The 72,089-nt window shown below is 40.8% G+C and overlaps 1 protein-coding gene across 1 annotated transcript; it reads right to left on the bottom strand.

Annotated features, from left to right (window-relative positions):
- Positions 1–25,447: 25,447 nt before the first annotated feature.
- Positions 25,448–62,989, bottom strand: LOC126175058 (ribosomal RNA processing protein 1 homolog). Its single transcript, XM_049921576.1, has 8 exons — positions 62,761–62,989; positions 62,489–62,568; positions 62,216–62,359; positions 43,921–44,274; positions 33,404–33,672; positions 30,392–31,427; positions 29,894–30,158; positions 25,448–25,694 (listed from the first exon to the last, which is right to left on the bottom strand). Exons 1-8 carry the CDS (start codon positions 62,912–62,914, stop codon positions 25,546–25,548), a joined length of 2,451 nt encoding a protein of 816 aa, XP_049777533.1. The 5' UTR covers positions 62,915–62,989; the 3' UTR covers positions 25,448–25,545.
- Positions 62,990–72,089: the final 9,100 nt, after the last annotated feature.

The raw sequence follows: 72,089 nt of genomic DNA, 5'->3' as shown, positions 1-72,089 counted from the left end.
TGGAATGATCATATAAAATTAATTGTTGGTAAGGCGGGTACCAGGTTGAGATTCATTGGGAGAGTCCTTAGAAAATGTAGTCCATCAACAAAGGAGGTGGCTTACAAAACACTCGTTCGACCTATACTTGAGTATTGCTCATCAGTGTGGGATCCGTACCAGATCGGGTTGACGGAGGAGATAGAGAAGATCCAAAGGAGAGCGGCACGTTTCGTCACAGGGTTATTTGGTAACCGTGATAGCGTTACGGAGATGTTTAACAAACTCAAGTGGCAGACTCTGCAAGAGAGGCGCTCTGCATCGCGGTGTAGCTTGCTCGCCAGGTTTCGAGAGGGTGCGTTTCTGGATGAGGTATTGAATATATTGCTTCCCCCTACTTATACCTCCCGAGGAGATCACGAATGTAAAATTAGAGAGATTCGAGCGCGCACGGAGCCTTTCAGACAGTCTTTCTTCCCGCGAACCATACGCGACTGGAACAGGAAAGGGAAATAATGACAGTGGCACGTAAAGTGCCCTCCGCCACACACCGTTGGGTGGCTTGCGGAGTATAAATGTAGATGTAGATTCTCCTGTAGCTTGTGGTATTCCCTAAGCAAGGCCTCGCTTCTGTGGAATGCAGGTGGATGGATGTTACTCAGTGAAGGAAGTCAATAAATTGGTGTTTGTTGGGTCATCCCAGTTATTAACCACATACTTTGATTCAACTGGTCGTCAACGAGATTGGTGTGTGGCAGCTGTTCAGCTACACTGGAGCACAATGCTTGGCTGCTGAGAAGACCAGGACAATGGTTGATGTGCACAAGGTATCTGCTGAAACTTCCCATGTCATTCCACACAATTTTTGAATAATATTCTTCTGAGTTTTTGTCTTGGAAATGGTATTTTCAAGCTGCTTTTTATGTGAAAGTGTGCAGTCAAGGGTGACATCAATGTATTTAGGATATTTGTTACGACAAAGAGTGTTTTCATTAAGTTTCACTCTGAGCTCTGTGTTAGCTTGTTTGTTGTTCAGGTGGAATGTACATACTTCAGTTTTGCTTATACTGGGTTTAAGTCACCACTTTCTGAGGTAGGAGCTCATAACGGCTAGATCTTCTGTGAGAATTGTCTCTGCTTGTCCAAGATCTTTGATTCTACAAGCAAGAGCGATATCGTCTCTGTAGCAGAATTTTGTAGACTTGGTATTGGGGAGATCGGAGATATGTAGGTTGAATAATATGGTGGCTAAGACGGTGCCCCTAAATACTTAATTTCCTCTTCTTGCTCACATTTTCTCCCAAGTAAATGCAGAAATATCTATTGTTTATCATAGTGTTGATGAGAGTTACAGTGTTTCAGCATAGGATTGTTTTTAATAATTTGTATATCATCTCTTCACTCCAGGCTGTGTCATATGCTGTGCTTAGGTTTGCAAACATGACAGATATCTTCACACTGTTTTGGAAACTAGCTTCCATGAAAGTTGTATCTGGTCGCAGCAACTTCTCTGTAGCCTGAAACCAGCTTGCTCAGCTAGGATATGTTCTCAACTGAAGCCGCTAATTCTATCATAAATGAGCCTCTCCAAGAGTTTATAAGAACAGCTCAAAAAGGAAACTGATCTGAAACTTTGAGGGTGGTTAGCTGGTTTACCCAGTTTCAAAATTGCCACTATTTTTGTTCTCTTTAGCTCGTTGGGCAGTGACTCATTATGTAGGATGTTGGAGAAGAAGTATACCAGCCCTTTATTCCACCCTTACCCATGTTAATCAGAAATTCCAGGTGTATATTATACAGACCAGGTGCTTTACCATGTTTACTTTGTTTCAGGGCCTCATACAATTCAGTCAGTGTAATTGGTGAAGAGAAACTGGATTCGTTTAGGCACTGAGCTTTTAGTGAGGAAAGTTGTTCCTTTATGTGGAAGCATGTGCTGCCTGTTGGAAAGTAAACTCGACTTACAGACCAGGCTCACAGAATTATTTGTCTTAGATGGTTACTCCCAGTCGCAAGTACACTGGCAGTAGACAAGGTTGGTAATACTGTACATGCCACCCCACCTCCTCTGATATGCTTGGATGGCAGGGGATGTACCAGAACAGACTTGATACATCAGAACAATTTGCAGCCACATGGCAGCTGCTGACAATGGGCACTACTTGCATTGGATTCCTGAACACTGACACTCCGCCTAAACATGCAACCAACTTAACAGCATTCCACAACAGATGGCATGGGTGATGAATGCCTCACTCTCCACCCTACCTACCTGCTCTGGTAGCATTTAATGACACAACGAGAAACTGCTGGCTGGCCTGCACCTACGCAAACTCTACATGCTAGCCAGTCTAGACGGCACAGCTCGCGACGAGTGTGCACGGCGCCGTCGTGAGCAGCAGTCAGCAACACTGCCACCAGACTCTATGCCTTGGATCTTATGAGTCTTCACTTTCTTGGTGACACGGGGGCAGATGCCAACATCATCACCACCATTTGCATGCCCCCACCCACCATTCTGACAAAACCCTCCTTATGCATTGCCAACAGATCTCACTTCAATGTTAACGGTGCAGCCGAACTTCTGGTCCAACTTACACTGGGTTGGAGTTTACTTGGACATTCCACATAGATGACACTGATGAACCAGTACTCTCAAGCATTTCGGGCTACCACCAAATCTACAAATGGCAGCCTTACTGCACCATGCTACTGGCACGCACATCCGAGGTTCACTTGGTGCTTTGACCCCCACCCCTTCACAAAATAGTGATCTACTTCGGCTTGCCTTCTCTGAGTGCTCTACACTGACTGCTCACTTTACTTCCTCACTGGTTGAGGTCAAGATTCAGAGCTTCAAGACTGATGCCCCGTGCACTCACAATGTCAAGCTGAAACAGCTGATGGACACTCACTACACAATCTGTAACCTATCCAGTCTGTGGCCAACAAACGCTACTGACACAACTCCTGCAGTCGACACGCACCTATTGGTGCCTCAGCATCAACACCCTAAGGTTAGTGACATTCACGTCCCCAGTGTAATGTCTGATTGTGCCCCCATCCCACACGAGGACACCTGTGTTCCTTATTCGCACGCACAAGACGTACAATTAGGTGCAACCACTAATGCCACCTGCCCTGCGATAATGATGACAGAAGGCCCTCCTGTGTGCCACAAGGCTCACCACCTACAACAAAAAAATGACGCCATGAGAAATCGGCTGTTAATGACCTTTTAAACACGAGTATTGTATATCCCTTAAACAGTAAGTGGTCATCACCTATTCACCTTGTACAATTCCAGTTATGTGGTGGCTATTAGAAATGCTTGCACCATTATCAACAAATGCACTATCTCCCACATCTCATACTTTGCCCAACTGCTTAAAGGGGCATGAGTATTTAGTATTCTTGATTGCTGTGAGTGTACCTGCAGATCCCTATGTTCAAAGATGACCTGCTAAAACAGCAAGCATTATGCCATTTGTTCTATGCCTTGCCACTTTATGCCTTACAGCCTGAAAAATGCGATCCAGACATGCCATAGATTCATTGACTTCTCCTTCATCTTGTTCAATCTCCCATATTGCTACACCTACCTCAACAACATCCTCGTTTCTCCTCAGCTGTTGAGGACCATGAACACCACCTGGACCAGGTTCGGGCTGCCCTACATGACAATGGCACAGAAATTAACTATGACAAATCACAATTGGGCAGCACAAGTACAATCTTTCTTGGACACACTGTCACCACTGACTGCATCCGCCTGACTACTGATTGCGTCAAATTCATCTGTGATCTTCCACTAGCCATGACTTAACACAATTTATACTGTTTTCTCAGTATGAAAAATTTCTGCTGCAAATATTTATCCCATGCCTCTTCTATCCAAGGACCACTCATAGATGCTTTGGCTGGAATAAACACCTCTGGGAAATGTAGGGAGCAGTGGTTGGACAAAACAATTCAAGCTTTCAACACTCTTAAGACTGCATTTTTGAACACTGTCACACTTGCGTACCCTGTCCCAGACTCATGTATCTCTGTCACAGCTGACATGAGTGACACTTAGATGTGCACTGTCCTTCAGTAGCATGTTGGCAATACAACCCAACCACTCTGGTTCATAAAAAAAAAATTTACGGCTTCCCAGTGTAAGTGGGAAGTTTATGAAGTCATGAGATACTTGCATGAGGACATTGAAGAGTATGCAATTACGACTTTTACTGACCATAAGCCACTTGCTGATTCTACTTGCAACTCAGCACAGGACCTGCCTCTGAGGAGACTCCGCCATATGGACATGATTAGCAATATCCCACTGGCATTCAGTACACCTGGGGGTCAGACAACATGGTTGTGGATTACTTTTACAGACTGAACTTCATCGCTTCTCCTTTGGACTTGGACGAGCTGGTATGAAGACAAGCAGACATCCTCGAACTTCAAAATCTGTGACAAGACCCCAACGCAGCACTGATCCTGGTGTCCCACCACCTCCCAGGCTCTTCACTTCCTGTATTATGTGCTACATCTATGGGTCCCCTTATCCCGGCCCTTTCCTGTCCGACAGTTTTCCTAGCTATCCACGACCTCGCACACCCAGGTATGTGCTTGTAGTCCATATCAATGGACAAAGCCCGATGTCACACACTGTCACCACTAGGCACCACTGAAGGGATACCTTAACATGTGCACGTCGACATAGTGGCCCCCTTCCATCTTGCTCTCTTCTTTATTTTTCAAAAGTTAAAAGTTGTATTGGATTGTAATGTAATGCACATCAATAAGACCAAGTGGCATCTTGGGAGAAAGATAATAGGAGCAACCAGTAGGAGCCAAGCTAAAAGAAGTAGTGGTGGTAACGCATAGTAAGTTGGGCATAGGTGTTTGAGAGTGGAAAGTGACTTTTTTTTTAGACTTGAAAGGTCGAAGAGTTTTGCCTATAGAATGCAAGTTTGTAAATTTTGTGAGTTTGCATTTATGAATGGTAAGTAGCAGCATAATGCCAAAGTTGTGATTTGGATTTTTTCATGAGTCTAGTTCACATCACGACTTAGAATTTTTCTGTGAGTGAGTCTATACAACAACTTTGAAGGCTTCATAGGGAAGAGTACTGGTTCACATAGGGGAATTTAACAGTTTGTTCAATTATTTGCGAATTATGAGAGATGCTTCAAGGCTGCTTTCTGGCTGCCTGCTAGAGTTTCTGAGATTACTAGTGCCACTAAAAAAGTGTTACGTTTTTAATGAATAAGCTATTGAGTTTCAAAGGTATTCTTCATTTCACCTAGCTCACTGGATATAATCAACTCTAGCTACATTCATTTATTGATTTTGCAGTTAACAAGTCCGCAAAGAATTTAAAAACTTGTGAATTTTTTAATTAGGAACTATTTTGCAGTGGTGTGTGATTGTTCTCTAAGCTACAACCATTGGGCTAAAATTAATGCAGGTAAATCCAATTGTGTGTTTATGTTCTCCTCCCAAAATACATTTATCAACCCAGGCTGGTAGCTAGGAAGGACCAAAATTTGTGACAGAAGCATTCAGGAGGTTGCCAGACACAGGTCACCACTGTGTATGAACAGGATACCGGTCAGCAATAGCAGCCAGTATGAGGTCATTGGTACAGCCTGGTGAAGGAATCACATGGCATTTGGACTCAGATGATGCTACAGTCAAGATGGTGCATCCTGTGACAGTATGTGGTGACACTACACAGAATTATGTGCTAAGTTGGCTCGTAACACCTATGTTGCAAGGATTACAAGGGTAATAGTCTTAGAAATAAATATAGTTGCTGTTTTTCTGTGCCACATAAAGGAACAAATTTCTGTCAGATTTGTAAAACAACACTTTTCGTTTCAAAGAGTGGCTGGAATGATGTTTTTATTAACTGATCTTAATGCTGTAGTAATGGTTCCAAATTTCAGTTACCTATGCCATTTTGTTTGCTAAGAATACATAATTGATAAAAGATATCTTAACCTGAAGTCACTATAAATTACTCCCAATGGCCTTGCCACTTTGGATACGTTGGTTCTCACCTGATCACCAAAGGTAAACAACGTTGGGCCTGGTTAGTACTTCGATGGTTCACCACATGAGAACTCTGGGTGCCTTCGGCTCAGAGGGATGCAATTTGATAAAGTGGTGTCCACTAGAGAGATTTGTGCCAGGCTGTTGAGGCACACAATATTATTACTATTATCATTATTATTTCCTTCCTTTCTCAGATGTTATGTCTGGTTAAAAATGGAAAGTGATGCAGACCTTGATCAAGTGTGACTTCCTTTTAACTGTACAGTATATGTTACATGGCATTTAGAAACTTTTGGGTAATTGAACATGTATCAATAATTACAGATTTCTGTAGTTGTATATATACGTTTGGATGTAGCTGTATTGTGTTGATGTACTGGTGGATATTGTGTGGTATGACTCCTGTAGTTGATAGTGTAATTGGTATAATGTCAGCTTTATCCTGATGCCACATGTCCTTGACTTCCTCAGCCAGTTGGATGTATTTTTCAATTTTTTCTCCTGTTTTCTTCTGTATATTTGTTGTATTGGGTATGGATATTTCGATTAGTTGTGTTAATTTCTTCTTTTTATTTGTGAGTATGATGTCAGGTTTGTTATGTGGTGTTGTTTTATCTGTTATAATGGCTCTGTTCCAGTATAATTTGTATTCATCATTCTCCAGTACATTTTGTGGTGCATACTTGTATGTGGGAATGTGTTGTTTTATTAGTTTATGTTATATGGCAAGTTGTTGATTAGATTAGATTAGATTAGATTTACTTTCATTCCAATTGATCCCTAGTGAGGAGGTCCTCCAGGATGTGGAACATGTCAGAAAAACAACACTACATGACAAATATTTACAATTAAAACAAATAAGCTAATGCACCATTCCACAGGTCCCAAGTGGAATGATCGTCATTGTTTTAATGAACACTATATGAAAGAGTCATTTTACAAATACTAATGCACTGAATTTAAAATTAAAAAAGTTTTTTATTTATTTATAAGGTAATAAACATGTAATACAACTACTATAATACTTATTTACAATGAACACATTACTGCACTGAAAAGATGCAGAAGTTAGATTGTACTTACACACACACACACACACACACACACACACACAAATTTTCAATGAACACATTACTGCACTGAAATTGTGCAGAAGTTATATTGTACTTATATACAAATCAGTTGGTTTTACTGAGAAATTCATCAATGAAGTAGAAGGAGTTGGCCACCAATAAATCCTTTAGGCTTCTCTTAAACTGAATTTCATTGGTTGTTAAGCTTTTTATGGCTGCTGGCAAGTTATTGAAAATGTGTGTTCCTGAATAATGCACACCTTTTTGTACAAGACTAAGTGACTTTAAATCCTTGTGAAGATTATTCTTATTTCTAGTATTGATTCCATGAATTGAGCTGTTGGTTTGAAAAAGTGATATATTTTTGCTACATTGTCATGTTTTCTAGTGTATTCTGTATTTGCTAGTATTGTACATCCGCTTGTGATGTGATCTACTGTTTCTATTTGTTTTTGCAAAGTCTGCAGTTATCTGTTGTGGTATTGGGATCTTTAATAATATGCTTGCTGTAATATCTGGTGTTTATTGTTTGATCCTGTATTGCAATCATGAGTCCTTCCATCTCACTGTATATATTGCCTTTTCTTAGCCATGTGTTGGACGCGTCTTGATCGATGTGTCGCTGTGTTAGATGATACGGGTGCTTGCCATGTAGTGTTTTCTTTTTCCAGTTTACTTTCTTTGTACCTGTTGATGTTATGTGATCTAAAGGATTGTAGAAATGGTTATGAAATTGCAATGGTGTAACCGATGTATTTATATGAATGATTGCTTTGTGTATTGTGCTAGTTTCTGCTCGTTCTAGAAAGAATTTTCTTAAATTGTCTACCTGTCCATAATGTAGGTATTTTATGTCGATAAATCCTCTTCCTCCTTCCTTTCTGCTTAATGTGAATCTTTCTGTTGCTGAATGTATGTGATGTATTCTATATTTGTGGCATTGTGATCGTGTAAGTGTATTGAGTGCTTCTAGTTCTGTGTTACTCCATTTCACTACTCCAAATGAATAGGTTAATATTGGTATAGCATAAGTATTTATAGCTTTTGTCTTGTTTCTTGCTGTCAATTCTGTTTTCAGTATTTTTGTTAGTCTTTGTCTATATTTTTCTTTTAGTTCTTCTTTAATATTTGTATTATCTATTCCTATTTTTTGCCTGTATCCTAGATATTTATAGGCATCTGTTTTTTCCATCGCTTCTATGCAGTCACTGTGGTTATCCAATAAGTAATCTTCTTGTTTAGTGTGTTTTCCCTTGACTATGCTATTTTTCTTACATTTGTCTGTTCCGGAAGCCATATTTATATCATTGCTGAATACTTCTGTTATCTTTAGTAATTGGTTGAGTTGTTGATTTGTTGCTGCCAGTAGTTTTAGATCGTCCATGTATAGCAAATGTGTGACTTTGTGTTGGTATGTTCCAGTAATATTATATCCATAATTTGTATTATTTAGCATGTTGGATAGTGGGTTCAGAGCAAGGCAGAACTAGAAAGGACTTAATGAGTCTCCTTGGTATATTCCACACTTAATCTGTATTGGCTGTGATGTGATATTATTTGAATTTGTTTTGATATTAAGTGTGGTTTTCCAATTTTTCATTACCATATTTAGGAACTGTATCAGTTTAGGATCTACTTTGTATATTTCCAATATCTGTAGTAACCATGAGTGGGATACATTATCAAAAGCTTTTTGGTAATCAATTTATGCGTAGTGTAGTGACCTTTGTTTAGTTTCAGCTTGATATGTCACCTCGGCACCTATTATCAGTTGCTCTTTACATCCTTGTGCTCCTTTGCAGCAGCCTTTTTGTTCTTCATTTATAATTTTGTTCTGTGTTGTATGTGTCATTCATTTCTGTGTAATGACTGAAGTTAATATTTTGTATATTGTTGGTAGGCAAGTTATGGGGCGATATTTTGCTGGGTTTGCTTGATCTTTGGGTTTCAGATAAGTTATTCCTTGTGTAAGTGTATCAGGGACTGTGTATGGGTCTGCAATGTAACAGTTAAATAATTTAGTTAGATGTGAATGTGTTGAGGTGAACTTCTTTAGCCAGAATCTTTTCCAGGGGCTTTCCAATTGTGAGTAGAATTAATTGCTTGGGTGACTTCATGTTGCAAAATTATCACTTCAGGCATCCGCGGTGTCATCTTGTATGTGTCTGTTTCTGCTTGTATCCACCGTGCATGCCTGTTATGTAGTACCAGGTTTGACCATATGTTGCTCCAGAAGTGTTCCATGTCTGTTATGCTTGGTGGATTGTCTATTTTAATGTGTGCATTATCTATTGTCTGGTAAAATTTCTTTTGGTTTGTGTTGAATGTTTGGTTTTGTTTCCTTCTATTTTCACTTTTTTTGTATCTTCTAAGTCGTTTGGCCAATGCTTGTAATTTCTGCTTCTTTTCATCTAATTGCTCTATCGTTTCTTGTTGTGAGATTTTACCTAACTTTTTTCATTTTTTGTCTGATATTTCATTTCTTATAAATTGTGTTAGCTGTCTGATGTCTTTTCTGTTTTTCTATTCTGATCTGTAGCCTGTGTTGCCATTCTGGTTTTGTGGGTTTCTTCTGTGTGTTGGTTGGTTCTGATCTCTGCCTAGTGTGTATATTTAGTGTAGTGAGTGCTCCTATATAAACCAGTAGTTGTAACTCTTCCATAGTTGTATTTTCATTTATTTTGTTGTGTATGATTGTGTTGATAGTTGTTATTGTTGTTTCGACTTGTGGGTTATTTGGTGGTCTATGCAAGAATGGTCTAATGTCTGTATTTGTGTCTTTGTATTCTATATATGTAAACTGAAATTTTTCTCCTATATCTAACATGTGTGTCACTTCGTGTTCTATTTGTGCTTGTTCTGGTGGCTGCCTTAAGATTTCGTTTTCCTCTGATTGTTTAATTGATGTGTGTTGTTATTGTTATTATTATTTGTAGTAGTAGTAGTAGTAGTAGTAGTAGTAGTAGTATAAACTACTGACTCTGTTCCCATTGTAAATTTTCTTCCAGAGAATTTAGTGGAGAAACATACGAGAGCAGGTATGTATCGGCCTGGCATCATCTCACTGAACTCAGTGTTATGAAGACATTGCAAGTAAGTGTACTTTCTGACTAGAAAGAACTGTGAGCAAGACAATTTGAAACAATAGAGTTAACTGTTTCAATTAGTTTTTGCTTAATTAACTCTGACACTGCATCAACTTCTTGTTGGAACACAGACAGCTAACTGCTGTTTTTTTTAATAATATCTCATTAGAAAAACTGGTAAGAAACTTTTATGTTCATATATCTTGCAACAGAACATGAAGTCCCCCAATATTACTCCTACCAGAAATTACTGTGCCCTAATAAAAGATTAAGAAAGCTGATAGTTTCTAACATAATGCACAAGTTCTCATGTATGTAAACTTTGAAGTAACTAAAATCATAAAATTGTAACTATTCTGTAAATTAACTAAAATTTTATATCCACACAGAATGAATCAGTTACTAATAGTCACCATACAAGTATGCAAGCCCCACAATAGATTTTTAATTCCATAGTATGACAAATAATGATATATAAACTAATACCATTAACACGCATCTATCAGAATCAAAGTTTTCCGGTGAGCTAAATACTTAACCAATGAAAACACATCTAATCTTTTTTGACTGGCAACAGCCAACTGACTTAATGGCGGACATTATAAAAGATGGGCACTTCACTAACACACTGCAATAAATAGCATAAATTTCAACACACAAATTGGATGAACATGCAGTATGCAGGAGTAAGTTTCACAAGCACTGCAATTACGTATAAGGGAACGAGATAAGATTATCTGTTGAATGCAATAACTATCACCATTAAATTCCACATGGAGATATATTTCGTAGTTAGTCATAAATGTGTACACAGCTTGAGACACAGAACAGAACTAAAAACTAACATGGAGGCTTGGAAGAGCAATAAGAGTCCAAAGATGGTGTTAATCTTGGTTGATACAACCTATCAACACCACACAGCAGTCCCCCGCCCACAGTATGGAGTACCACCTGTGAGGCTTGAGTGGAGGTCATGTGGGTGTCGGTGTCGGTAGTAGTCATGCGAGGCAGCAGGCGCTGGACCGGGATTTCTGTCTTGGTCAACGCGGAGTGTGGAGGCGGAGTGATTGGCGGCAGGTCCACCTCGTAGTCAGTCAACCAGCAGGGCCGTATGATGCGTCGGCTGGCACGAGAGCAGGCGTGTGCAATGGCCTGTGGCGTGGTGAAGGAGTGCCCACCCTGAATTCAGACTGAGCCATCCGAGGAGCTGAACACTCGTATTTCTGACGGGTCGCACTCACGGGGGAGGGACAGGCTATGCACTACACTGACACTTAACTGCCTGTTATTGGGTGAGGCCACTGTGTCTATTAGGAGCACGAGCACACAGCCATCGAAGGTGACGATCGACACGTCGTCCACATGGTGTGGTGGCACATTGCAGCACAGGTTGAATGTGGGAGAGCGAGCCTCCACAGTCGGTAAAGTGGCGGTGAAACCCAGAAATGGGGTGGATGGCGACGTGCCTGGAAAACCTGCGAATGGTGACGACGAATCATGGGTTGGAGAAAACAGCACCGTGAGGTGAGACAAAGTATTTTCAGTCGCCGCAGTGGAAAAGTCATCAGGAGGGTCCGACTGAGAATGCAGTGGGGTGTCCGAGTCCACGATAGCAGGTTTGAGCCTGTGAAATGAAACAGTTTGAGGACAATCTTTAACCATAATGCCGAATGTTGTGTCACCCTGCTGGAGTACTTTAAAGGGGCTGAGGTAGGGTGATTGCAGGGGTTGTCTAATAGAATCATCCCTGAGCATAATGTGGGAGCAAGTGTCTGGAAGGGAATGGATGATAGGCAGGTGTAGCTGTTCATGTTTGAAGTGAGTGCACACGCAACTAATGACATCTGGGAGGGGGGAAAATCCCTGGATGCTTAGGGCAGGATAAGTTCCCCTGGTAGGACTGGGTTCTCTGCGAACATGAATTCAGAGATGGTTCCCTGTGAGACTGGTTTAAAGGTTGAACGCAGACCGAGTAACATCCATGGAAGCGCCTCAGACCAGAGGCAGTCGTGGCACCTGATGGCAGTTTTGAGGATGCAGTGCCACCATTCAACTTACCCGTTACTTTGCGGGTGGTAGGCTGTTGTATGATTTTTTTTTAATGCTGCAGATGTTACATAAAATGGTGAACAGGGAGGATTCAAACTGCCGACCTTGGTCAGTGGTGATGGAGGGTGGGCAACCGAACCTGGCAATCCATGAGGAGACGAAACCCTTGGCCACGGTTTCAGCGGTGATTTTGGGTAAAGGAACAGCTTGAACCAAGCGAGACATGTGGTCGATTGTGGAGAGAATATATCTGTGACCCTCCGATGGTGGTAGGGGCCCAATAAGGTCGATATGTACATGACAAAATCTTCCTTGCGGAATGTGGAACTTGCCTAGTAGAGGGGAAGTGTGGCAGACGATTTTGTTGCGTCGACAGTAGACACAGCTGCGTGCCCAGGTCTGACAGTCCCGCTTAATATTTTTCCAAACGAAATGCTTGAATACGAGCCGTGTGGTGACACGGACGCCAGGGTGAGCGAGGTTATGCAAGGCGTCATAGGCTTGCTGGCGCAATGTGGGCGGGAGCAATGGCCACAGGGTGCTGGTTGAAGAATCACACCACACATCGTCCAAAATGCCGGGGAACTTAGCTTTGGTAAACACAAGAGATGTTTGGGGATGTGTGAGGAGAGCTTGAGATTCCTTGTCAGAGACCTGGAGAGTGGCCAGGTTGGATAAGTCGATGATTTGCGAGACAGTATTGATCCAAGAGAAAAACTCAGCGGGGATGTTTTCTGTGCCTTTGATGTAGCAGACGTCTGTTGTGAATTGAGAGACTAAATCAGAGTGGCGGAAATGCCGAGGGGGTGGGTCCTCAGGAGGGTTGCATAAAGCGTCCGCTAGTGATTTGTGATCAGTAAGGATGAAGAAAGAATGGCCCTCGACGTCAGGGCAAAAGTGTTTGACAGCTTCATAGACTGCCAGAAGTTCCCTATTAAAAGCGGAATATTTCTTCTGAGCTGTAGACAGTTTTTTAGAGAAGAAATGAAGAGGAGAAACCATGTCACCTTTGTGTTGCTGTAGTACTGCCCCCACCGTGATGTCGCTGGCATCCGTAGTGATGAACAACTCGGCCAACGGTTTGGGATGGGTGAGTGTAACAGCGTGAGCTAAGGAAGTTTTTAGAGCCTTGAAAGCCACCAGCATAGGTTCAGTCCAGCGAACTGGTTTAAGGCCTGAAGTCTGTTTGCCCAACAGCTAGTCTGTCAGCGGGGCCTGCAGGGCGGCAGCAGAAGGCAGATGCTGACAGTAGTAATTTATTGTATCCAAGAAACGTCGGAGCTCTTTTTAAGTAGCCGGAGGCGGCAGTGACGTGATGGCCTGCACGCAGGATTTGGGAGGCTGTATTCTGTCTGTGGAGATGGTGTAACCCAAAAATGTGACAGAAGAAGGCCAGGAGGACCTTGGATAAATGATTTTCGTGTTCCTCAGCCGATTTGCTGAAAATGCGTATGTCATCCAGACATGCAAAGCAAAACTCGAACTGTCGTAAGATTCAGTTGATGAAACGTTGCCATGTTTGTGCTGCGTTTTTCACGCCGATTGGCATGAAGTTGTATTTGAACAAACCGAGTGGCATGATAATAGCTGTCTTTGGAATGTCTTCTGGTGCAACAGGAATCTGGTGATAGGCAAGTTTACAGGCAATAACACTGAATATTGTGGCACCCGATAACACATGAGTGAAATCGTTTATGTTCAGCACTGGGTAATTGTCCATGATGGTACGAGCATTTAAGGGTCTGTAGTCACCGCACATTCAGAAAGAACCGTCATGTTTGGTGATGAGGTGAATCGGTGAAGACCAGTTGCTGTTCAACGGTTGCAGGATACCTGCCTCCAAAAGTTTGTTAATTTGCTGCTGGGCCGCGTGCAACTTAATGGAGTTGAGGCGTCTAACCTTGTGCCTAATAGGAGGGCTGACAGTAGTAACTATCATGTGTGTTGTTCTGTCAGTGACAGAAGAAACTGAGAACTGCACATGAGACTGAGTAATGTCCTGACGTGCAGTTTTTTGGACAAGTGGGGCTCACTGAGGCGTAACTGTTAGTGCGAGTGGGAAAAGGCAGCACAAAAGTCACATGCCTACTATGTGAGTGCGGGGTGCGCTTGTTTGGCGAGGTCGGCTACGCGCGCAGTGTGGAATGGGTCGGGATGTGCAGCGACTGTGTTGTCAGCCTTGCAGTGGGTAACCAGTGCGGGCGAAGGAGGCATTGGCGTCGCGTGCGGAACAGCGATGTCTGCCGAGTCACATGGCTGGCGCGTGAGAGAGGGAGAATGTTTATCAACACGTGGGGCAGCTACCTGCACTGTGGGTGTGGTCGTATCGTGCGCGCGACTGTCATTAGAACCATTGTTTGAAACACGTGGCACTGAACGTGGCAAGCGCGTCAGGGGTGCGGTGTCTACCGGATGCAAATCGTCACATGCAATTAATGTTTTTGGACCAACTTGCTGAGTGTCCAAGCTGGTGTCTGCTGGAGAAACACAATTAGGTGGCGGCACTGTGGACTGCAGTTTCAGCAGCGAGGTACGAGCCGTGACAAGCTCGTTGTAAGTGTGTGCTATTCGTTGTTTCAGCTCATTGTTTTCCCAGCAGAGTTGTGCCGCCAAGTCGTATTCTGACAGTAGGTTAGTGACGCAGGTCACAATATTGCCCGCGAGGGCAGAGCATTCACGTACTAACTCACATGTCGCAAGAGAAACAGAACGTGGAACATAATTGCGGGAGCACAGTATCTGAGTGTTAGTGGGATGATGTAGCACTGAGCCCTGAACCATGTTCGGAGAGAGTTTGTAATGTGACAAAAAAATCCATACCGTGAATTGGTTCATCAATGTCAGCAATGTAGAAAGTCCACGGAAAACATGGAGAAGGAGGTGTAGACGGCACGGAGGTGGAGCGAGCTCTGCCTCTGCCCACAGACAGCTGGTAAGCAGGAGCAGTTGTGCCAACCAGTGGTGAGTGGTGTGCTGGTTGGTGTTGTCGTAGCAGTGCATACAGCTGGTCTGCGATGTGAAGAAGAGAGCCGATTGACTCGAAGGAGAGCAGTAGCAGGTGAATCTGTAGGTGAGTAGGTCACTTGGCAGACCATACCCCCCACAGATTAACAACTGGCACCGTATGTTCACTCACAAGTAATTGAAGGCAGTGCCAGAGTTGTGATGGAATTCAGACCCCAAGGTGCTCCTCATACAAGACCTTGATGATTAATTCTTGTGGTGAGCAGGCAAGTTGGTCTAATATTGTTTTCTTTGCGAACTCGTACTTCGGTGGAGGTGGTGGCAAGAGGAGTAGATCACAAATTAATTCCGTGTGATCACGGAGGTGTGTGACGAGACATAGGAATTTAAAGTTGTCGTCGGACAAATGATGTAACTTGAACAGATGCTCCACAAGCATATAAAAGGGGGCAGCTTCGGCAGACGGCCAGGGGGCGAGGGGGGGGGGGGAGGAGGGGCTCCAAAGGTAGCTTCGGTGTATCTTGAAAGGCCTGCTGGTCCATGGTAGGAGGGGCCGTACTGCAGCCCGGCACCACAGGCGTAGGTGTGACATTGGTAAGCATGTCCGAAGAAACAGCGGGTTTCATTGTCCTTGATGTGTTGTGAAAACATGCCGCGGCATGCGTAGACGGTACTGTGGGAACGAGCAGTTGCGTAACACGTGTGGCGGTCCCATAAACTGGACCGGAGGTTAGAGTTACAGATTTGAAACTGTCCACATCGGAAATGACGCAGAAGGACGGCACGACAGACACAGGTAGAACAGTGGGAGAGGCGAGTGGCTGAATGGTCGGAATCAGGGCCCCCCCGTGCGTGTGTGTGTGTGTGTGTGTGTGTGTGTGTGTGTGTGTGTGTGTGTGTGAGTGTGTGTGGGGGGGGGGGGGGAGATAGGGGGACGGGTTGGTACTTTGTACGACAACAGTGTGCGTTTTCTGTGCACATTGGGAACACACCCCGTGTGGTCGGACTATAAATTACTGGTGAAACTTGCTGAAGATCACATTGTTGTGTTAAAACGTTCCTGGAAGGTGAAGCGCCGTAAGATGTACTCGAGCCCAAGTGGTCGAAAAACTGAGCAACAGGTCTGGTGGGTGAGCAAGGGGAATCTGGTGCATGAAAATGCCCATTGTCAGTTTGTGAGTGAGGCAAAACCGGAATAGATTGATAGTGGTTGATAGCGTGTGCGTTTTGCACAAATGGCGGCATTGCATACGGCACGACTGTAACTGACGTTGCGGCCCATTGAGAGTCAAAGTATGTGTGCAAATGTAGATCACTTTGAACATTACACGATCAATCGGTAAGTACATAGTTTTGAAAATTATCCACATCACATTTCACATGTTGGCGAGCACAGTCCGGTGACACGAAACCTGAGTCCATTGTTTGAGTTAACAGTGTAGCACTCGACCATTGTAGAACAACAAAGTTTGAGGGTAACTTTGTTGGAGATTGCAAATCACTGTCGATTAGTAGAGAGCCGGCAGTTGGCAAAGGTTTGGAGTGGCCTGGTTGTCGTAGTTGAGCCTCCAAATCTTCAAACAAAGCGTTGGGTGAGGTAGTCATGGCGTCGTGTGCATAACCTGTTGATTTACAACACCTGGCTCGGAAGTCGTGGAAGACGTAGAAATGTCGGGGGTCCCAGTAAGGGAACAAGATATGATTATCGGTCGAATGCAGTGACTATCTCCATTAAATTCCACATAGAGATGTATTTCGTAGTAGTTAGTCACAAATATGTACACAGCCTGAAACTAACATGGAGGATTGGCGTAGCAATAAGAATCCAAAGATGGTGTTAATTGTGGTTGATACGACCTATCGATGCCACACATATTTGTATATAGCAAAAGAGGAAGAAAACACAGACTAAAAAATTCTGTACTACAGCAAACAGATGTGAGGTACATGTAAATGCTGTAGGAATGGATGCAGTGTCAAAAGATAAAGTATTCACTAAAATATGTGTAATATTTGTTATGGAAATTCATTTAATAAAAGAAATTAGTTTTGATAAATTAACACCATCTGAATCAAAACCTTTTATTTACTGACAACTGGTTTCAATTGGCACAGCAGATCACCTTCAGGTCTGGCACCACAAAGTGTAGTTTGTCAATATCGTGTGAACTGGGGCTTGCAGCATCATACCTGAAGATGAGCTGCGGTGCAGACCAAAGCCAGTTGTAAGTAAACAATAAGTTGCGATCCAGATGGTGCTTGCTTGTTTATTATAACAAAATGGTCACAGGTACTAAGATGTGTCATCAACTATGAAATTAGTTTTGGTTTAAAGCTTTTAAAAATTCGAGAAAGTATTATTCAGAATTGCTTGGTGTTTCAGTCACGTGAAAAGGTAACAACAATAAGTTGTACAAATAACTTCAGCCCAAATTAATTGTTTATTAGAAAATCCCTTCTGTCACTTGTCTACAAGAGAAAAGCTTCCATCGTTTATAAAGTTCGATAAACAATCACTTAGCTGATGTCATCGGTGTGTCATCATTACACAATGCTGGCCTGCAAACCATAAGTGTAATCCATATAATACTTGCTGCTGTAATTGTCCTCTTGAAAGTGACCACTAGTTTGTAGATGTAGTAGGATAGTGCAATATTTATAGAGGCTACTACCTTAATGATTGTTCTGTTTAATCATAGTGAAGTCAATTTTGCGATAGTATCAAAATCATGGCCTGTTGTATGTGGTTTTAAAACATTTTGTGACTGATGGTTTTCAACTAATCTAATGGAATTGTGGGTGGAGCTGGGAATAGTCTTGATAGTGCCACATAGTATGACATATGAGGTGACCTCTAGAAGATAGCTACTCAAACTGGTGGAACAAATGTTCACCTAATGCAGCTGTTTCAGCATCAAAGTAAGACTCTTCTTAATACAGCTGTTAGGTGTATTAACGTGGGGCTTGACAAGGCACTGATGATGGAGGGTATGGCTTACATTGCTATGGTACCAGTTGAGCCTATTGATAGAATGTGTTTCATCAGGCATGGGCTGGACCTCAATAGGTGTGGGAAAGGGAAGTTGGCAAAACTTAGAGGTGATAAGGGTATTGGGGTGCACTGATATCACTGATGAGAAAGTTCCTGTCATAACTGGTTTTAGACTGAAGTCAGCTGATTGGTATTCCTGCTTTATGGATGCCTCTCTAACAAAGGACCCCCATTCAAAAAAGGCAAGGTATCAAAACTGAAGGAATTGGCATATTTCATCAAAATATAAAGGGTATTAGAGATGAAGTTAGTGAACTGCTTATAGATGCTGATTCTGACATTATTGACATACCAGAGCACCACTTATGGTGGCAATTCAGAGGCTGCTTATACTGGAATACATATTTACTGGCTATTTTTCAAGCAGCTGCTTATGGAGGGTGGGAGTGGCCATGTATGTGAAAAATGGTTCCACTTGAATCTGTTGATGTATCAAAGCACTGTAGTAAACAAATCATTGATTGTTGTGCAGGGGCAGCTAAAGTTAGTGAAACTAAACTTTAATTATAGTTATCTATAGGACTCCTAACTGTTATTTCAGGACATTTTTGCTCAAGCTAGTGTTTTTGGATCACTTTGTAGAAAATACCAAAAATTAGTAGTATGGTGACATTTAATATCAACTGTGAAAGTGATTGTACAAGGAAAAGAATGTTGGAAGACCTAAATTCATATCATCTGATGCAGATATTCCAGACTGAGTGCAGGGGATCAGTAGCACAACTATAGACATTTCTGTTCATTTTTCACTATCAGGAAAGGTATCTTGTTAGTAAAAGGGTACATGGCCTTTCAGACCATGATGCACAAATTTTGACACTAAAAGAAATTTATGTGCGTACACATGCACATGCAATCTGACTACTACAAATAGAAATGAGACTCATGGCTGAACTAACATCACAGTATGCAGTGCAATGTCCCACATGATTCTGCCTGCAGGCCATGCAAGTCTCTGTTACTGAGGTATGATGTCAATGATAAACGTCACATGGCAACTAGAGATAACACACTTTGCTGTACTCTGTTCATGGTGTCATTTTACCTGTAAGTTCTGCTCAAATTTCAGGTGTTGTCATGAGTCTACTTGTTAGAGTCAACTGAACAATCCTACAATCTTCTCATGAAGTAGTCCGCAAATGAGCAACTGGGGACCCACAGGATTCACCCCACAATTGGTTTCAATCTGACACATGGAAGAAATTCGTATGACATAAAGCAAGGCACTCGCATTGCACTCTGCCTAGGAAATATTAGAACACTACAACTGTTGAAACTGAGGGTAACTTACAGTGAATTAGCTGCAACCAGTTGGCTTTGAGAGCATTTCATTTTCCCTGGCGCCATTTCAAGATGCCTTGTATCCCATATTTGGAGGTTTACAATTATTGTCATGTCATGAACATAGTGCAATTAGAATTTCGCAATGGAAGTTTTTAAGGCAGGTACCATAAAACGTCTTAAGTAAAGAAACAATCTTCACAATGCGTGAACATAAAATGCATGTTTTGAGGTATAATTTATCGGCTTGGCTTGTTGCAAAAGGGGTGCCATTCATGTCAGTGGTTTTATCTATAAACATTAACGTCATGAACACAGGTTGACAACATGTGCTATGTGCACTGCTGTGGTGTCACATGACGAAGTAGCCCAAGAGCTCAGTATGTGTATCAGGCCTAAAGGTGACAGAAGATTGTCCATGTGTGGTGTAGTTCTTCTGGAATACAGTTGTTACGAGTCCAGGGAATGTTCTGCAGTCATTGCACTAGAGCCAACTGTCTTGGGTGATAGGTATGATGCTGCTATGTCCACCATGCTAATGATTTGACATATTTCAATGTTGTTAAGGTGGTCTTAACTGCATGTGTACATAGGGTTAGAATCGCCATCTGAAAACTTCCAGTAATGTTAAGATGTACCCAACAGCCACCATGCACTCACACCAGTCTTCATCTACGGGAGTGGCTTTTCCATATTGAAAATAAGCTCACATAAGAACGATAGTTTGATGAACATATGGTATACTACAGGCACAGAAATACTTTAGTATCAGTTCAACAGCATTTAGTCCAGATGTTCCACTTTAGATTTCTGTCATTGTATCTTTCCTTCAATAAGAACCAGAATGTTCAAATCACATACTTTCCTTAGCCTTTATTTAAATTCTGCACCATTTTCCTTCATTGTATACCATTCCTTTCATTTGTTTTACCTTTGCTCACATTTCCTCCTGCTTCTCCTCCTCCAGGCAAATCTTTTTCATAACCTTTTCTCTTTCATTTTCTTCATAACTGACAGTACTTTGGTATAACAGAGCGACACATCTAGGGGAGCAAATTTAGTGTGGTTGTGCATATGCACAGGCACGTGATGCAGGAGGGAAGCAGATAGTGTTTTCATTGCAAAATTCAATGACTGAGGAGCAGTGAAGCGTCATCAGATTTTTGACTGTGGAAGGGGTTAAACCAGCCGATATTCTTCAACTGATGGTGACTGTGTAGGGGGGGGGGGGGGGGGGGGAGAAAGTGTGTCCAAAAGGTCAGTGAGAAAGTAGAGTGCCCATTTTTGTGAAGTGACAACCTGAGACCAGGCCAAGCACACACAGTAATCATGGTCGAACTCATCGACAAGGTGAATTACCTGGTAGAAAGTGTTTGGTGTGTCAAAATGCATACCGTATTTACTCGAATCTAAGCCGCACTTTTTTTCCGGTTTTTGTAATCCAAAAAACCATCTGCGGCTTAGAATCGAGTGCAAAGGAAGCGGAAGTTATGAAAAATGTTGGTACGTGCCGCCACAACTAACTTCTGCCGTCGAATATATGTAGCGCTACGCAGACATGCTTTGTAAGCACAAAGATAAATATTGGCGCCAAAACCTCTGCGTCAGTAAATAAATTAAAAAAAAAAGTGGAAGACGAGCTTTTTTTCTCCGCCGCGAGTTTCGACCACTGCATTTTCATACATAATCCAACGAAGTAAATAGAAATTCCGTATTGTTCATCTTCGAATGTAGCACAATTTCAGTGTACTACGAAAATCTGACTGGCAAGACTGTTTGGGATGTTTGTCAATATGGCCAACTCTACGTTCTGAATTTTTTCCTATCTGTGAGAAGAGATGGTTGCTAATAGGAACCTGATGAAATTTGAATCACATACAGTATTTTCTTCACCATAAGAATAATACGAATATAAACATTTTGCCATGTATTCTTTCGTGTTTGCTGCTATCTCATTTAAATCCTATCTGCCTAATAAACTACGAAACTAGAGTGAGACAACAGCAAACGCGGAAGAACATACGTATCGTGTCATGTTTATATTCGTATTATTCTTATGCCTAATAGTGATACAGTCAGAAATGAAGCATGGCAAGTGACTAGATTTTTAAATCTAAGATGACTCTAATTTCTGTGCAGAATTTGATGCAATAAAGAAGCGGCCGCAAAGATTTTCAAACGGAGAAAAATTTTCGCCTAACTCTCGTTCAGAACATGTTCTATCATACGCAGTCTATTATTTGGTTCTTGTTGATCATTATCAAAGAAAGCAGCAGTGTAAGTGACAACAAATAGCAGTCTATTGCCATTGTTTCGCTAATGAGACGATTCCTCTTTTTTTTTTTAATTGTACGCGGCGGTAGCGCGCACAAAAGCAAGCCATGCCGGGAGCCGCGACAGGCCATAAACACGCACTATCAGAATGCGACAAACAATGCATGACACAATGCAGTAATGCATTTTAAGCTTAGAGTGACGCAAACACCTATAACAAAGAAAACGACACTTATCAGATCAAAGCAAAATAAGCAATCGACTCAAACCAGACGAAGCACGTGAAAAAGGAAGGGTACCCGTATAAATACGGACGGAGCGCCTGACGCATAGCAATGGCTACGTGGTAAAGCTTAACTGCTAAGCTTACGACTCGAACTCAACTACTGTAGCTGTATCGTCATTCATTCGACCTAAATTGTGTCTCATATTACAATGGACCAACTTTGTTTCAATTTGGAGGTGCGGCTTAAAACTTTTCTCTCCCCTTGAATTTCGAGTCTCAAATTTCAGGTGCGGCTTAGATTCGGGAATTTTTTTCCCTTTATTTCGAGTCTCATTTTTCAGGTGCGGCTTAGATTTGAGTAAATACGGTATGTTGGCAGTGATGGTGGAGGCCAGTATTGGGACAGTGTGGACAATTGTGCACAACAGGTTTGGTTACCGGAAGTGTGTGCGGTGGATTCTGAAGCGGCTCAGTGAACCGCAAAAGGAACTGCATACAGGGCTAGCAGTGCAATACCTGCTCCGGTATCACAAAGACTCTGCTTTCCTGGAGCGGATTATCACTGGTTTTGAGAGCTGGTGCCATCACTCCTGAGCAAGAGACAAAGCGAGGCAGCATGCAGTGAAAATATGTGTTGTCACTTCTCCCTAAAAAATTCAAAGCTGTGCTCTCAGCAGGCAAGATGATGCTCACTGTCCTTTTCGACATTTGAAGTCTGATACTCATCGAATTCCTCGAGCACGGAAAAATCAGTAACAGTGATGTGTACTGAGACACACACCGTAGCCTACAAAAGTCCATCAAGAGCAAACAGCCTGGGCTGCTTACAGAGGGACTGATTCTTCTCAATGATAATGTGTTTCCACACATTTCTGCGGTCACAGCAAATGTAATGGTCAAGTTCAAGTGGGAGCAGCTTGAGCATCTGCCCTGTGAGTTCAACGTGTTTGGCTGCTAAAACATCTCAAAGAGAAGTGCTTCATGTTGGACAGCAAACTGAAGGACACAGTGGAGGACTGGCTCCTGTCAGGGCCACAGGAATTCCTTCTGCTTGTGAAACAGTGGGATAGTTATACTCAGGCATCTGGTGATTACTTTTGAATAAAAACCTCAATTACACCCTAGTGTTGTTTTGTATCTTTTCCTTTGAACACCCTTCACACTGTAAAATGTCAGAACTATTAGTTCGTTGTTACTTTTGCAATCAATTGTGTATCTTGAAATCTAGAGATTCAGCTGTATCCCTGTATGGCCCTACAAACTGGAGTTCAAGTTATGAAGTTGAACACTTCTTTCAGTAACTTTACCTTATAGTTTGATATACGGTAGCTTGCATTAGTCAAATATTCAGCTGGATAGCTCTCGCCACCAATACATCACTGGGAGCAGTAGTGCCATCGTCAGCCCGTGTTGTGTTGCCATTTCAACAGTGCAAAGCATTGTGCCTGCCAGATCTTATGTGGAAACTGTTCTGAACACACTCATTTTGCACATTTCAATAAAAAATGTAAAACTCTGACCAAAATTAAAACAAAAAACAGATTTTTGACATGCTTAGAGACGTTATAAAAATGTATACCATAAGATTTAACAATGTACAAAAAGAAGACAGATTGATACTTACATTTTAAGACACGTTAAGTTGCAGACAGTTGCAGTTAAAAAGCACTTACAGAAAGCTTTTGACCACAGCTTTCATCTGCACTTCAAAAAGTGAGACATACACCATTCATACACAAGCAAGCACACATGAATGGTGTGTCTCTGTCTTTTAATGATGAAGGCTGTGTCCGAAAGCTTTATGTAAGCGTCTTTTAATTGTGCCTGTTCTGCAACTTAATGTGTCTTCTTTATGGTAAGTAGAAATCTGTCTTTTGCTACATTGTTGATTTTCCTACCTGTAGTTTCCATTGTCTGATATGTGAATTTAAGATTTTTTTTTTTTTTTTTCTACAGGATTTCTGTAGGAGGTAGGCTTTTCGACAATTTTCTATCATTGCAGAGAGGGACATTGTGGTGGCTGCCTGCAGACAGTACTTATTGCAACAACAATGGACCTTAAACATCAGATGCCAACAACTGTAAATCACACTGCAATTGTTCTCATATAACAATGAAACCTTTTTGTGTGTGTTCTCCTGCCACCACTTGGTGAGTAGGTTTTTATCTATCCGTTTACATATATATATATATATATATATATATATATATATTTAAAAACAAAGATGATGAGACTTACCAAACAAAAGCGCTGGCAGGTCGACAGACACACAAACACAAACATACACACAAAATTCAAGCTTTCGCAACAAACAGTTGCTTCATCAGGAAAGAGGGAAGGAGAGGGAAAGACGAAAGGATGTGGGTTTTAAGGGAGAGGGTAAGGAGTCATTCCAATCCCGTGAGCGGAAAGACTTCAATATTTGATGTGTAGGTGAAGGATTAGGTGGGTGAGGGCAATGGATTGTTCAGTTTGGAACTGGTATAGGGACTGATGGCAAGAAGGGTTTCAGCCAGAGATGGGTTGGTTGGTTGGTTTGGGGAAGGAGACCAGACAGCATGGTCATCGGTCTCATCGGATTAGGGAAGGATGGGGAAGGAAGTCGGCCGTGCCCTTTCAGAGGAACCATCCCGGCATTTGCCTGGAGTGATTTAGGGAAATCACGGAAAACCTAAATCAGGATGGCCGGACGCGGGATTGAACCGTCGTCCTTCCGAATGCGAGTCCAGAGATGGGAACTTTAAGTGTGAGGCCTTTGGGGGTAATGCCAAATGTCATACAAGCCTGAGAAAATAAAATATGGGAGTGTAATCTGGCTAGGGCAAAGGCATGTTTGCGAAGGGAATGTAAATAAAACTTAATGGGGTCGTCGTGAGGGTGACATGGTATTAGAAGGTGGAAAGTGTAACATGAGGCTGAAATGAAAATATAAAATATATGGGGAGAGATAAAGGTGAACTAGAAAGCAACTGGAGATCTGGTGTGAAAAAAGGCGAAAAAGTGTTGGTTAGAGCTGGGCTATGTTGATCCTGTGGTGAAGTTGTGTAGGTAGACAACGATGTGCATAAAGGTTAGGTGGTTGTGTTGCCGCCAAAACACGTTAAAGGGTGGAGAAATTCGGGAAAATTTCGAAAAAAACTACGTGTAAATGTATTAAAAGGAGTGGTTTTGTGGTGGCAGGTTATGAAAATGAGGCTAACAATTGTCTGACGAAGAAATAATGACGTTAAAACCGATGGGAAGCGGCTAAAAATGATCAGTGATGTGAGAAAAACGGAAATGGAAACAAAGGAAAAGTTATTAGAACTAGCCGAAATGGTTGTTTAATAGGTGAAAGGAACTGTTTGTGAACTATATAATTGTTCTCAGAAATTTATAACTACTGTCTCCCATAAAGAACCAACAAATTAATTAAAATAATAAAAATATTGCTTTATTACATTGAGGTCCTTTACAAAAGTATTTACAATTACAAGAAATACATTGTTAAGTGCAAACAATTTCAGCAGTTACAATTTAAGTCTTTGTGACTTTCTATAGAAAGGATTGATAGGACTTGGTAAATGACCTGCTTTAAGCACTCCCTGAACTGGTTTCTTGTTGGCATCAAAAGGAATACTGGGACTCTGTTTGACAGCTTTGGGGTAATCACGGAAATCTGGAACAAGATAAAGTGATGTATATTTCATTAATAAATGTTTTCTTTATTAAAGCACTTAAATTAATATTGCTTGTTACCCTTTTCTCCACAAAGTCCAATTTAATCAGTTAAGTACAAGAATATTATTTTGGAAGTTACAATGAAATACATCCACTCTTATGCTTTTTATAACAGGCTATGTGAAACAATGTTATATCACAAGTTAAAATTAAGTGTTGGTCTGGAATTTAAAAATGTACAACTTCCTTTTGTTCCTCCTTAGAGACTGAATCAAAGCTGCAATCTCCTATGACCAGGTAGAACACAGTTCTAATTCAGCACACATAAACACTGAATATACTGTTTGAAGAAATGTAAATATTCCATTCAGTGCAACACAATGTCGTGTGTTCCTCATAAGAAGGAAGGAAAGTCCAGCAACTACTAACTTTATAATATGAAGGAATCTTATTGTTATTTTCTCAATAATCTGCTGTTTCATTTAACTTTATATCTGAAAGTTAAGAGCAATGAAAACCTGAATGAAGCATTAAACAAAAAGTCAACCATTTTCCTGTATGTATGTAAATTATCTACAATCAGACCAAGGAATGCAACATGAAATTACCAAACAAATCACACTAGAATCAGCTCGTAGACACGGCTGTGTTGTTACAACAGCAATAGAGCTTAGAGCCATAAGTTCTGAGAGAGAACTTAGCAGTTGCTAACATGGCAAACTAATCACAAGCAGACTCCATATCCATAACTAAAAGGCAGCTGTGACAGTAGAGGTGCTGTCTGGTGGCCAATGCCAGTTATTGGGCAGCTGTCAGATCTCCATCTTGGGTGGTGGTGTGGTTCACGGCACCACAGTCAAAAAATGCTAGAGTGCATATCTACATATGGGCTTGATCGTCAAATCAACTGGAGACTTGCACTTTGGAAAGCTCGTGTATTAAATTGTTGTTCTCTCATTTACCCTGCTGACAAATTGGTAAAGAATTGAAGAAAATGCCTGATCCAAATCAATGGCTCTAAGAAATGCTGTTTGCCAAGCTAGTGACAATGAATGAGTTAACATTAATATCTTAAAAAGGGATTGCAGAATGAAATGCAAAATACAGAAATGAATCAATACAGCAAAATAGCATGATAGACTGCCACGAAAGAACAATGAATGAACAAAGTTTCACAACTGGTTAACTTTTTATCCTCAAGCTTTTGCTGATGTGTAAGCCATATTTAAGTCCTAATCCTCCATATGGTCCAGCAAGGCTACAGCAACAAACTGTGCATAATTTCAAAAATTTAATAGTTTTTTCCCTTATGGAATTACTCTGTGCTCTGCCATCAACAGTTTTCCTCTTCTTACATGAATCCAGCTTAACCAAGGGATTCTAATGTCTAGACTCAAATGAGATCAGCCACAGCTCTAACAAAGCAGTTCCCTTAGTTCGACACTCTGCTTCTGCAACTTCTCAGAACTGCCAAAAAGTTTTATCTCCAACTGTGCCCCAGTTTAATAAAACTATTCCTGTCAAGGAATGATTATGTTTCATAACACAGCACGTATCCATCTCCTCTCCCCCCATATGACTAAACTTAACCCAATACTGAGAACAACAGCACTGACCCTTATCCTTCATGTTGCTTGAATCTCACTTCTTTCAGGATCTCACTGCATCTAGCCATGTGTCTATACCATTTCCAATCTCTTTAGAATACAAGCAATTTAATATGAGTGCCATTTTTACTCACTGGAAAGTGACCACTATAGCATGAGTATTCCTATAGACATGGTAAACTGTAACAAAGCTAGCCATCTATATGCGTATCACAACTTTCTGCAGTGTAGCCTGAAATACCAATTAATTTTCTTTATTTCTTCCTGTTAAACAAAAAGGCTATTTAAAGTGTTAGTACTGTGTGGACAATGATGATTAAAATTTCACTTTGTATTCACTACAAGGACATATTGTGGTATGCCTTACTGTGAAAGAATATCAGAGGGTACTGTAATAATTAACAGTTGCAGCAATTCAGGTCTTCATTTGCCTTTGATTGAGGAAAATCACTTTGATGTTAACAAAGCTTTGGTAAATTCATATTGGACTGAAGAAAACAAAGAATAAAAATGTGTTGTCAAGATAGCCAACTATGCAGTTATTTCAATGAGAAACTTTCTGTAATGAAGTGACAGTATTTTACTTGCAGTTAATAGCACATTTGAATCATCTATTCATCAAACCACAGATAAAATCATTAGCACACAGAAAAATAATTACAGTTTTTCTCTACCAATGAACACTAGTGCAAGTTAATGGATTTAGTAACTTTTCAAATAATTACATTCATTTGGCCAGTTATCCAATACAAATGCTTTCATTGCATTGCTTTAAAAAGTTTCTATATTACAAAGGGCTTCCTTTTCCACACTTTTGCTTTCTACCATCTTTTTAAGACATGCATACAAAATCTATAGTTTTACAATTTTCTTGTTTTAACAACACATACAACTGACTGTCTGGAATCATTCATCCTATGTTTAAGACATTTACTACTTCCTGTAACACTTCAAATAGTTCTAGCCCTACTTTCAAGGACAACCGTCGTCAAGAACCTTTGTCTTTGTGACTCTACTCTAGAATTCCTAAACTTCGATTAAAATTAACTTTGTGGCTGATGCTTTCATGTATCCAATGGCAAGGGGCAACCATTACACAAGTAGTTTTTGCTCAAGTGCCCTGTCTTGCCTGTATTGTCGTGCATGTGTTTGGGTTGTACACTGGCAGTAACATCCCCCCCCCCCTTCCCCACTCCAATATCCTTACATGTGAAGATAAAGAATTAAGGAAAGTGGTACGAAAGTTACTCTTTCACACACTACATGCTAGTCCTATTTATGATGTTTTGTACACAACAAGGAAATGAATAGGATTTACCAAGTTTCAGTTTAACATGTCAGAGGAAATCCTAAATACTCAACTCGTGGATGCTCATTACGTGAGGTAACAGTGATTAAGGGAGTGCATTTTGGAAGACCACAGTTCAAATCCTCATCCAACCATTAAAAAACAGTGTTCTGTGGTTTTCCTAAATCAAAGGTGATTGACGGGGTGTGTCCTCTAAAATGTATACAGCCCATTTCCTTCCTCATCATTGCCAATCTGAAGATGTACTTTGTCTCTAACAGTCTCACTGTTGACAGCACATCAAATTCTAATCTTCCCTTTTTCTTTGTAGATGACCCAAGCATTGGAGAAAATCTCCTAACATCCAAGGGCCACTCTTGGACCTATTCTCCAATGAACATTCCACCAACTGGCAAGATGGCTGGTCTTCGCAGTTGTAGAATATGATATGGAAGAGAAGAAATGTATTTTTGTATTCAAATGCAAGGGTGTCTTAAAAACAAACAGTTTCATAGTTTAACATGCAGAAATGGGTAATAGAAAAACACTTATTACAGATAATCTCTTTAGATATTTACAGTCTCTGCATCAAAGTGCTTTGTGTAAATTACTAATACCACCTAACAACATTCTGTTGCTGAACATGGAATGCCTTACAATAGCAGGGCCTCCCATTATTAATGATTTGAAAAAATGTAGATCCCATCCAATTCCTCAACAAGTACTTCCAAGCTACAGAGATGGCTACTGGCCCCCCAATATAAATCTCATTTTTTTAATATATGATACTTCTTTCCTTTTCTGTTCTCAGTTTCTTAGCATATCTCTGTATTTTTTGTCAGAATTTTCTCTGTTTCTGACATACTAATACTACTACTACTATTTCCACTACCACCACTACACCTTTCTCTTTACATGCATGTGAATTTTTTCCACGTTTTAGTTCTTTCTAACTGCCTGCAGCTCATTATTAAAACTCTATAATTTAAATTTCTTTTGCTATAATACTAGTGTCATGTACAAAATGGCCTTTCACTGTAATCCAGATTCAATATCACAAAGGTGAAGCAAACATTCTATTTTTTGCCACAAATCCATAAACAAAGCAGTCTCTATCTATGGCTAAGCTGTTTCTAGCCCCCCCCCCCCCCCCCCAAACTACTTGCAGTCAAAAATGTCTCAGATCGTTACCTGTGAAAAATAAACCTTATGTTCATGTCCTGATGTAATTTCTAATCAGTAAACATAGAATTTTTTTTCACTTTTGCATACAGTAAAATTAGACTAGTTGAGAATTTTTACCATGTGCTATGTTCTTATTGAGAACTATGTTCACTTTCTTTGCACTTTTTGGTGTTTTGGCACAACTGCTGTTGGAATCCAGTGTGGTTGTTAGCAAAGAATTTTCATTTGGACTGGTACTATATTCATTTTCTGCTTTCTTTTCTTTCTTCGGTGTTCTAACAGAACTCTTCATGATTTCTGGTGCAGTTCCTGGCAAAGAATTTGTAGCTGTGCAAGTGGTTGATTCTGGAAGTTCTTTTGTAGTTGCGTTCATACTAAATGGCTGTTGAGGTGAAAAACTCATTAGTAATAATTTTTTACATAAAAAAATTACACAAGTAAAGTCTATTGGTCTAAATAAACCATATAAAACTACAACATTATAAACCTATAAGATAAAAAACAATAAAGTAGATACACAGACCTTAATTTCATTTTCACAAATTAGTTGGAAGAGATCGACTGTGAAAGAAGTTCCACATAATTTTATTAATGTTTCAGACGTAGTTGACTTACTTGTGATACTTCTGTTACAATCCACGATGAAACACTGTTCCGTTTCTTTGGGATGTATGGTGAAGAGGTCTGCTGTAAAGGCAGGCTCTTCCTTGTGGCCATCTTAGTTACATTTACATTATTTCTGAGAGACTGGAGGGTATTTCCTATGCACAAACCCATTTCTTCTCCATGGATTGAGCCATTTAGTTTCTTTTTTGCACGTGTTTCTGGACTCTGCCTAGCAGCAAGTAAAAAGTTGCTACCGCCTGTAACAGTATTTGTTGTACGCACATTATTAATTTGATTACAGTCTGTTGCACCACTAACTAAATCCAGATCAGAATGTTGGAAGTGGTTCTCATCATTCTGTGCTACATTGAATGCTTTACTATTCTGTTTACTCTGTTTAGTTTTCCTTGGTTGACTGGCATTACTAGCTGTACGTGTGAGCAGTTCAACAGGAGCAGCTTTAAGTTTCCTTTTCTTCTTCCCTTTCAGAAGTTTGTCAGATAACGGCACTCCAGCATTAACTTGTTTACTTGGTAAATAATCATTCTCATTTCTTTTCTGAGACAGTACTATTCTGTTAGATCTTTTTGAGTCTGCAACAATATTGTTAAATGTCACATTATCATTACCCTCCAATGTTAATTCATTCCCCTGGTTTTCCTCTCCAGCTTTTTTAACAACTGTAGAAGACTTCTTTCCTTTATTCAAGTTGTGGGTACCTTTCTTTGGTTTCTTTAGGTCACCACTGCTTTTCTGCAAATCATGTGGGTGCTCTGAATTTTCCTCAGACAATTTATGCTTCTTTCTTTTGCTTTGAACTGTTTCAGCATCAGCATCAGGACGCTTCCTTTTCTTGAGTGGCTGTGAACTACTGTTATCAACACCATCATTAGGGTCCTTTTGCAGCAGATCTTCTTCAAATCCAATTAGATCTTCTGCTGCTTGCCAGAGTTCTTCCTGGTGGTCAGCACGACTGAGGCGATCTGTGGATCCTGGTGGTTTCTTAAACCCAAGTGGATACTTTCCATTAGAAAGAGTAACAAATCTGTCAAGAGAATTGGAAAAGTTAGTAAAAATGCTTGAAAGATTCTACTAGTTTCAAAAGATAAAAAAATTACGCACCTTATACAGAGCACAAATGAAAGATGTTAACTAGGATTGTGTAAGTGAATACAAAATTCATAATTTTAGAACCAATCACAAAGCAGAGACAATATCATAAGTTGCTTTATTTTTTGTGGTGATGTATGAATACACACTATTTTCAGTGTAGTTGCATACCGAATATAAATTTGCAGTACTACCAGTCAACAAATAAAATATCTTTAAAGCAAGATTGGAAACAGTATACTCAGCAGAAACACTTTCTGCTACCGCAAGATGACCAGGAAGAAGAAAACAGACAGACAGACAGAGAGAGAGAGAGAGAGAGAGAGAGAGAGAGAGAGAGAGAGAGAGAGCTGCTGTATTAAAGAGAGAGAGAGAGAGAGAGAGAGAGAGAGAGAGAGAGAGAGAGAGAGAGCACTCCTCCCACCCTGCAAAATGGAACCGTTTGCAGTTCCCTATGACTGGGATGTCTCTTGACTGGGCATAAGTGTGACAGTCAACTTCAATGTGGTCAATGCACATGGTAAACACACAGCTCATTGTGGGTGACTGAGCATGTAACATTACATGTAAGGCACGTAGGCACTCGGAATTTCAAGTATCAAACTGTCAAAGGTGCACTTCAGTTTGGGACAAAACAAATCAGTCAACTGCCACAGGAGACAACATGCTGATGTCAGGGGCCACCACTATCATAAGTCGTATCAGTGGATAGACAGGTCACAGTGTAGGAAATCACTTGCTAATTCAATACTGAATAACCACAAACTGTGAACAGCCACACCAAGCAAAAATTCACCTCCTCATTGTAGCATACAGAAGCCACTGTACAACAGGTGTATCTCTGCTAACTGCATGCCACAAGGGACAAAGATTTTATGGACACGGGAAAACTACTTTTTATGCTCAAAATTTCAACTGGATTAATGAGTTACAGTGCACCTTACAACTTATTAAGTGGTAAGAATACTTTGAAAAACAGAGGAGGCAGTTCATTTTACTTGGCAGACACTGGTCAAACAAACAGTGGACATATTCCACTGTGAAGGTCATTTGTGTGTGAAGAAACTGGACCCCAGATACACCTGCCTTCATGGAGGGAGAAATACAGGAAACTACTGTGAATCATGTCCATCTATTTGTTTGCCTACAACACCGCACAAGTATCTGCACTTTCAACAACACACTGCGCCTGTCCCTTACCCCTGAGCTGTCAGAATGGTTTGAGGCACATTTAAAGGATATTATGGCACTTGTAGAGCAGTTCAGGTAGGAGAGAGATATGCTCATCTTGAAATCTGCTCTGAGCAGTCGCCCCGAATTGTAGCCAATGGCTGAACCATTGTGGAGCAGGCTCATTCTGTGTCCATCCTAAGATGCATAGCTTCTGTTATCTGCTTGAAAACAACCATTATACCCTACTAATTCTGTTGCTCATAAGCAATATAATATCTGATAAAGGCCATCTGAGGACTTGGACCCAACTGTTTTAATCATTGAGCTATCTTTCCTAAATTTTGGCTCATGAATTGGGAAGTGCAACAAATGAAGTTAGTGGTGTGATTATTATTGTCTATATAGTGTAAGGCTTGTGATCAGAGTGTCCACTAATAGTTCATACAATTACAACTATACCGTCAGCTTCTGGAAGAAATAAAGAATTATAAACAAGTAATAGAAATCAGTGGGCATCATCTTTGGTCATACTGGCCTGTATAATTAAACAGAGTACACAAACAATTTGATCAAATTTGTAAGCTATATTGTACAATGTAATCAAATACTTGTAGTTTATTATCTTTCATGGTAATTAGATTATTTCAAGTTTTATAAAAGTTTGTGTAGCCTGTTGTACATGAACAGCAAAGCAGGAAAAAACGGGTATCATAACTAGAATTTCATCTGTGCACTTACTGTGATACAAGAACATTCAATGCCTTCCTCTGTTTCACATTAGCAGCCTTCTGCATTTGTGACTTAAGTAATGAAGCAATTTCAACAGCATCAAAGTCTATAGTTGGCAACACTATATCAACCTTCCCAGCTCTAGGGTCAAGAAGCTTCTCTCCAGTCACTGAAGAAGAAATTTCATTTTCATCCTGTTCTTCATCTGGTTCATCACCTTCATTATCACTGACATCCACTGGTACCATGTCACGCCAACTGTTCCCTGGAAATCCAGCCTGAAATGACACAACAAACACAACTGTTTCATTAATTATTATATGGCTACGTTTTCTTCATCAAGATATTATACCTGGCCAACAGAAGTAAATATGTGAATGCAGGCTGTCACTCCATCCCCCATTTGCGTACGTACAAGTTCCCCTCCCCCACCTTGTAACACCAGTATCAATTGTAAGTAGTTTAAACAATGTAATTATTTGTATGTAACTATAAAATAGTTGTTCTTTACTGATTAAGATCTTTGAATTGTCAGAGGGAAGTGGAAGTTTGTAAAGTATATCTATTGTAAAAACTTAATAATATTTAAAAATAATGAAACTTTAAAAAATATGTGTGCTCGTAAAAGAGAAATTGTGCTTTGAATACTGGTTCATAATTAGGGAAATTGTACGATGTAAATTAAAAGACATAGTGAACCCCCTGTGCTATGGAAGGGCTTGGCTCTGAAATGAAGGAAATATGTCGACAAGAAGAATTTATAGAGCATTATCATGAATGACACGTCATTTCATAACTCATTTGTTTTTCCAAGCTCTGCTGAAACTGCTGTAGAGATCCCAACGGGATATCTAATGTGACTCATAAATTGTGAAAGAAACAATTGGTAACACATTTCATGCACCACCCTGTAGTTCTCTATGTTTGCTGCTTTGTGTAAAAGCTATCTACTGCTAGCCACTATGTAGTTCGTTCGTTAGTTGTGTGTGTCCATTGTACTATTGAAAAGGAGCATTAACGAAAGTCACTTCAGCAACCCATGTTCATTTTTCTTTTCTTTAAACTTAATGTTTCGAAGTATTATGCCTAATTAGGTTGGTGACCATAGGTTATTTTATTTGTATGCATTTTATTACTTTCATTACCTCCAAAAATAAGTCTGTTAGTCTTTCTATTACTTGCCATAGAAATGAAAATACTGTTTGATACCCTCTTCCTATTACGTTAGCACACGGTCAAACTTCAAAAAATCATCCCAGAGGGTAATGCTAGATTGCAATAGAGCGTTGTACTATACACGAACTTGCAGTAATAGTGTTAAAAATTGAATTACTTTTTCCACACTAATTAATTTTTACTCTAGATGATAATACAGGAAGATCCCAAATGTAAAACTGTCCAGATACTGCAAGGTGAAGGACAAGATTTAATCACACAAATTAAGTTACCTATGGAAACCATCAACCACTATGTTTGTTTCAAGTATATGCTATGACAATGTAGTACATGAAGACACTCCCAACTTCCAGCAATTCTGATATTTGTTATCTGCTCTTTTGCAAAATATAATTATGACTGCCTATCACAGGGTATGTTTAATATCAATGCGACACACACACTGCCACTTACAAGAATCTTAACAGACAAACTGTATGGCAAGGGAAGGAAGAAAATTGAATAGAAACCTTGCACTGACACTGGAAACAATGCTAAATTTCCACTGAAGACACTAGTATTTGGGCAACAGTGCTGCCTAAAAACTGAGTTATAGCTACTGTTTGTGGAAGAGTAAGCTATTGTTATGCAACTTTTGGAATTTACAATAAAGGTATGATTATAGATATTTCAAACAGCCTGTAATCATGCAATTGTTTTGAAGAATACAGTGGCATGAGTGAAACATTAAATTATGAATGTTATGTCGCAATACTACACAATTTTTTGCGGGCACAACTTGAGGCTTTGGGGATCAACATGGCAGAAATGTAGTTCCAAAAAGATGGAGCCACAGTCCAAATGACTAATTCATTCATGACAGTTGTATGAGAAATGTTTCCTCAATATTTGATCTCACATTTTGGGGTCTCCACTGTCCGGCACGCCACGTCTGTTGGTTTCTGACTATTTCTTATGGGGGTCATTTGAAATACAAAATATATGGCTGCAAACCTTGTTGACTCAATGTTCTAAAGGTTGTAATATGTGAAGAAATTTCTGCTGTTTCACAGGACACTTTGACAAAAGTTAAGCAGAACTTTAAGGAAATACTTTTAATGTGTGTACACAAAAGAGGACACCGTCTTTCTGATATCATTTTTAAAAAATAATTGCAATTCTTAAATTGGTTAACTTACAGGCTGCATTTGTGTAAATACATTTTATAATGACCCAAATAATCCTAATCATAGTAGTTTGAAATTCCTGCATTATTTCTGCGCCATCACATGTATCTCATAAAATGACTACAAGGGTGAAATCGGAGAACTCTAAGCTCATATGGATAGTTTACCAACTGTTAATCTTCTAACACATCATTAGTGAATGGAACAGGAAAGGGGAGAAATGAAAGTGGTACGACAGTACGCTCTTCCTTTCATATAATGTGGCTAGTAGAAACCATTAGTAATAGATATAAAGCCAGGCACAAGAAGATAAAAATATAGTTGGTATTTATAGTCACATATATCATTCAAAACCATTTCTACTTCCATGCATTGTTTGAAAAACCAGAATGTCTTATTATCGGCCGAGAGACATTTTCATTGTTGGCCCTTATTACTTGCTGAATGTGGTTTCAAATTCAGAGGGTCAGAACAATCTACATATGTACAGGTGTTTGTAGATACCTATGAAAGACAACTGCAAAGACACACTATTGTTTGATTACACCGTTCATGATAAATCAACTAAAATCATAAAACATTTAAGAGTATGTAAGCAGAGTGATACAACAAGTAATAATCAAATAAAACCAGTAGCTCAAACAGTTGCCAGCCATTCAATGGAAGAATTGTAAATAAGTATTTACCTATGACAGAGATACTTTACAAAATCTTCGTGTCTGACCAGTACTTGACTTACTAAACAGGCTAAAATTAATACAGTAGATAGAAGAGATTAAAGGAAGACCTGCACATTTGATCATGGCCCCTTTTAGTCAGTGTGAGTGTGTCACAGAGATACTTACTCAGAGTCAGCAGTGGACACAAGAGGCTTTAAGCAACACAAAGAAGTCGAATTTTAAAATTCCAAGAACAATAGAGTGTGACACAAATATACTAGTTCCACTCATAGAAATCCTACAAAATCACCAGGCCAGTAAAATAAGAAAAACAAAAGTTTATACAGAAGTTTACAACAGTCTTTCTTAATAGATACCATTTGCAAATGCATTTGAAGGAAATGAAAGGTAATGGTGGAACACGTCGGCATAAGTTGGTTGGTTGGTTTGAGTATAAAGGGACCAAACTACAGGGTCATCAGTCCTTTTTTCCTGACACAAGCAAGGCTCAAGGTACAAAAATACCCAACACCATACCTAAAAAGAAAACGAATGGAACAAACAAAAAAACGGAAACATACAACACAAGAAAAAGTAGAAGATGGTATTAAAACCATAGAGCATATGGTCTGGGCTGGCTGATCACAATAATAAAAGAGGATGAGCCAACCACTCTGCAACACATTAAAATGTCCACGCCAAAAAGACAAGGTGAGATGAACAGCCGGCCGGTGTGGCTGAGTGATTCTAGGCACTTCAGTCTGGAACCGCGCGACCGCTACGCTCGCAGGTTCGAATCCTGCCTCGGGCATGGATGTGTGTGATGTCCTTAGGTTAGTTAGGTTTAAGTAGTTCTAAGTTCTAGGGGACTGATGACCTCAGATGTTAAGTCCCATAGTGCTCAGAGCCATTTTGAGATGAACACATGTAGGGAAAAGACAACCACCAAAACAAACATATGCAAAGAAAGTGTGACAGAGTTCAAATGGAGGGAGGGTGGTGACATCAGAGAGAAGGCTAAATGCCCACCCTTAGATGGTAAAAAAAAAAAAAAAACCCACAAATAAAATGTAAAACTAAATCAGTTGTTGAGGCATTGTTTCTCATTATCGAAGGTATGGTGCTGGGAAGGTTAAAAGTCCACTGCAGAGCGGCTAAAAGTGGGCAGTCCAGCAAGATGTGGACAACAGTCATATGTGAGCCACAGTGACATCAAGGTGGGTCCTCGCGATGGAGGAGGTAGCGATGTGTTAGCCACATATGGTCAATGCAGAGAACCACAGAGTCCCTGTGAGAGGCCTGCATGGAGGTCTTCCACACATTCATGGTCTCCTTAAGGGCACGTAATTTGTTGTGTGTACTGAGATTATGCCATTCCATCTCCCAAAGCTGAAAAACCTTGCAGCATAATAATGATCGCAGGTCAGTTACAGGGATGCCGATCTACAGAAGCAGTTTCCATGTAATCTGTTTGGACAGCCTGTCGGCAAGTTCATTTCCTGTGATTCCGACGTGGCCTGGGGTCCACACAAACACCATGGAACGAATGGACCATTCCAGGGCATAGATGGACTCCTGGATGGTCGCTACCAAAGGATGGCGGGGGTAGCACTGGTTGATAGCTTGTAGGCTGCTCAAGGAGTCAGTGTAGAGAGGCATGAGCGGATGTACTCAAGAGCACGAGAAATGGCCACCAGCCCTGCAGTGAAAACACTGCAGCCATCTGGCATGGAGTGCTGTTCAATATGTCCTCCATGAACATACGCTAAGCCAACGTGATCATCAGCCACTGAGCTGTCAGTGTAAACCACTTCCTGTCCCCAGTACATGTCAAGAATTGAGAGGAAGTGACAAAAGAGAGCTGCTGGGTTACTGAGTCCTTTGGACCATGTGAAAGGTCCAGGCAAAGCTTTGGCCTAGGTGTACACCAAGGAGTTGTATGTGAATGGACTTCGAGTATAGGTGGTAAAGGCAAAAACTCCACTATTAAGCCCTGACCTGGGCCTCCAATGCAGAAAATTAACCACCATGGATGCGAAAAGGAGACAGTAATTTGGACCCTCAGGAGAACTATGAATGTTTGCAATGTAACTGGCGAGCAGTTGTGCAGACCTAACCTCCCGTTGCCAGTTGAACACCGCAGTGGTGCTCTGGGTCAAGTAAACGCAATGTTGAGGGCACCGCTGAGCCATAAACCAGACTCCCGTAGTCAAGGCGGGATTGAACAAGGGTTCTGTAGAGCTGCAGCAGTGTAGAGCGATCTGCACCCCAGTTGGTGTTGCTCAGGGAGGGCATTGAGGTGCTGCCAGCACTTCTGCTTCAGCTGATGAAGATGAGGAAGCCACGTCAATCGGGTGTCAAAAACCAGTCCTAAGAATCAATAGGTCTTCACTACAGTAAGTGGATAATCATTAAGGTAAAGTTCTGTTGCCGGATGAAGGGTACAATACTGACAGAATTGCATGATACACGACTTCATGGCTGAAAATTTGAAGCCATGCGCTAGAGCCCATGCCTGCGCCTTGTGGATGGCTCCCTGCAGGCGCCGCTCAGCAACACCAGTACTGGAGGAGCAGTACAAAATGCAGAAGTCATCTGCATACAGAGAAGGTGAGACGGACACCCTGAGAGCTGCTGCTAGACCATTAATGCCCACTAAAAATAGAGACATACTCAATACAGAGCCCTGAGGGACCTCATTCTGCTGGATATGGAGGGAACTATGGGAGGCACCAACTTGGACACGGAAAGTACGGAGCAATAAGAAATTGTAGATAAAAATTGGGAGCGAGCCCCAGAGAACTTACTCATATAATGTGGCAAGGATATGACATCGCCAGGTCGTGTTTTAAGCTTTTGGTAAACCAAAAAAGATGGAAACCAAGAGTTGGCGGCTGAAAAAAGCTGTTCGGATGGCAGACGCAAGGGAAACTAGATTATCAGTGGTAGAGCAACCCTGGTGGAAACCGCTCTGGCATGGAGCCAGTAGGCCATATGACTCCAGGATCCAACACAACCACCAACTTACCTTACGTTCTAAGAGCTTACAAAGAACATTGGTGAGGCTGATGGGCCAATAGCTACCCATATCAAGTGGGTTTTTAGGGGTTTTGAGCACTGGAATGATGGTGTCCTACGGCCATAGTGATGGAAAGACGCCATCGCACCAGATCTGGTTGAAGATGATGAGATGTCGCTTGTAGTCGGACGAGAGAGGTTTGATCATCTGACTGTAGATCTGATCAGGCCCAGGAGCTGTGTCGGCGCAATGTGCAAGCTAGAGAAGGGTGCCGCTTATGTCAGTGTTGAGCTTACCGATGCTCTTTAATGGCCTCAGTGATTTCCGGTGACCACCAAGGTACTGATTTTCGCCAGGGGCACACTACAGAACAAGGGATCGTGTTTTCTGCTGCAGAAACGCTCATTCTAGTGACCTGCTCAACTACCACATAGATGGTACCATGTGGGGGAGATTCAACAGTGACAGCAGAGGTGAAAGCTTCCCAGTCTGCCTTGTTCAAAGCCCATCTTGGTAGATGTCTGGGCGAATGGTGCTCGGGGATTGACAGGAAGTTGGGAAAGTGGTCACTATAACTCAAGTCATCGTGGGCTCTCCAGTGGACAGACGGGAGAAGTCCTGGGCTGCAGAGGGATAAATCAATGGCTGAATAAGTGACATAAGATACTGAAATGTGTGGGGCCCCAATATTTAAGAGGCAGAGGTCGAGTCGAGAAAGGAAAGTTTCGACATCTCTACCTCAGCCAGTAAGCACAGTGTCACCCTACAAGGGGTTATGGGCATTAAAATCTCCCAAAAGTAGGAAAGTTTTAGGGAGTTGATGAATCAGGGCAGCCAATGCGTTCAGGGGTACTGCACCATCTGGAGGAAGATATAAGTTGCAGAAAGTTATTTCCTGGGTCGTCCTTATCTTGACAGCTACAGCTTCAAGAGGGGTTTGGAGGGGCACAGGTTCACTACATACTGAGTTCAGGACATAGATGCAACTCCACCTGACACTATCATAGTCACGTCTGTTCTTGTAATATCACGAAGGGCAGGGGTCCACATTGCCAGGAACCAGGTTTCCTGGAGGGCAATGCTGAAAGTAGGTGTAAAGCTTAACAGTTGCCATAGCTCAGCCAGGTGGTGGAAAAACTGCAGCAATTCCACTGGAGGATGACGTTATTGTGAGGCTGGGATGGCATGAAGCGTGCAAGGAGGTATGTTACGCCTCAGGGTCACCTACTGCCACCGAGTGAGTATTTGTATCCATTCCTATTGTGGATGAGGCATCTGTGAGTTCCAGGTCCTCAGGGGATGCTGAGATTTCCACCTCATCCACAGGTGCGGAATTAGTAGGGAGTGATGGCGTTGGGGCCATCGGATGGTCCTTCTTCTTAGCAAACTTGTTTGTTTGCTTGCCCTCTCGCTTCTCTTTAGGGGCTTGCTGGGCGGACTTCTCTGAAGTAGCTTCATGCAAGGAGAAAGACTGAAGCTCTTCATCAAGCAGCTTTTGGCTCCTTTAGCCACTGGTGAGTGTCTGCTGTGGCATTAGTGGAGACCTTGGGAGAGAGGGTCCCAAAGGACCCCTTCTGCACGAGAGGAGCCAGAGGAGGCTGCTGCTTCTCCGACTGAGGGGAGGGGACCGATGTCCCCTGCATTTGGGGGGGAGGGGGCTTGCTCCCGAAGTAAGTTCTTTTGGAGCAATGGAAGGAGATTTTCCCCCTACCACCAAGGGGGAAGATGTATTCTGGAGGCCCGGAGGACCCACTGTTCGTGGCACAGTGTGTGGTATGACTGGTACTTGTAATGGCGATGGTAATGTAGCTGCAGCATATGTGGATGTCAACTGAATGGGGTGTCATCGTTCAAATTTATGTTTAGCCTCTTGGTAAGTCGACCGGTCCAGGGTCTTGCACTCCATAATTTTCCACTCCTTTTGGAGTACTATGCAGTCTTGCAAGCAGGGGGAGTGCTGCTCTCTGCAGTTGATACACGTGGGAGGAGGCGCACAGGGAGTATCTGTATGTAGTGGACGTCTGCAGTCTCGACATGTGGCATTGGAAGTGCAGCGGGAAGATATGTGCCCGAATTTCCAGCACTTAACGCACCGCATAGGGGGAGGAGGGACGTATGGTTTAACGTCACAGCACTAAACCATCACCTTGACCTTTTCAGGCAATGCATCACCCTCAAAGGCCACGATGAAGGCACTGGTAGCAACCCTGTCGTCTTTGGGTCCCCTGTAAGCGCGACGGATGAAATGAACACCACACTGTTCTAGATTGGCACCGAGTTCTTCATCAGACTGAAAGAGGAAGTTGCGATGGAAAATAATCCCCTGGACCATGTTGAGGCTTTCATGGGAAATGACGGAAACAGGAATATCACCCAGCCGGTCACAAGCGAGTAACGACCGGGACTGGGCTGGGGATGCTGTCTGAATCAAGACTGCACCGCTTCTAATCTTGGACAGTGCTGTCACTTCCCCAAACTTATCCTCAAGATGTTCAACAAAAGATTGAGGCTTCATAGGTAGAAAGGAGTCCCCATACCGAGGTGAATATGGCTCTCTTCTTTCTGTAGCCCTACGTTCCTACCATGGTGTAGCGAGGGAGGGAAATGATTTAGGGTCATATCTGTCAGCATTGAACTCAGTCCTGCCCATCTTAGAGACTGCTGGCACCGTACGGTCACCAGCAAGAGATGACTTAGTCCACTTCAATGCGGGTCATCCACCCTGATGCCACCCACTCGGATCACAGGCTCTCCTCACGGGTGCCACCCAGCCACAGCAAAGGCCACCTGGCATGATGACTGTTGCTGGGAGTCCTGATGCTCCAGGAAGACAGGCATTTACTCCTTGGCATACGTGGAGAATTTACAGCTCAGGCATCAGCAGTGCAATCCCTGTGTTGTCAGGGGGCCAACCACCAAATGGGTACATGATGGCCCCACCACAACAGACTGGCTACTGTGCTGAACATTGGGCACAGAGAAATCCAATACTGTCATGGGGCGAAAGAGGACAGGAGACAATGGAAGAAGATGACATACCTCGGAAGTGTCCTTGCCCAAACAGTTGAATTGCAGGTGGAGACGCTAAGCGATGACAAGAGGTTCAGGAGATTGAATCTAAATTGATAACTCATGCTCCACGTAAGGCGTCCTTCCTCATATGGCCCTACTTCTGTAGAATTTGAAAAGTGGCAGGTCAAACTCTAAAATGGAACCTGAACTTATAGGGCCGAAAAGTGACAGACTCCTTTTAGTCACCTCCTACAACAGGCAGGGATACCTCAAGCCTATTCTAACCTTCGGACCCACAGGGGGATTGGCATAAATTGTTCCTGATAGTTGCAGTGTGTAGCTGTCAAGGATCATCTTGCACTGACTATTATAATTGTTAAACACTGCACGGTGATGTAATACAGTAAAGATGACCAAGTATCCCATATTTAAAGAAGCAACACTTTCTGGTAGTGAATTATCATTCTATGCAAAGAAGATGCTGCGTTGATTCATGACAAGTTTTTAAATGAGAGCCAGATTGGGATTAGACTCAGATCTCTGCCTTTTTAGAGTAATGCGCTAATGATTACCTAGTGCAAGAACACCTCATACACCAACTCTGAGCTCCAGCTTCTCATAGGTTCCTCTCCTTTCCTTTTCAAGACTGCAGAGGCTTTCCCACAATGCTGTGAAACTAGCAAATATGCATATGTTAAAAGCATTCATTCTCAGTAACAACCCTGAAAATGTCGATACGCCTAACCCCATACTATATCCTGTGTATGTGTTTCACAGGTTTTAATCTTACAGTATTTTGAGAGAACCTTTGTAGAGATTGGAAAGAGAGGGGACAAACTCACAACAAACACTGTATTGGTGCTAGAGGCACACTCAATAGCTTGATTAGTGCATCGTCCACAAAAGGCTTTTTCCAAGTCCAGCAAACACTTTCAATTTGTCTCGTACTAACAAGCAGTAATTTTGTGATGACCTGTAAAACTCTGCTGACCCACTCAAGATAGTGAGAGTTTCATTGATGACTTAGTACCTTTATTTAGTCCCTCAACTACATGACAAAAATCCTTATTTACATGACTGCAACCTTAATTTTTATTCTCATAATTTGTTGAGGAATTAACTGTTTTATCATTGAGGCCTGGAACTAAACTGAGCAAACACTTCAGCACTTCAATAACTTCCATAAAATATATCATTGTCTTCAACTACATTTTATGACAAGTTCAGAAAGTGCAAAATGCTGCATACTGAGAATTTTAGTTTCATATTATGTTGATGGAAATGTCATTAGGAAAAAAGTATAAAAGAAGCACCAAAAGGATTTTACCATCATCTTTGAAACAATCACACTGAGAACCCACTCACTCTCTCTCTCTCTCTCTCTCTCTCTCTCTCTCTCTCTCTCTCACTCACACACACACACACACACACACACACACACACACACACACACACACAGAGGTGGTAGTAAATCATGATAAAGATTTAACAAACCTGTTTCCAGGCTTCAAATTTTTCTTGAAATTCAATACCAAGTGGAGACTGCTGGATCAAGTGATGAAACACCCTTTCTGAAACATGCTGCCGAATCCGTCCATCTTTACTGCAAGCAATTAATGCAGCAAAGGGCAAGAGAACAGCATGAAGGCCCTTTTCAGGGCTTTCCACTTTTGCCAGTTCTTCGAGTATTATGTCAGCCATATGAAATAACAAACCCAGCGATGGGGATGACTCAGCAGACGATGTGATGCCCCGTTCCAACAAGCCTGAAATACCTTCACAAGTTTCACTGGGCCATGAGTGCGACGAGCAGTATGCAAACAGTTGACGTATGCATCGACGAACAAGCTGAAACAATTTCAGAAGAATTCATTACTTTTATTTCATTAGCATATAGCTATAAAACAAGTAAATAAATATCCAGACCACATACCTCAGAAACCACTATCAACAGAAATATATAAAAAGTCGAACTGGCAATAGAACTAAAATAGTGTATAACCAACACACTGAAAAGAAAACAGTGTAATTTAACAATGAAGTCACGGAGTCAGTAGCGGAGTTTTGGTATTTAAGGCTGTTAAAAATAATGAGTTGGTGACCTGGGGAATAAATAAATGTCAGAGTAAAAGTGACCAAGAGTTCTTCCTGTAAACTAAACAGAGTTTTAAAAACTAAGCTTCCAATGTGTGTGAAATGGAAAGCTTAAAAAATTAATGCATACTACCAGTTTGTCTTATGCCAGAGAGACATGGACTACTGTCTAATAAAAATGAGATAAAGGTGAGCAGTACATGTATTTATAGTGCTATGCACATAAGACGACGCAGGAGGAGGAGATTAGTGTTCAACATCCCATCGACAATCAGGTCATTAGAGATGGAGAACAAGCTCTGATTTCGGAAGGGGGTAAAAGGAAATCATTGTGCCCCTTCAAAGGAACCATCCTGGCATTTGACTTAAGCGATTTACGGAAATAAAGGAAAATCCAAATCTGGATGGCCAGACGGGTTTGAACCATCATCCTCCCGAATGTGAGTCCAGTGGGCTAACCACTGTGCTACCTCGCTTGGTCGTAAGATGACGGGTCGTGGGAAATGCTCAGTGGCAAGGAGCAGTGCATCGCATGACACTCCAGCCAATAGTGTCATTCTGGTGTGTATGCCTGTAGCAGATACATCGGTGTGAATGTAGGACATTGAGCATTGATTTTTGTTTTAGTCCAGGTGTTGTGATGTTACTTAGTAACTTCAGCATTCATTATGGGTGTCATAAGGGAAACAGGATAAGTATTACATTAAGAACCAACAGCGACAGTTCTCTGAGTACATAAATTCTGTTAGGCAGAGTCAGAAGCAGAAACTGTGACCTGGTGTAATGCTCACTCTTGCGTTGCCAGTTACCAAGGTAGGCAATGGCTGGAGCATGAGCTCAAGGTAGAGACAAAGAGGACACTGGTGACACCACAAAGCTCTGTCTTGTCCACTCCGAATGCATTGTGCTGCTCCCTTCTTATGTGCACCCCACTGTGGGCAACTGGATAATAGCTGGACAAAGGAAGTTCTTTGCTAAATGCAGAAAGACTCTATAAAACACCAAGATAACCTAATGGAAAGAGAAACATGGCTGTGTGTAGTTGAAGATCACAATATATGGAAAAGTCTAGAGGAGGCTTTTTCTGGCACTGAATCTTAAATGACTGATGAGGATATACATGCATCATTTCATAAGTCATGGCAACTATGGTATATCGCGCAGAAGTATGGCATCACTGTAAGCACAATAAATACATTTGAAAGCTCACGTAAAATATTACTGAAATCAGCCAACACATTTTGACCACATGTGAATATGGCTCAGTATCATCACCTGAGACATTTATTGTGAGGTTGGCCGTGTTACAAGATAGTCCTCCCACACCCTCTCTACTCATCAGACCTCAGTCCACGCGACTTTGACCTCATTCCACAACTGAGGAAACCATTGCATGGGACGCACTTTGCAACAGGACAAATATTCTCAATGCATTTTGGCAACACACTGATGGGAATGCCAATGGCATTCAACACAGGAAAAATGTTTGTATATGCACTGGGGAACTATCTTGAAGCACAGTAGTTAATTTTCATTCATTTTTGTTCCATTTGTACTTGTGCAGCATAAATTTACACAGCATTCCAATGCGTGTGTTTCATTTCAACCTTTATCAAGACTTCCTGAACTGGAACCCTATTTTGTGTTGGCATTCACATACACACTGCTATACCGCTTCAATGCACATCATGGAATTCTCATGTTGTTGCATTATCACAAGATATACCATAGTTACCATGACTTATGGAATGACTATCATATGCTACATTAACTTTTGTTTGAACTACATATAAGGTGGGAAACACAATATTCATTATTTGAACTGACAAAATGAATGCAGCTGTTTATCTGCTGTTATTTGTAAGATAACATTGCAGGTTATATGGGCCTACAGACAGAAACACCATTAAGTATACTCCTGTAAAAGCAAAGTCAAGCTGTTTAGAATTGGAACAGTTCTATATGTGATAAATAAATGCTGTCAGTAACTTTTTTTTAATCTTAAGTAATGCCGACAACAATCAAAATAATAAAAGTAGATTGTTTAGGGCAAAATAATTTTTTTTTTCTGGGGCTTTCGCACACTTTGCCAGTTGGTCGTCATTGAATCTTGGCAACATCTTGCTAAAGAACCTACTGTAATTATGAGGCAATGATTCTTCTGACTGGGGGAAATTTCAGCATGGTGTTAATTATAATGGAAAAACAAGAATGTACATGTCCCACGAAATAATCTTTGGGTCCAGTGGTGAAAATAGGCTATCGGTTGTATGCTAAATATGAAAACACACTGGTCTTCGATTGCCAGAGTAAACTGGAATTTAAGAGAGTTGTCACAAAGTATCAATGTGTAAAGAAGTAGAAGAATAAACATGTCGATTTGAAGTTCTTTAAGGCAGTAGATAATGTGTAAGGAATAACCACACCATACAATTTAGTTAAAATGGAATGGACATCTCTTACCGGTGCAATCAGAGACCTTGGAACAAAAAGTATAGGTATGAGGAAGGTAACTATAAAGAAACCTTGGGCAATAGATAAAGTACTTCACTTCAACAGCAAAAGAAAGAAGCGCAGAAATGTTCACAAAAGACAGGAATACACAAATATAAGTAACTTACGAACAAAGTAAACAGGAAATTCAAGGAAGAGATGTGAAACAGCTCCCAAAAAATGTGAAGAAAACTGAAAAAGACGTCATCAGCACAGATTAAATTAAAAGGAAGGGTGTCAACATCAGAAGTGCAATAGGAATTCTTCAGTTAAAAGCAGAAGAGAGAGCAGATATGTGTAATGAGAAACTTGAGGGCCTCTACAAGGGGGAGGAACTGTCTAGTCACATGTTGGCACAAGAAATGGGAGTGGATTTGGAAGACATAGGTCTAAAATTTTTGGGGACTGACAACCATGTGACTATTCATGTTGATGTATATAATCTATGAGCATGGAGATATACCACCAGACTTTTGGAAAAGTATCAGTCACACAATCCCAAAAATAGCAAGAGCAGGTAAGAGCAAGATCTATCTCACAATCAGCTTAACAGCTCTTGCACCAAAGTTATTGACAAGAATAATATACAGAAAATGGGAAATAAAACTAAGGATCTGTAAGATGAAAACTGGTTTGAATAGGTGAGGCAGTTTGGATATTACACTTTATAATGGAAACAATACTTAAGATAAATTAAGATGCTTTCATAGGATTTGTTGACCTAGAGAAGTGTTTGACAGTTTAAAATGTGCTAGATGTTATTTGTGATTTTAGTCGGATGGGCATTAGGATGTGGTCTAAGGCACGTTACGGTGCCCAACAACAGCTAATGCTAACAACAGCTAATGCTGGAGACAACCTCAGAGATGATAAAGTTTGTTAGATGGTGTACTAACACAAAGAAGCTCAAAGTCAAACCATCTATATGAAACCATGTAATAGTTTGGGTGTGACGTCATCCGGCCACTGCTTAAGAATGCAGATTCGCACCAATGTGCGATATACAACTTATTCTGCTAAAGAGTTGGTCTGTTTGGCTTATTTAGGACTACCGATGACAACTTGTCTAATTTCAGTCCTGCTTTTGTGTTGAAGGCATATTTGTGTTTTGAATTTCTATACCTTCTCTATACTACTTCCTAGCGTTATAATGAATAGACCTTGGTAAAGCACCAGCAACAGAAAATCAAATTTAGTGGTTCCCTTGGTCCCAGTGCATCAACTGCTATTGCCAATTTATCTGTGTTGCCCAGATGATAATTGCTTTTGTGTCCTTCTGGAGGACAAAACATTAAGCACACAAACATACCTAAACTATGGTTTAAGGACCATACAAATAAAATCACCCAAGATTGTAAATTGTGGCCATGAAAGTCTACACTGTACCTATGTTCTACATCAATACTCTGCAAACCACTAACCACCAGCAATACCTCCCCACTTTGACAACTGCTACCTGTTCCATACCAAGAATTCCCTTCCGTACAGAATAGCAACCCATGGCCGTCACATCTGCAGTGATGAAACAGTCCCTCTTTTCTGAATAGCGCAGGTGGGAAACTTTCCCTGCAATACATCCTTATGTTCCTGTAACACTGCCTCTTGGCCTCAACCTTCGTTAGTCACTGTCCTCACCCATCCAGCCCCTTCCCCTGTTCCCATTCCAGCACTACACAGCTGTCATTCCACCATACCCAGTCTTTTTATTTCTCTACTTTTCTACTACCTCCCGCGCCCCTCCCGCCCCACCTCTCCCCTGCCCTTCGTCTAACCTGCAGCACTTCACTGTCCGCCACCCCCACCATACTATTCCTCCCCCTCTCCACCCGAGCCGCCTCCTTACCCTCACCCAGTCGTCACTCCCCATTACGCACTGGTGCTGCTGCTGCTCACAGTGTGGTTTCAGTTGCCTGAGACTGCAGTTCGTGTGTGTGTGTGTGTGTGTGTGTGTGTGTGTGTGTGTGTCTACTGTTGACGAAGGCCTTAATGGCCAAAAGCTTTAATTGTGAGAGTCTTATATATCTTTCGGCTTGCTTTAGTCGTCTTTTGTACTTTGGTAATTACTGTTGCCCACAACCGCATCATGATTACTGCACATGATTACTGTCACGATCACTGATGCCAGTTTTCAATGTGAACAGTCTTAAATAGGTCAGGTCTACTTGTTGCCATATGATCCAATATACTTCCATTATGAGTAGGGTTCAGAACTATCTGTTCTAGGTTGTTGTCAGAGGAGGCATTACTAATGTTTCACAGGATGTCTTACAATGCCTACTGCTAACAAAACTGTAATTGTATGGTGCAAGATGTTCGAAATTCTCAGAGAAATAGTTGTAAGCTATTGGGAATGATGTACAAGAAATATGAGGTAACAATGAGGATGGAAGCCCAAGAATTAAATAGATTAAGAAGGGCATAAAATAGAGATCCAATCTTTCACCTATAATGCTCAATCTGCGTATCTCAGAAGCAATGAAAGAAATACAAAATAGATTTTGGAGTGAGCAAAAAGTTCAGCATGAAACAATATCAATGATAAGATTCATTGATAATACTACTGTTCTTAGTGGAAAAGATGAAGAATTACAAAATCTGTTAAATGGAATGAACAAGCTAATGAACACAGAATATGGATTACGAGTACAACGAAGAAAGATGAAACTAAACAGGAGTAGCAGAAATTATATTAGTGATAAATTTAGCATCGAAAGTGGTGATCACGAAGTACAGGAAGTTAATAAAGTCTGCTACCTTGGAAGCAAAATAATCCATGATGGACAAAGCAAGGATATAAAAACCAGATCAGCACAGCCACTGCTGCTGAAGAGACATTTACTAGTATTTCAAGAAGAAGAAATTTCTGAGAATGTATGTTTGGGGCATGTCATTGTATGGTTAAATCATGGACTTGCGGGAACACTGGAAAAGAAGAGTGTCGAAGTGTAACAATGTGCTGCTACAGAAGAATGTTGAAAAATAGGTGGACTGAAAAGATAAGGAATGAGGAGTTTCTCTGCAGAATCAGCAAAGAAAGAAACCATGTGGAAAACACTGACAAGAAGAAGGGACAGGATGATAGGACATGTGTTAAGACATCAGGGAATCACTTCCTTTGTATTAAAGGGAGCTGTAGAGGTTAGTAACTAGAGGTGAAGGCAGAAATTGGAATATACCCAACAAATAATTGAGGGGCATAAGCATTATCTTGTGATGAAAAGGTTGGCACAGGAGAGAGGGAGAGGGGAGAGAGAGACAGAGAGGGAGAGAGAGAGAGACGGAGAGGGAGAGACGGAGAGGGGAGAGAGGGAGAGAGAGAGAGAGAGAGAGAGAGAGGGAGAGACGGAGAGGGAGAGAGAGAGAGAGAGAGAGAGAGAGGAGAGAGAGAGAGAGAGAGAGAGGAGAGAGAGAGAGAGAGAGAGAGAGAGAGAGAGACAGACAGACGGAGAGGGAGAGAGAGACGGAGAGGGAGAGGGAGACGGAGAGGGAGAGAGAGACGCGGAGAGGGAGAGAGAGACGGAGAGGGAGAGAGAGACGGAGAGGGAGAGAGAGAGAGAGACGGAGAGGGAGAGAGAGAGAGAGAGACGGAGAGGGAGAGAGAGAGAGAGAGACGGAGAGGGAGAGAGAGAGAGAGAGAGACGGAGAGGGGAGAGAGAGAGAGAGAGACGGAGAGGGAGAGAGAGAGAGACGGAGAGGGAGAGAGAGAGAGAGAGACGGAGAGGGAGAGAGAGAGAGAGAGAGACGGAGAGGGAGAGAGAGAGAGAGACGGAGAGGGAGAGAGAGAGACGGAGAGGGAGAGAGAGAGACGGAGAGGGAGAGAGAGAGACGGAGAGGGAGAGAGAGGGATGGAGAGGGAGAGAGAGAGACGGAGAGGGGGAGAGAGAGAGAGAGAGAGAGAGAGAGAGAGAGAGAGAGAGAGAGAGAGAGAGAGAGAGAGAGAGAGAGAGAGAGAGAGAGACGGAGAGGGGGAGAGAGAGAGAGAGAGACGGAGAGGGAGAGAGAGAGAGAGAGAGAGAGAGAGACGGAGAGGGAGAGAGAGAGAGACGGAGAGGGAGGGAGGGGGGGGAGAGAGGGGGGAGGGGGGAGAGAGAGAGAGAGAGAGAGAGAGAGAGAGAGAGCAGTGCTGAGGAGATCAAATCAATCAGAAGATGGATGACGAAAATTTCTTGCTGCTTCATACTCTCCAATTGATATGTTTTTAGTAAGCCAGTGATTGATCCCTCACTATGCAAAGGTATGTCATATATCTGTCAACTAAATCATTGCATGTGCAGATTTTGCAACCACGCCAATTAAGACGAAAAATGATCTATGGCTGACAGGTCTGCTTGTAAATATTCCATGTATGAAATAACTCAGAATCACATGCACAGGCACCCTAAATGCTATGGTCTCTCCAGTGTGGATGACGATGCCTGAAGACAAATATCAGTATGCATGTGCTTCTGACAGAAAAATATGTGGATTCTTGGGCATGTTTACCTCAAGTGCATGTGTAGAACACATACACACGGCCATTGAACAGGACTGCAAGCACTTGTGCCTAATGGGAGAAACAATCTGTGGGTGTGGATGAAGGATATATTGCAGGGAGACTATGCACCAGCACAGTACAGAAAAGCTGCCATTAATAGGATGGACCCCAATGGTGCAGGCTGTCAAGTATCCATTGAAGTGGAGCACAACAGGTTGGGCAGCATGTGTTCAGCAACTAGGTGGTCCAGCTGTTTCTTTCACCACCTCTACGACAGCCTCTGAACCTCTCGAACATTCCCTTATTGCCAATAAACCCTGCCTTGCAGACCTACTACATTTACCACTGCCTCAGAAACTCCTTCCTACCACCATACAGAATCCAGAACCAAAATGGAATTGAAACACAGTCATAAACCTTTCCTCCAAAACCCTTAGCCCAACAGAAGTATCAGTCCCACTACAAAATTCAATCGCACTGGACTTGTTAAAGACCTTCTCTCCTTCTCCTGGTCCCTACAATGGAAACCCTTTTTCACCAACAACCCTACCAATCAGATTCAACCCAAAGCTAATGGTGAACCATGCCTGATTCAATTCACTTCTCCATCCAACTATGATTCACCCCCAACTGCCCCCCTAATCACCCCCTGTTAACGTTCCAGAAATTCTTAATCACAAACCTTGCCAGTCTCCAAATCCTTCAACATGGAACCTAACGTTACATCCACAGAAAGAACTGCAATCAACCACCTAAAAACTGATCACAACCTTACAATCCCACCTGCCAACAAAGGCTTCACCACTGTGTTCTGAACCAGAGGGACTACATGGCAGGACTCCACCAGCTGTCAGATTTATCCACCTATAAACCCTTCCACAGTGACCATATTCCAGAAATCCCACATGGCCTTCAGTCTCTCCTCAAATCCTTATGGCCATCCTAGAACCTCTCCTCTGAAACTATCTCTCTCCTCACCCTTATCACCCCCCACATTCCTACCTTCTACATGCTTCCTAAAGTCTGTAAACCCAACAACTCAGAAGCCCCACTGTGGCCGGTTACTGTGTCCCCACTGAGAGCAACTCTGCTCTCATGGCCAAACACTTTCAGCCCATTACCTGTAATCTAACCTACAATACAGGAAGGTCAGAAACAGACTGGAAATCTTGTAAGGGTGTTGTAGGGGGGGCATTGTGCAGAGAAATAAGAGTTAAGAAAGAAGTCGGTGACCATGTGCAGTTTCTGAGTTATTTAGCACTGAAGTTAACCAATCAGCCCATCACAGGTGCAAATTGAAGCAGCCTGCCAGAGGCAGTCTTGCCAAATTAGTTCTCCCCAAACTGGATAATTGTAACTTTTGCTCACCTGGTTTTAATTAATAACTTCTGAAAAAGGCACATATTAACTAGTAATGAGCATTTCAACAAGAGGTACCTCAAGGACCCACAGATGTTGGTGCATTGGCGGATGCAAGTGCTTGAATTTACACACACATCAACTTGATTGGCTAACTTTCGCACTACATAACTCTGAAAAAGTGCAATGTTTCGAATTTTTTTCTTGACAATTATTTCTCAGCACAATCTTCCCTCTGCCAAATACCCTTACACAAGCTTTTCAGGCTGTTTCTGACCACCCTGTATAAAAGACAGCAACCACTTCCTCCACCAAATCTCCACAGTTCCTGTTCCTTTACACCATGACACCATCCTTGTCACTATTGATGGCATCTCTCTCTACACTATCATCTCTTACGCCCATGGCCTTGCTGCTACTGAATACTACCTTTCCAAACGCCCAACAGACTCCAAACCTACAATTTCCTTCCTGATCACCATGACCCCCACAATTACTTCAACTTTGAAGCCATTATCTACAAACAAATCCGTGGTATGGCAATGGACACCTGCATGGTATGGGCCACCGAGACGAATCCTTCCTAACTATTCAGAATCCAAAATCTCTCACCTATTTCAGATTCACTGATGACAGCTTTGTGATCTGCACTGAGCATAAGGATACCCTGTCCACATTCCTCCAGAACTTCAAAACTTCTCCCCCGTTTGCTTCACCTCATTCTCCTCAACTCAATGAGCTACCATCCTCCACGTTGACCTCCATCTCAAAGATAGCTACATCAGTTCCTCAATCCACATCAAACTGACCAACCACCAGCAATACCTCCACTTTGACATCTGCCACCCATTCTGTACCAGCATGTCCGTTCTATACAGCCTAGCCATCAGTGACTGTCACACCTGTATGGACCAACAGGTTCTATCCAAATATACCGAAGGTCTCACCGAGGCCTCTGCAAACTGAAATTATCCTCTTAACCTTGCATAGAAACTTTTCTCCTGTGCCTTGTCTTTCCAGTCACCTACTGTCTTCCACATTCCCACTATTCGACCACAAAGGAGCACTCCCCTTCTGACTCAGTACCACAGGACTGGAACAACTGAATCACATTCTCCACTAGGGTGTCGATTACCTCTCATCATGCCCTGAAATGAGGAATATCCTACCCACTATTCTTCCCACCCCTCACATAGTGGTATTCCGCCGCCCACAGGACCTACGTAATACTCTTGTCCATCCATACTCCAGCTCTGCTCCCAACCCCTTGCTGGTTCATATCCCTGCAATAGACCTAGATACAAGACCTGTCCCATACATCCTCCCACAAACAACTACTCCATTCTGGTCACAGGCATCACCTATCTCATCAAAGGCTAAGCTACTTGTGCAAGCAATCATGTGATTTACAAACTAAGCAGCAATCATCCTGTACCATACATCCTCCCGCCACCAACTACCCCATTCTAGTCACAAGCATCACCTATCCCAGCAAAGGTAGGGCTACCTGTGAAAGCTGTCATGTGATTTTCAAACTATGCAGCAACTGTGCTGCTTTCTATGTGGGCATGACAACCATCAAGCTGTCTTACCGCATGAAAGGCCATCGACAAACTATGGCCAAGAGACATCTGGGCAATTCAGTTTCTGAACATGACGCCCAACACAACGTGCTTCACTTCAATGGCTGCTTCACAAACTGCTCCATCTGGACCCTTCCCATCAACACTCCACTTTTCTGAAATGTGCAGATGGAACACTCCCTGCAAAACATCCTACTTTCCTGCAACCACCCTGGCCTCAACCTTTGCTTGTTTTTGTTCTTCACCCATTTACCATCTTCCCTGCTCCCACTGTAGCACTACACAGCTTTCTATTACACCAACACACCCACTACTCTTTTTTCCCTCTACTTTTCTCCTTTTCCATTCCCCTTAAACCTTTCAACTTCATCTAGAAGCCGTACTGTGTCCCCACAGTGTGTCTTCATCCTCCCCAGCTTCCATCTTACCTCCATTAAGCACAGTTGCAACCTGGCCTCAGTGGCTGGTGACAGTGGTCAGTGTGTATGAGTTGTGCTTGCGTGAATGTGTGTTTTCTATTTTAGAAAGAGACCTTTTGGCCAAAAGGTCAAATGTATAGCTGTCTTTTTGTTGTGTCTGTCTGCAACTGAACAGCTCCTCTATCAGATGAGTATTTGTGCTGCCTTTTTTTGTGTATGATGAATATCCTTTGTTAGTCATACTTGGTACATGTCCTAAACACTTGAGAAGTATTATACAACAAGTCGCACTAGTTTTTTGTAAGCAACCTCCTCTGTAGACTGACTGCATTTCCGTAGTATACTGCATATGGACAAAAGTCAGCCATTTTCATATGCCTACAAATTTTTATGCTCAGGTGTTTTTATGAGTTGTCTGATTATCAATGTGACTTGGTATTACAGGCTTCCACTATATTATTCTTTTTATTTTGTGAAGTGCACAATTTTCAATAAATTTCCAATTCAGTTACAAATTTCATTTGATACACCTTATATGGTTAAATTTTTTGATAATAAGTGTAGGTACTGAATTTATTTAACACAGACAGGGGTATAAACTCAGCAAGGTATGGGATTTCTCTCCCCCCCCCCCCCCCCCCCCAAAAAAAAGGAATTGCCTTGTCAATTACCAACTTGGTGGGTCTTACATGAGCACCATCATATAATTCAAGTCCAACAAACACATTATATAACACTGTAATATGATTCACATTAAATGCGTAAATAGTTTTAAAAGTCACAAGCGAAAAGGAAGCCACAGCAAACTTCCACATTTTGTTTGGCACTGCCGATTCCTATTACAGCGACTTAATAGGAATGCTGTTTGTAATTTATTATATTTTGCTACTTTCTAATGCTTTAAATTAGTACTTAAATGGCTATTTCCGAGTGTATGGGTTTGCAGAGATATGAAACTTTTGGGATAAAAACAATGGAATAAACAAATGTAACTAGTCAGTCGAGCAGTAAATAGGCATTTAAACAAGACCTGAAACACTGTAGCTCAGCTTGATTTTTTTTTTTTTTTAACACACATAGGAGAAAGACTGAATGTAGAAGGAGCAGTATAGGATCGAGAGGAAATCCAAAGAGCAGTGCAGATGAGGTGAGTGAGTCAGAAGTGAAAACAAAAAGCCACCTAGAGAAAGGCAGAGTTGTTGAAGGGCAGACTATAGTGATAACTGAAGTGAGGGTGTGCTGAGTGAGTGCAAGGGACAGTTCTTGCGCATTGGTCTTTCACCTGCATATCATCCATGTGACATGGCATTTGAGATAGGAGTGCCATGGTTTAGGATGTTTCATACATTGTGAGGGTGACAATAACAATTTGGGAGAAGTGGGAAGGATTTTGGGGAGCACAATCCTCATCTGAAAGTAAGAAAAACAGTACTCAAAGCCTGAGCATAGGATGTAATGCAGCTGTTACAGTCTGTGGCAATACTGAGTAATAAGGGGGAGGTAATAGTTGGATTGTTGGTATAATCTGTCTGCAAACTGATGTATGAGCAAGCAAGTGCCCACTCCCTCTACCCATCTACATATCATGGAGCAACTACAACCCGTTTCACACAGTTACACCGGCCCTTCTGCAGTGCACCTTTTAAAACAGAGGGTCCACATACATGCCTAGAAGTGTTTTATTTTCCACTAAATGTGTTAACACTATACTGAGTAAAGGAATTAATAACTAATACAACTACAGTCCAGAGAAATGAACACGAACAGAATATACGTAAATCAGCACACGTTACACTGTACTTCTTGACGAGAAACTCTTTTTTAGCTAACCTGTATGGCAGTTGAAGCATTCTTCTGGGAAAGGCCTCTTCCTTCCACAACAAGCACTGCTCACTTTTCAGTTTACGGACAGACTATAACTGCCCTCCTATCCACTGAAAACCTCCATACCATGCCCCAACAACACAGATATCTTTAAAGATGAATGTGCATGCATCCACAAACTTTAAAGATACTTCACATGTGATTCTCCAACAGACAATGGTTCCATCAATGTTGCTATGTAGTCTCATGTGATCTCCAATCCCCAGAATCCTAAAATCTACAATTATAAAACACTGTGGACACCCCACTGTGTCTGTTTACTGTGACATCACACAAGAAATTTGTGTGTCTAGATGACCAACTCCAATATTGTTTGCACCCAACTTTCTACATTAGGGCCACTAACCATATCCTCCAATGCTCTCCACAATACCTATCCTATAACTACCTGGCCTCTGAGTTGTTACTGCTTTCAGTGCCTCCATATACGTCAACATTCCCCATGCTCATGGCTTTCCTGAAACCAAAGACTACCTTCCCATGTCTTGCTGATTACAAACTTTCCATCACACTTCTTATAATTATGAAAGACTGTATAACTCACAACTACTTCTCTTCCGAAGGGTATATATAAAAACAAATCGATGTCATGGCATGAGCACTGGCTCAGTACTTTGGAACACAGATCAGTTTATATGCCAACTAGAAGAAACATTTCTACACACTCAAATTCTCAACCCTTTATTCACCTGGTTCAGCCTCCAATATCTTCATGGTATAGAAGCAGGACCAAGGCTCGCATTCACTGCAGCATTTTCATATTTACCATTAATTTTGCCTTGTTGTCCTTAGCTAAACACTCCATATTCCTTGAGGTCAACCCCCCCCCCGCCCCCTCCAACGAGCTCATAAAAGCCACTGCATACATGAAATGATTGTAACTCCACTCAAATATCAGTCAATGCTTTTGCACCAAAAAGTGTCTCCAGCACAGCCTTGCCTCTTGCAGACTGTTCATCTGCAGCGATGAGCAATTTCTTACACAGTACATTATATGGAATGTGTTCCCCCAAAACCTGGTCCAGAAGTGTATCCTCCAAGATCCCTAATATTCCTACAGACCAACTATAAAGGACTGGTTCCTTTATTACTTAATATACATGCTCTGAACAACTACATCACATTATCCGCCAGAGCTTTGACTGTTTGTCCTATGCACCCAACCTCTATAACTTATTCCAGTCCTGTAATAGGTTTTTAACACCATAATAAGCAGTATTACCTCTGAAAGCAGCCACATTACATACCAGCTGAACAACTTTCACACAGCCGTTTAGGTGGACATGACCAGAGGTCCAGCTGAATGAATAGGCACTGTTACACTGAAGACACGAGTAAGGTTTACAATACACTGTCCAAGAACACAGCTGAGAACAACTCTGATGATTTGAACATGAGCTTCAGAAGTGGTAACGTACAGATCCCCATCTCCTAGTACTTGTTTCTTTGAACTGTCCAAGTAAGATCTTCTTATTCTTAACATATTCCTTGGCCCTGCAAATGAAATGGCTCCCTGTAACGTCCAGTACTCCCTCTCCAGCAACCACATAATCTGCCTTTGTCTACTTCCCTCACTACTGCTATCATTCAGCCTCTTACTCCCAACTACTTCACCATGGTCCTCTCACTTAAATCATACTTTTACAAATATGAATTTTTGTCCATAGTATTCTTTCAATGTCTCTCTATCCTCTTCCTCCCTGTATGTATAAGTGTGTGAGTGTGTGTGTGTGTGTAACTTCTAATGCTGAGAAGAATCTAGGAAGGTGTAATAAAGCTGCAAAGGAGACCACAAATAAGAGACTTGTGCAACTTTCTATCAGTACTGTTCGAGAATAACACTACTGATCAGACATAGTGTTATTACTTATGTAGCCTATTTAATGGAGCAAGATTGGCACATGGCATGTGGGCACATTATAGAGCTTTTCCGCAACTGATTTAAAAAAAAAATAAAATATATATATATAAAAGAGAGAGAGAGAGAGAGAAGAGGAGAGAAAAAGAAAAACTGGTAAACTTAAAAGATAGCTGCTGTAACATTAAAAATAAATTGGCGGCACATAAAATATAACTGAAATATTGACACAAAATACGGAGATGTTTTTAACATGCGAACATTGATGAAAGTAAGCTGTGGTTTTGGCCAGGAAGTTTCAACAACATTAATTGTTCGATAAATGGAGGCAGACTTCCCAGCATAACAACACATTTGTTCTCTTCATCAAATCTCAACCAATCGCCTTTCACGATAGATCTTGGGTGATTCTACAAACAATCTGTCACTATAACGTCGATTTTAACAAATATCTTCTTTTTATATCACATTTGTTGGTTTCGCCAGCTCACAACCAAACTGTCATCTTTTAACTTAACTGTGACCTCACGTGCCACTACATACAAGTAAACAAACTGTCAAGCTGCTGTCCCAAAAATTGAATGAAATCACGAACAATGTAGGCCTACAGTGAATATAAAAAAGTTTCAATTTCAGTGCTTGACATCACCTGTTTTGTCACTGCTCAAAGGTTAATTACACAACTGTCCTTTCAATGGATAAACAAAATTGACACTGTCAACCTCTGCACAACGGATGAATAATGCACTGCCTGGCACTGCCCTTGGTCTAGAAGTTAGCTCTGCTTGAGAGATTGAAAGCACCCCTTGTTCATATTATAGGAGAATATCAATGACATTGACAACTATGCAATGACTAAAATTGTAGACAGTCAGTTCACCAATACTGGAGTGCTAACTTTCATGCTCAGTGATCTTTAATATAGGGACTTTCCATGTAATCCTGCTAGAATAGTTTAAGGGGAGTTACAATGGGAAAAATATTTTTTTCACATTTTCGGATTTTTATCTCATTATAAAATTTGCAATTTTCCAAATAAAACGATATATATCACTTACAAACTCAAATGGGAAGTATTTTTTTTTTTAATATAATCTACACCATTTGAAAACGTTAAATTTTTTACATGCATTACTTCAAGATCTAATTTATTGGTAATTTTTTATATAGAAGGCTGTGGATTGCTGTGTTATAAAGGTTAACAGTGTTCGTCATGTCCAGAAGAGGATGGGCACCAGGTTGAGGAAGCTGAAACAAAGTTTGGGAGACAAACTTTCTGATGGTAAAACCATGAGAGGCAGGCTTACAGACAAAATGATTAATGAACTACAGCAGTATTATGGCATAGTAGTTACAAATAATACTGGGGAATTATTGAAAATGAAGCAGGCAGTATGGACTACCTTCTTCCACAGACTGCCAACAGATGAAAAACCAGTACACCACCTTTGACTTCATGGAACTGATTCATGGTGCAATTACCGCAACGCCCAGAACTGAAACATTCCATCCAAGCAGCAGTCATGGATATCATAAAACCTATTAACCAAGACCTGGCAAATCCTGAATCACTGAAGAAGTGTCTGCATGGTCAGACGCAAATCCCGAGTCCTTCAATAATCTTATATGGACTCGCTTGCCAAAAACTGTGTTTGATGGAATGAAGATGCTAAAGTGGGGTGTCAGTGATGCTATTATTGTTTTTAATGATGGCAACATTGGTAGGGTGAAAGTGCTAACAGCATATGGGAATTAATCCTGGAGCAAACTGCAACAGAGAACTTCAACATATGGACAAGATTCACATTGATAAAGCAGAGTATGCAGCACCGTTGGCCACTAAGGAGTCCAGAAAGAAGAAAAAAACATGGAAAAATGTTAAAGAGGAAGATTGACAGTATGGTGCAGGGTGCTTCTGAGTGACTAAAAATAAAAAATAAGCATATATTAAGTGAGTTATAGTCTTTAGAAACTTTAGAAGCCGTCCCTGAAAATTTACATTTTCTCTTGCATTTTCCCCTAAATCTCAGAAACCACTTCGAGTAGAATATTCAAATTTTCAGGGAGTAATAACATACAAATCCTGAGTCTACTGAACTAAAAGAACATAATGTTATGTATAATTAAAATTACTTAGGATAACATACAAAACAGTACACAAAATTTTAACTGTGTAATTAAAAAATTGTATTTCTGAAAGCAGTGCTGAAATGCAATTATTGTAGTTCAGAAGACTCAGAACATACAGTTTAATGTCCTGTAAAAGTTTCATGTCAATGGCTACAGTGGTTCCTGAAATACAGGGAGGCCAAGTCAATAAATTTAACATTGTCGGGATAATGCGTTCCAACTCCCCTTCAATGACAATCATGTCAGGTGACTAAACTGATTCTATTGCCTCAATTGTATATCCTACAAAATAACCATTATAACAATTTGTGACTGATTAAGACATGTTGGGATGCTGTACTTATGACTACAATAGGAAAGTGCAATGTACTCTTCACAGTGCACTCTACAGTGGCTTGCTGAGATGTAATGACAGCACCTCCCATATTATGGTGTGCAGCTAACTAGAGCCTACACATATCATGAAAAGGAAATCTGCTACTCACCACACTACAGAGATGCTGAGTCGCAGATATGCACAACAGAAAGACTGTCACAAATATAGCTTTCAGCCATTAAAGCCTTTGTCAATATTAGAGAGGAGAAACACACACACACACACACACACACACACACACACACACACACACACACACACAAAAAAGCTATATGATGAGTAGCAACTTTCCTTTTCAGAATATTATTTGATTAGAGCCTACACATGCAAGTCGTTTTAATTTTGACACAGGGTCTGTCATTCACATGTACTTTTGCCTTTGATTATTCTACAGTGCATATTTATATTTCATATGCCTTACTGCTGTCACTTAAAAATAAAACTGGTGGTGTTAATAAAAACAAGAAGGCCATTTGGCACTACAAATCTGACTAACTCACAGAAGCAAGTGCTAATGACAACAATTATTCAGACTTGTGTTGTACTAGTATTTATCAGCTAATAGTGGCACTCAAAATTTCATGGATATCCCTCGAATAAATATTAGAGTTCTGTAATAATCTACATATGGCGAAATACAGAAAATTTTAATTTGTGATATTTTCAGTGTTGGTGTGGCTGTGGGTTTACACATGCAGCTACTACTGGCTCTGAACACTATGGAACTTAACTTCTGAGGTCATCAGTCCCCTAGAACTTAGAACTAGTTAAACCTAACTAACCTAAGGACATTACACACATCCATGCCCGAGGCAGGATTCGAACCTGCGACCGTAGCGGTCACGCGGTTCGAGACTGTAGCGCCTAGCTACTACTCTTTGTCGATGGTGGATGGGGAGTAAATGCAGTCAGTCCACGTTCCTACATCTTAATTGTTAAATGATCATATACTCCATACAAAGAAACTTTAAATTATGACCAACTTATGTAACTAATTGCTTCCCTGCTATGATTTACTTTTGGATGTTATTTCTAATATGAACAAAATGTATCAGCTCGCATAATTTACTATCCAGAAAATCACAGCCACTAACATTAGAAAGTATTTACAAACTTTACCATCATGAATTTATCCAAACGGTGTTGGTCGATTCCAAACCATTCCCGCCTCAATGTTAGAAGGAAGCACTCAGCATAAAGTAATCCCTGTTCCAATTTCTTAAAACAATGAATTAAATTTGCAATTCGTTCTGCTAACTCCTCCTGTAAACAAATCAGTGTAAATGGCATGTTGGGTTATATCGAGTGCTTGGGCACACATATATATGAAAAGTTATATGGTATGATGTTCGTTATATAACAAACCTATAACCATACATAAAAGTGTGTTACCTGGTACAAAGGTTTGTCAGCCATCCACATGCAGTAAAATAAACCTTTCCATATAGTCATCAAATCCTGTTTGGTAAATTCTGCAATGGACGTCAAAAGTCACATTGAAACAATAAATAAAACACCACTAGCATTAAAATGGACGGAAACTATATGTAGAACGTAAATTACACATACAAGTTATATTTCAAGAATGCATATTGATCGTACTGAAAGAAAGCTAAGTAACATGAATGTTAACGAATGTCATCATATGAACGACCTGGTCTCACCTAATTTGCTACCTGATCTGGCAGTTATCCATTTGCTTAATCTTTTAATGCCTTTGTCACGTATTGCTTTATCATTTGATGCTAAAACTTTAGCAAGGGATATTTGCTGAGCTGTTAATAAAACTTCTTGCCGAGCTTTTTTCGATGTTTCCATTTCGCACGTGTTTAGTAACACTCTTCAAATTCAGAACTTTGTAAACACGCAGGTTGACTATCGAACAAATCAACTCGTAACCAAGGTCGATAGTCTTGAATGAGACTTGCGAGATACATGCCAGCACTATAGAGCAGAAATATCTCTGGAGTGAGCATTGCGTCCTGCGCATGTTGTCAACATTAAGCTGGAATTGTCACGTGATCTAGGGACGACGTCGATTGTTTAGCGCCAATTCACGTCCGCCATCAGATGACGTCACGTCTTGTCACATATAGGTTCGTATGAGCAGTTGCCATCGGGCTCGTGCGCATGCGCAGAGCTGAATTCGCGTATGAGCAGTGCCTTCCTCCCGCTTCTGGCTACTTGGAGCGTGGCTGTTTGGTGTATGAGCAGTAGCAGCAAGCAGCCAGAAGCTACCCGGAGAAATTTTCCTGGCGCGCCCAAGCTGCCAGATCCGCGCATGCGCAGAGCAAGCTGAGTTATAGTGGGGGGTCCTTCCCCACGTGACCCGTGGCCGTGTCTTCGTTTACAGCTCCCTCGTCAAATGAAAACAAAACAGATTTCTGTGGCTGGGAGCCATCATGTGTATTAATATACGTTCTCATAACCATGAAAGACCAAAATAAGTTAGTAGTTTCAATTTTCTGATTTTATATTATTTCCACATTATTAGCAATCAACCATTAATGTCTTAATGAAGCTATTTCTTCCAGAATGAGATTTTCACTCTGCAGCGGAGTGTGCGCTGATATGAAACTTCCTGGCAGATTAAAACTGTGTGCCCGACCGAGACTCGAACTCGGGACCTTTGCCTTTCGCGGGCAAGTGCTCTACCAACTGAGCTACCGAAGCACGACTCATGCCCGGTACTCACAGCTTTACTTCTGCCAGTACCTCGTCTCCTACCTTCCAAACTTTACAGAAGCTCTCCTGCGAACCTTGCAGAACTAGCATTCCTGAAAGATAGGATATTGCGGAGACATGGCTTAGCCACAGCCTGGGGGATGTTTCCAGAATGAGATTTTCACTCTGCAGCGGAGTGTGCGCTGATATGAAACTTCCTGGCAGATTAGAACTGTGTGCCCGACCGAGACTCGAACTCGGGACCTTTGCCTTTCGCGGGCAAGTGCTCTACCAGGAGAGCTTCTGTAAAGTTTGGAAGGTAGGAGACGAGGCTCTGGCAGAAGTAAAGCTGTGAGTACCGGGCGTGAGTCGTGCTTCGGTGGGAGAGCACTTGCCCGCGAAAGGCAAAAGTCCCGAGTTCGATTCTCGGTCAGGCTCACAGTTTTAATCTGCCAGGAAGTTTCGAAGCTATTTCTGCCAGTTTTATAGAGAAATTTGCTTCAGTTAATTTTTTTTCCGCTGAGGCAGTTAGTTTAGTTGAAACGAAGTGTTTCATTCCGCGCTGTTGGCTACTTTCAGCCTTGTTCAGTTTAAAGTGCAAATTTTCATCTTCTGGGACGAATGACGTTATACCATAATACCATTATACCATAATAAAGAACCAAACATGAGAATACAGTACTGGACCTCCAAGAAAATTAGTATCACGAGAACCACATGAAACGCTGAATATCAGGTACTTCAGAGTCCATCTGGACATAGAAATGTGCAATTAGAGCGGAATGAAGCATTTTAGTATGGTTTATGAGATTCCGATGCTGCTGGAGTAGTCTCTGATGCCCTGTTCCTTTTATGACACTGTAAGATCTCTTAATTCTATATACGTACGAACATACGTAAACATTGGCTTGAAGCTAAGTAGGCAAATTTGCTCAATAGTTTTGAACTAAATATTTTGTTTCAAATATAATGACAGCTGTAGCAGAATTTTATAGATCTGCCTTCTGTGAAAGTGTTTTTCGATCACAAGGCACTTGTCTAGTACTACTTCTGGGCCTGAAGTTATTTCTTAATTTGTGTTTACGTCTTAAATTTATAGAATGCCATTCCATGCTAAATTTTAGACTGGCAGCATACCATGTTTTATCGTTTTAACTCCCCACACGGCTTCATATTTATTGCTAGAATAGAATATAAACTGTCAGTTGTACAGTTTCTTTGCCTCACAGACCACCATGTTAATTTTTTCACATTTTGAAATAGTCATGAAATTTATTGTCCTTTATTCCGGTGTAAGCTACACAAGAAACTGTCTCTTTTTTCGTTGCAAGTAATTTGTATTCCATCCTAGTAGCTTTTTGCGGTGCTGTGTAGATGTAAACCAGTTGGAAATGCTACATAACAATATTGCAGAGTACGAATTAAAAAAAAAAAAAATCTGTCAGAGTCACCCCTTAGCAAAATTTTATGGTACTTCGAGCTGTGGAGTCTAATTTTGAAATGATATTTTGCAAAGAACTGCTTCCTTATTTTCATGCTTTATCTGTGTGGGATATGATAAAACAATTGCTCTAAGTACAATTCAGTATGTCCTCTCAACAACATGCTGCACGGCTACACATGGTCACGTGATGCCCCACCAGAAATACGACGAAAAGCATATGAGCAGAGCAAGCACCAAGCACAGGCTGCTTACGTCATCGTAGTTGCGCATGCGCACTACAGCCTGTTGTCTGGCGCTTTCTGGTAACTGCTCAAACGAACCTATAACATCAAAACATTCTACAATACCTTTCGAATGGAGGCATTCGCACAGGTCGTCAACGGAACGTCACGTCATTTCACGGTACGTCAAGGTTTCTTGGGAAGAAAATTTTAACGGTACCAGTCTGTTAACATCTTAAGTTAACCTATTTTCACCGCGCTCCTTCTCCTTATAATAATGGATTTTGTCCTGTTGTATCTTCATAATCTTTATTTTACAATCGCGCTTTGTTTTCCACTTTCAATTTGCTTACACAACCGAGGTCGTATATCTGAAGGCGAAAAGTTATTTAGGTTTTACGATAACACAACAGCGCTGACGCTCAGAATGTATATGTATAAGAACATAAGTAGACGAAGCAAATTCCACCATATGACATTTTAAGCAAAAACGTCAGCTTTAATGAAGGAGTAAAATACAGTTGTTTATGACGTTATTAATTACGTAAGAAGAAACATAATGGTTAAGTTTAACAGGCTTCATTAATTCGTTTGAAGCTTTCTTTGATGTGTATGAATGTACACATTTTCCCTAGCAAATAATTGTCGATGTTTTGAAACGTTGTCTCACTTCTCAGTAATTTACCAAACATAACTGCTCAAGAACATAGGTTATAAAGTTTGCTACGGCCATTAACAAACTTAGTCGTTGTTAGCTCCTAAGTTCTGATACTATATACTCTAACATTTTATGCATATTATGGATGGTGACTCAAAACCCCAATTTTGCCGTTCAGGACTGTGTTAAGCGACTTGACGAGATGTGACATGAAAGACATTGTAAATACATGCTGATGTGAAGCTTCTGTGACGTCATGCTCGTTCATTTTGCTCTGCAAAGCTAAGAGCACAATTTATTTCAAATATCAGACGTAAACTGCTATGGCGCCTGCAAAACGTCTATACTAAATCCATAACACTTACGAAGGGAGTCTGTCTTTATTAGCGATATGACAACATTCAAAATTTATAGGACAAATGTTGGACAAATCTATGGCGTCCCGAGATCACGTGACCATTGTGGCAACGTGTGTTGACAACACAAAATCAATTCTGCGCTTCTGAATGCTCACTCCAGAGATGTTTCTACTCCATGGCCAGCACCAGTGAGCTTACAGGCCAAGAGAATACACGCATTGGGAAAGTGGAAGCAAAATTAGACAACATAAAATAAACTGAAAAGCTAACAGAGAAAGCGCGACTAGAGGTAGCAGCAACACAGGCTGTAGGAGAACTCCTAAGATAAGCCGCCAACCGCGTGAATAAAAGAGCGAAACAACAATGGTTCGACTTGCAATAGTGGAGACGAGAGAAAGAAGTAGTGGAAAACCCTACGCTCTCAGAACTTCCATTGGAAAATTATAAAACTACAAGAAGAACTTAAAAGAAAAGAACTTTCTGGGAAAGGGAAGGAAATAAGCTAGAGGAAAAGACAATATGGCGGCTGGTAATGTTTATACTTATTCAAGCGGTGTATCGAACATGACAAACGTAAAAAAAGGTGCTGAATATGTGAAACTATTCATGTAAAATGCGGAAAGTATTCTGTTCTTTGCGACTTAATGCGAAGCACAATACAAAATGATCCACAGAAAGAACTGTATGAACTTGATGCGGTAATGTATATAGACAGTAAAATCATTTATAAAGATTGGATTTAAATAAGTATCGTGTAGTTCAACATTCTGAAGTTTGTGGGACTGAAATTCCTGCAGAGGACATGTTACATACTGCACTTGCAATTTACAGAGCTCCAACAGGGGAGTTTTGCATCTTTATGAATTAGTTAGAATCTCTTTTGGCCAAACTGTTCTCCAAAACCAGAAATTTAATAGTTGCAGCTGACTTTAATGTCAAGTCTTAACTAATAACCACCTTAAGTCTGAGCTAACCCATTGAATGAATTCTTACAACTGGACTGCTATGGCTAACTGGTCCACTAGAGTTACACAAAATTGTGAGAGCCTTTTAAATAATATTTTCATTGACAAGAGTAGAGTTAACAGTACTCATGTAAGAAAAGTAATTTATGGCCTGTCTGACCGTGATGGACAACTTCTTAAAATCAACAACGTTAGTTTGTGCAACAAAGTCTCCCACACCTATAGACCCTGTAGACATATAAACACTGAAACTATGTCTGCCTTTAATTACCATTTGACACAGATAGATTGGGATTCAGTGTATAGTACATCAGATGTTAATGTTAAATTTAATCTCTTTAAAATGAATTTACTTCTGTATTTGAAATGGCCTTCCGAAAACAACTGCCAGAAAGAACAATAATGTTTTTTCCAGTAAACCTTGGATTACTAAAGGCATTAAAATTTCTTGTAGGACTAAGAGGGAGCTACATTTCTCACTAAGAGTGTCAAATTATCCCCTCGAAAGGTCACATTGTAAACTATATTGTAAAATTTTAAAAAGGGTGATAAACAAATTCAGGAACTCGTGTATTAAGTCTGAAATTGATAAATCCAAGAACAAAATAAGAACAGTTTGGAATGTTATAAAGAGAGAGTGTGGAAAGAGTAACAAGAATATTAATACGATAGAGATAAGTTGTAATGATGAGGTTAGCCATAATACTGTAATAATATCCAACATATTCAACAATCACTTCTTAACTGCAGCAGAACTTGTAGGTGGCAGGGCTTCCTTAAATGTTGCTATGCGTTTATTACAAAGAGTTAATTCCAACACATTTGACCCAATATGTATTGCCCCTGTCACTATTACTGTTAAAACTGTTAAAAATACCATCAAGGTCTTAAAAAATAAATATTCCACTGGTTCTGGCAACATTTCACCTAAAATTCTAAAGCATTATAGTGATCACATATGTCAAGTCCTGTGTCACATCTTTAATGAGTCTATTCAGCAAGGTGTTGTCCCAGAGAGATTAAAGCTTGCCATTGTGAAATGGCAAAAGCAATTTATCTAACTACTGTCCAATATCACTACTAAGTAGTTTCTCAGAAGTATTGAAGAAACTAATGTATAAAAGAATTGTAGAATACCTTAACAACCACAAAATACTCAACAGAAACCAGTTTGGTTTCCAAAAACATAGATCAACAAAGCAGAGATTAGATTAGTACTTGTTCCATAAATCATGAATATGACACTTTGTAATGATGTGGAACGTGTCAGGTTAATAAAAGGTGTATATACAAGATATTACATTACACAAAATATTACATGACACTTAAAAAATTTTTTTTTTGTTGGGGTTTGAGAAATTACCCACTTACTGTATCCAAAAATTCATCTAATGAGTAGAAGGAGTTGCCATTAAGAAATTCTTTTAATTTCCTTTTAAATGCTATATGGCTATCTGTCAGACTTTTTATTATATTAGGTAAGTGACCAAAGACTTTTGTGGCAGCATAATTTACCCCCTTCTGAGCCAAAGTTAGATTTAACCTTTAGCAGTGAAGATCATCCTTTCTCCTAGTGTTGTAGCCATGTACACTGCTATTACTGTTGAATTCATTCGGATTGTTAATAAACAAATTTCATAAGTGAATATATATATTTTGAGGCTACAGTTAAGATCTGTAGCTCTTTAAATAAGTGTCTGTCGGATGATCTTGGATGAGCTCCAGCAATTATTCTGATTACACGCTTTTGTGCAATGAACACTCTTTTACTCAATGATAAGTTACCCCAGAATATGACGCCATACGAAAGCAGAGAATGAAAATAGGCATGGTAAGCTAGTTTACTGAGATGTATATTGCCAAACTTTGCAATGACCCTAATAGCATAAGTAGCTGAACTCAAACGTTTCAGCAGATCTTCAGTGTGTTTTTTCCAGTTCAACCCCTCATCAATGCATATACCTAGAAATTTTGAATATTCTACCTTAGCTACCGATTTATGACCAGGCTATTTTTTGTCTCACAAATGAAATTTTAAGGTCAATAAATACTAAAATGTCGCCTATTGGAATCTTGTGTGACTTGTCAAAGGCCTTTGACCACAACATTCTCTTACAGGAGGAAAATTCTTATACCTTGAGAGGTAGCTTTGGTTGGTGGATAGAATCATATCTACAAAAAGAAAACAGAAATTGATAATTAATGGTGCTGATAATAGTCCCGTCTCATCTGATTGGGACATATTAAAGTGTGGAGTGCCTCAAGGGTCCATTTTGGGACCTTTACTTTTTCTTATCTTCATCAATGATCTCTCACTTAGTACAGACCCTGAGTGTAAATTTACTCTTTTTGCTGATGACACCCCTATTCAGCTTGAAAGTCGAACAAACAATGACCTGTAAAATAAATATAATGCTGTAATTGTCGACATCCTACACTGGTTTAAGTGCAATGGACTTACTGTAAGTATTGAAAAACTCAGTTTATGCAATTTCATACGTCTCAGCAAGAAAATGAAGTGTGCCAGTTACACTGCAGTAAACTAAATATATTACTCAATGTATCATCTAAGTTCTTGGGCATTCTAATTGATGGCAAGTTGAACTGGTCTGTTCATATCCTAGACCTACATAGAAGGCTTGGTGTGGCAAGTTATGCTCTGTGTGTAATCACGCCCATTGGTGGCGTGGACGCTATCAAAGCTGCCTACTTTGGTTATTTACATTCTGTCATGTTACCATCCTTTTTGGGATAACCATCCTTTATCCAAAAAATATTTACTGCACAGAAAAGAGCTGAGAGAATCATGAGTGGTGTTTATCTACAATATTTTTGCAGAAATCTAATCCGTAAGTCACAAATATTAACAGTCACGTCTCAATACATATTTTCTTTGATGATTTATGTTTCTAATAACCAGTCTCTTATAAAACTAATAGTGAATGTCATGATCATGATACTAGGCCAGAAAATAATTTACACAGGGATCTGAAACGTTTAAGTCTTGTGAAAAGAGGTGTTCATTATTCTACCACAAAAATTTTCAACTTTCTTCCTTCAGATATTAAAGTTCACATTAATGTCTTACCTACTTTTAAACATAAATTAAGAGAATACCTAATGGGAAAGTCCTTCTACTCTGTTGAAGAGTACCTGCAGATAAGCAATGAATGTTTTTTGTAAATTATATTGTGATTGGTGTTTATGTTCTTAAAACTTTGTTTAAATGTATTTTGCAATAACTCATCTTAACTGTTTAAGGTGAACAAAGTACTATATTTTCTTTTTCAGTAATTGTTTTATATTACTTGAGCTATACCTTTGATTTGTTTTTAACTGTCAAGTTTACTAATCATTTTATGGGGCATTTTTGTCATTTTATATACATGTATTATATCTGTGTTATGCAATTATGACTCGTTCCACATCCTCGTGATTTATCACAATATGGATTAATGGAATATGGAATATATAAAATAACAAATAATAGAAAATGGGATTACCAGTATCCTGCAACATAACAAAAACGAAGAAAGTCGTATGACTATGCAAACAGCTCAACAGAAACTCAAGAGAGCGCCAACTGTAGTTCAGGAATGTGTAGGATCTGAAAATGAACATATGGAAAACACACAAAAGTGTTCATCTCGCAAAGACGACAATGTATGCTGTGAAAACGTGTCCAAAGCATGTTATGTTATCGAAAAAGTAGCAAACAGAAGCAGCAGTGATGTCGAAAGTGTCTATAAAAGAACACATCTACACCCAATAAACAATTTTACAACGAACCATGAAAATCTCTGAACACAAATGCCTACTCCTGTAAGAAACATGGTATCAAGATATAATGTTCTTAAATTGCAGAATCACTTCAACTATGTTAGCATACATTAGAAAAGAATAGTGTGGCTTTGTGCAAAATTTGGTGAGCTGGCTCAGAAACTGGAGAAAAAGAACCATAAAGATGTAATCATTACAGTGCTTTTCCAAGAGATACGTACTTTAAAATATAAATATTACCAATATAAGCACCCAACCAGTAATGGCAACAGTGAATCATGCAGTGATAAGATAAAAAAAATGTGAAAAGTGTTTCAGTTTCACATCTCAACAGAGCCCAAGTGCACAGTGGTAAAAATCTGTTAGTTAACCACCGTGAACAAACTTCGAAACAGCGCTGCACTAGCGTTACAAAACATGTAAGTAAAATACTAGTGTTATCAGACGGCCTTGGGCGTGGACTTACTAAAATTATTAGCCAGTCAACACTGCTGAAAGCAAGCAGTGTTATGGAACCAAGTGCCCCATTGTCAGAAGTATGGAAGCTAGTAAAATTTGCAGACTGTGCCAGTATAAACCAACATGGTTTTGTTATTTTAATAGGCTGGAGGGGCGGGGGCTCAAATGACCTACTCCATTGGTCACAGGTTTCATACTACTCACATCTTGCATCTCAACAGACACATAATCAACTGATAGCCAAACAAATTGTGAATATTGTTACAAAACTGTTAAAGCAGCTATGCCAAGGACAGTACTGACAGCAACAATATCACCAAACATCAGACTCACCTGCAGCAACATCAGTGGATCCAAATGAAGAACATCCCTTTCAAAATCTGGCAGCTGATACATCACCATCCACCTTAGAGACATATGAAGATACATATGGGGATACACGA

Source organism: Schistocerca cancellata, chromosome 3, assembly GCF_023864275.1.
Source record: "Schistocerca cancellata isolate TAMUIC-IGC-003103 chromosome 3, iqSchCanc2.1, whole genome shotgun sequence".
NCBI classification, from domain to species: domain Eukaryota; kingdom Metazoa; phylum Arthropoda; class Insecta; order Orthoptera; family Acrididae; genus Schistocerca; species Schistocerca cancellata.
This window is presented reverse-complemented; position numbering and strand designations above follow the sequence as displayed.

Coding starts and splice junctions, on each gene's coding strand:
- LOC126175058 (XM_049921576.1), bottom strand. CDS start 62,914: ATGGAAACATCGAAAAAAGCTCGGCAAGAAGTTTTATTAACAGCTCAG. Junction 62,569..62,760: donor CAGATCAGGTAGCAAATTAG/GTGAGACCAGGT, acceptor CGTCCATTGCAG/AATTTACCAAACAGGATTTG. Junction 33,673..43,920: donor AATTTGAAGCCTGGAAACAG/GTTTGTTAAATC, acceptor GTGTCATTTCAG/GCTGGATTTCCAGGGAACAG.